Source organism: Nipponia nippon, unplaced genomic scaffold (genome assembly GCF_047370975.1).
Source record: "Nipponia nippon isolate SJK-2023a ecotype South Korea unplaced genomic scaffold, ASM4737097v1 scaffold_12, whole genome shotgun sequence".
Taxonomy (NCBI): Eukaryota; Metazoa; Chordata; class Aves; order Pelecaniformes; family Threskiornithidae; genus Nipponia; species Nipponia nippon.
The window spans coordinates 16374925-16446451 of NW_028262313.1; the positions used below are offsets into that span (position 1 = coordinate 16374925).

Sequence of the window (71527 nt, forward strand, 5' to 3'; positions counted from 1 at the left end):
TGGTAGCAATGGCTTGGTTGAAGGACACACCCACAAATCATTTGTATCATAATTCTGAACAACAAACCATAAGAGCAGGATTTAACCAGAGCGGTTGCAAAGGGAAGCACCCTCAGAGCCGTCCGATATATTCTGTAGCTTGTTTTCATCCTGTGACTTTCAGTGCGAGCCTCGCTGGGAATCATCGGGTGAAGGTATCGCTTCTCCATTGCCACTTTGGAAGCTCCAGTCCCCTGAATGCAGATCTGATATGGACTGCAGTCTTTGTTAGATACCGGCTGTACCCCTCAGGGCAGGTGCAGGCAGCCCCATTCCCTGCTGCCCATTTTGAGCTGGTTAAACCCAGGACAGCCTTGGTCAGGAAGAGCATGGTGCTGCCTCAGCTAGTAACCTTGTCTGAGGGGCAGGAGAGAGTGTGTCTGTCTGTGCCTCCTCCTGCAGACATACCACTGATATGTTCATCTGTTGCTCCGAACGCGCTGCGGAAGGTGGAGCGCTGGGCTCGCTTGGCTGTGTCATTAGAGACTGCCCTAGATTCATTTAGGAGTAAAGATTTCCCATTTGCGCAAAAGAGGAACATGTTTTGGGGGATGTATTATGCAGTGGAGGTAACCAGACATGACAGAAGGGTTTCCAGACTTTGCTGGAGTTCTCAAATCTTGTCACAGGGGGAACCATATGCTCATTTTTCATGAGGTCCCCATTCTTTCAGTGGTTGTAATCCACTTTGTGCTGCTCTTTCCATATGAAACCTTGGGTTCCTTTTAGCAGCTGTTTGGGTAAAATAATGAAGTCTAACAGTTAGAAACAAAAAAAGGATGCATGGTCCTAGCTATTTCTTTTGGGACTGCCCAGAAATGTTCTGAAGGTCACCATGTTTTGTATTGCTGAGTGTCATTTTGACTCACTTGAAGCATACCGAAGCTTTGACACAGTGTCACCAGGGACTGGAGCTTCTGTTGCCATGCCATGGCTGGTTTGCGAAGAGGGTCATTAATGTAGTACCTCTAAATACTGCTGGGGCCTCAGGGTGTGATCCAGTGTGGACTCAGAAGCCCAGGTGTCAGTCCTGGGAAGGGGATGCTCCAGGTTCTGGTCCTTAGTGGCAGGATTTTTTGTTTTACACACAGAGTTGAGGAGGGGCCTGACTCAAGGACGTCCATGACTACAACATCTAGATGCTACAACCAAACAAGCTCATCAGGAAGGTGATTCGGCACTGGTTCTGCACCCCAGGGCGGGAGGGCAACACAGTCAGGCTCCCACTGCTTGGACACAAATACTAATTCAAGCGGGCCCCGTGTCCCTGGAGGGCAGGGTGAGCAACTTCAGAATATGACAACTACTTAGGAATTGTCACTAAAAATCAGTCACCCAAGAAGAGCGCTGACTTCCTTAGACAAATGGGCCAAAAGCATCCTGGTTTAACTTCGGGAGAGCCAGGGCAGTTACACCACTGTTTTTTACATCACCATTCATTTTGGCCTTACTGCAACAACAGGTTACTTAGTATGTGTATGTAATTGGGGGTATTTTTTTCTAGCTGATGGAAAGATAGCTGTGTAATTAATGGACTGGGTAATTTGTTCTAACAATAGGCCACATTGTGACATTGATTGTTAAACAGAATTCGCCCTTATCAGAAAAAAACATTTGCATTTAAGTCTGTTAGCACAATAGAGCTCAGTATTTCTAAGAAAGCTGCGTTTGACCTTTGGTGAAGACTAGAGATGGTAGCACCTGTTACCAGTGAAGCAAATGAAGATGGTGTATCACTTCTATTTATATGACAGACGCCGAACATTGTAAATATGTGGCTTCTTGCATTAGCACATCCTCGAAGAACGCAGAGCTAGTCTAAAAAATACGGAAATACAAATGGTTAAAACCATACCCATCATTTGACATAAGTACTATTCTTCAGCATGTAAGTAATGTGAATGTATGTGAATGTTATATTGCACAAAGATTTGGAGCTTCATTTACCTTCATCCTCTTGTCATGATTTGCAGGAAGTCTTGTTCTCTGATGGTGTCCTGAAAAATATGAACTGGATATTATTCTTATCTCTGCTGCTGATATTTACTGTCAATAAATAGGCTCAGTTAAATGGGAGCAAATGTTTGTTTCATAATCCTCCTGCAACTGCAGACTTCATTATGTATGAAGAATACAGAGATTAATTCTGCCATTTGCCATCAGCACATTTCCAGTTTCCCAGTGTGTAGTACTCACATGCAACTGTATAATAATGTTAACCTGTACCTGGGCTGAAATATTTTTTTTACCTTCTTGGGGAAGATAATAAGGATTAATTATTGATGTGCTCACTCTAGACTTTCAGCCTGGCTGGGACTGCCATTTTTCCCATGCTGTAGTGTCTAAAGTATTTCTTCTCCTCAGTGGAGGTGAGATTGTTTTGTACTGCCGTGAACTGGTCCGTTTAATACTCTTTACTTTGCCTCCTTAGAAGGTTGTTTTTTTTTTTTAATATTTTCTGAGCACATGGCTAAAGTCTCTTTTCCAAAAATGGATTTCTTTTTATCACAAAATGCTATTATACCACATCTCAAGAGTTAAAGTTTTATCGTAGGCAGATTCTATTTTCAGATAGCATCGTGTGGAGACTATGTTTTCAAAAGCATTAACTCAAACCACACGGATGCATAACTGTTTTAAAATATGAGAATTCACACATGCTTTTTATTATAACGCACATAAAACTGAAGTATAATACAGTAGGCTTTGGCAGTAAAACAGAGTAGTCGATATATAAATTTTATGCCTAGTTCTTTAGATTAATGAACCGCTTTTCTTGATGAATTGAGCATGAATGAGTAAAAACACAATGATCTGATTAGATACTAAATTAATGGTTTTCTGGCAATTCAAAAATTGCATGTCTAGTTCAGAGTTCACTTTTTTTTTTTCCCTGGGACAACTTGATAACCTTCTTCTACTAGCCAAACCGCTAAAGAGGCATTGTCAGTCTCTTCAAGTTCACTATTGTTCTCAGAAAATCACTTCCTTAAGAAATATCCATATGTTGAGGGTCTCAGCTGTACTTTGTGGGAAACAAAATTACGGGTCAAAGTCATTTACTCTGTAACTCCATTGAGGTTGGATTCAGCTGGCACAAATATCTCCTAATGACGTTATAGCAGGGGTGAGTCTGGCTTCACCTTCTCTCTGCTGGCACAAGAAAGGGAGGGAGGTCTGTAGTCAGTAGGGGCAGTTGCGGGTGGGGGAGATTCCTCAGGACTGAGATTTCAAGTTGAAGCACTTCTTATGTTTGGAAGCTCAGATTTGCATTTAGGAATATAAATGAGGGCAATGATCTGCCAAACGAAGTGAACAGCCAGATGACCTTCTTCTGTAGACAGCCCCATATGTGTTTATGGCAGGGAGAGACCTTTATCATCTTAGAGGCATTGGGAAGAGAAATGCAGATGGGGGGTTGTCACAAGCTGGTCCAAACCTCCAGCAGCTAGCAGGGAAGGAGTTAATCAGCCCCTTGGCACCAGCTGGAGGAAGGCCTGTGCAGCAGGTAGTGATTTGTAGGAGAGTGGAGATGGGCCAGCTGGGAGAAATGAACCGATTGCTTTGGGGGGGTATATAAAAGACTGTGTTAGCAGAAAAGCCTACTAGAGAGGCAGCCTTGCTGCTTGGGGGCTTTGGTTGCAAGGAGTTATGTCTTGGGCTGTTGTTACAGACTTGGGTGAGGCAAACCATGCTTTGTACTGTTCTTTGGGGTGCTGGTGGTGCTTCTAAAAGGGGCTGAGATGCTGCTTTGCAATGAAAGGCTCCCCTCTTTAAGATGAGTATGAAGTGGTTGTGGTCCTTGGGCTTTGTGGCATCCCCTTTTGGTGCTGCAGTTCCCAACTGAGAAGGCACACTGGTCAGCTCAGGTGATGGAGCCATGCCAGAAGCTGTCTGAGATAAAATCTCTCATGGGAAAAGATGATGGGCCTGATTCTCTGCTCTCTCACAGCTGTCTGTAGTTGCTGGTCCAGTACAAAAGTGATGTGAAATACTGGGAAATGAAGGATTCCCAGAGGGGCAGAGGAATAGCAGCATCTTATGTCCGGAGGGAAGCTCTGATGGGAGGTGCAGCCCCTCCATACAAAGGTGAGTGCTGTGGGGAATGGGAATACCAGCATTTAAGGCTGCAAGGGGTGGATCTGGTGAAGTTGGTGAATCCTCCAAGGTGGGACGAGCAGCTGCTTTAGAGGTGGTTGGAAAATGCACAGAGTACTCTGTGAGTCTTTTGCCTGGGCTGTGGGAGAGTCCTGTTCTTGTGGCTGGCAGAAAGGACAGGGTAAACAGGACAGCCCAGGGTGTTTTAGTGTGCACAGCTGTGTCCTGCCTCACATCAGAGGGGTCTGAAACAGAGGGGGAGAGAGAGAAAACAAGTGGTGGAACTGGAGAAGGTGGCAGCACTGACACAGTGGTGAGTTGGTGTGTACAAGCTGCAGGCCTGTCTCGGGTGGACTGGAAGAAAGGAAAGGAGACATGGTGTGCCAAAAAAAAATAAATTAAAAAAAGCTCAGTCAGAGAGGTTAGCTCTTGAAATGGACCTGCCAGGGGTGGGGGTCTTGTCCCAGGGATCCTTTACATCCAGAATATGCCACGGCATTCACAGACCTCTGTCTGGTCCCTTTTCTTCATCACCAGTGTCTTCCCCCTCCCCCTCCTCCTCCTTTGTCAGGCAACTCGTTAACACTTATTAGCAAGCATCTTCAAAAGGCCAGGAGGGGGGGGGAAGGATGGGAGGGGAGCTGAGATGGCTAAAGGAAATGATTAGGAGATTCCTTTTCCTTTCTGCCTATTCAAGCTTTAATGACCAGCCCTTGCTCTGTCTGTGCCCTGCTTTGTTATCCAGCCCTACCCCAGGACTGCAGCACCCCTGCTACCCCCGGCACTGATCCGCTCTGACATCTGGGGCACTGCAAGTGCCCAGAGCATCTAACCTTTCTCATGCTGGGGGAGCTCGCTGGGCCTTCCTCTTCCTGCTGCACTTGGCAATGGTGCCAGTGCTGTGCCAGCACTGGTTTAGTCTCCTGCTGCTTCACTCCTCCAAGTATACCTTCTTAATCGGTGTCATCAGTGCTGGGATGCCTTGCTTGGTCTGCCCTTGTATGATCCTGCCTAGAGACTGATCTCTATTTATGTCTAAACATGGCTTGTAAATCCCTGGTATCCAGCTTCAACGACCAAGAATCTGCTAGGCAGCAAACAGGCTGTTTTAGTAGCCAGGATTGTGCTTGCTTGAGGAAGGAGGTTTGAATAAAGGCAACAGAACTTGGCCCATAGCTTTCTTCTTCTGCCTTGCAGTTCCAGTGGCTTCAGTCGCAGTGCACGTTCTGAGGCTTCCACTCGCGCGAGTTATCTAGAGCTGAGCCCTGACCCCATCCAAGTGGATGGCAAAGCGCTCCTTGGCACTGGGGGAGGCAGGCTGGATCACTGGAGGCTGCTTTGGGCAGTTCTGTTGTAGAACATGGGCTATATTTATGTTTTGTTCTGTCCGTCAGGGTTTTCAGACTGGTGTTTCTTTGCCCTTCCTAAGCTACGGTACCAGAATTACAGATCCTGGGCTGTTCTTTATGCATTAGTGAACTCCCCAAAGAAGAATTTTCCTATCAAAGACTCCTGTAATTTGGTCAGGACAACCCTCCCCTCCTACCTGTCAGACAAAGAATTGGGAAGTTTTCAGAAGCTGCTTAAGTTCTGCATCTATTGAGGACTCTGTAGGTGTAAAACACCAGCAAGTACGTGTCATCTTTTCACAAAGCTCTTGGCTTTTCCTGCGGGAACAGCAGCTTGGCAGCAGGAGAGCTGGATGCCAGCCCTCCCAGCAGTGCTGCCAGAGCAGGCAGGTGACCTTCAGTGCAAAGTTCCTGTGCCTCAGAGGGGGAAAAGGCTTCACAGATTTCCTGCACCTACTCAATGCTCTTTAACCTGGGGGTATATGTGTAACTGTATGCACAGGGCAAAGCCCTGAGCCCAGGAATGGGTGCTTAGAGACAGAGCCTTGAAATGAAAATAACTGTATTTGAATATCTGTGTGGGTCATGGGCTAGAGATAATAGGTCTAGGATGCTTCCTGAGGACAGATCTGGCTCTGAAATGCAGCACTGTGTCTGCTTGGGCCTTGCTACAGACCCCTTATCTCTGGTGGCTTCTTCAGTGTCTCCTCTACTCCTGAATTATTAGTGAGGACAGGTATTTACAAATGACCCTGTGGCCACCTACTAGTAACCTGGAAAGAGGTTTTGACAGGGCTTGGTTGTACAGAGAATAGATGTGATTCTTACTAATATAAAGTCATTTGCTCCAGAAGTTGATGCTCTGAGGGCTCTGGCTCACTCCCTCTGGATGTGAATTCTTTGGAGCAGTGACACTGTAGAAAGAAATAGAGGCTTGCTAAAATTGGGGGATGTTTTACTACTGAATCCAAGCTGTAGTTGTTTGGGGCAGCAGCATGTGCAATTGGCCCAGGTGGTTCAATGATTTTTGTGTTGGCATTAAAGGTGAGTACAAATTTGAAATGAAAGGGGGGGGAAAAAATGGAGTGATTTAGCTTGTTCTGTCTTTTAGCTTGTAGAACAAACTTCGGATAATGTAGAGGAAAATCAGAGCGAAGAGGCGCTGGTGGCTGGCTGGAGTATTCCTGCTCGTACGCAGACCGTGCAGCGCCTGCTCCGAGAGCTGGGCGCCTTTGTTCACACCACTTCGTACAAGGTTCCTTCTTTCAACAACTTGTTATTACAGTCTGCTGAGAGTGTGAGAGAATCTCCTCTGTGTCACTAGCTGAGCTTTTAATTTTAAAAAAAGGGGGAAAACATGAAATTTGAGATTAAGACTGGAAAATTGGAACTACACATGGAAAAAAACACAGAGAAGAATTGGTGATCTGGAAAAAATAGACAAATATTATTACTTTTTAGTGTTTTTCAGAGTTTGTTCTTTATCTATTACTTATTCCATGCTGCGTTTTGGAAAGTATTTGGCAAATGTATAAAAGCAATCTGTATGACACTTTAGTCAGATGCCATAACCTAGATTAACTTGACTGCCTTTACAGAAATAGCCGCTAAAGAAATACACTGATTTATGTGTCAGTTTAAAACTTGTTTGGGCAAACAGTTGTAGAATACAAAAAATATTTAGGACAGACTGTGCAAAAGTTTTATAGCTTCTTAGTATGAAAAGATGGGTAAATTTCAATTATGCATTTTATTAATGCAGCCTTTTTAGCTCTATAAAATGGTAACAATGTTAAAATCTCCTCCTGGGAAATAATGTCACATATCATGCCACTGAGAGATAGTACTTGAGGATGTTATGAAATGCTGGTGGAGTTAACCAGTTGTTAATCAGTTGTTCGTTTGCAGCTGAGTCCTGCTCCAGCTGAAACCGAAGATAATCGGATGATAATTTTGACTTGCAGGGGGTTTTGTTGTGAACGTGGTGTCTAACAAGATCTGTAAGAAATTATTTTATTACTGTGATAAAATCAGGTCAAGTCATAGGCAACTTTCATCTGCCAGCAGGTCACCAGAGGGTCAGTGCCGAGGTGCTTGTGTGGGGCTCGAACAAGCAGCACTGCTTGGTGCTGGGCACCAATGGCTCCCGGCCGGCTTCCTCACAGCCCCTGGTGCTGCTGGCATTAATGGACAGCTCTCTCCTGAGCTGAGGCCTCTGGGGAGCATCTGTAGCAGACTTTGAGGATCTGGTGCTGAGGCAGGAAGGCAGCGAGGGCGGCCATGCTTGAGGGCAGCTCCCTTTTGTCACCAGTGTCCTGCCTGGCCCCGCCTGGGGAGAGCCTGGCCCCCTGCAGAGGGACGGTAGCCTGGCTGCGCGGGCACCTGAGTTTTAGCATTTCTGTGACACCTGTAGGGCACCTGGGAAATGCCAGGAGCACCAGGGCCTGGTATAAAGATGCTGCGGGCCTGCTCCTGACAGGGTATTCCTTCAGAAGTGAGCGAGTCCCACGGGATTTGCTGTGAAACTTGTTGGGCACTGACTCCAGGTCGTATAACCAGCAACTGGCCTGTCCTGGTTCATCGCAGTCCTGTCTTCTGCTGTTCGTGGTGGAGGCATCTGATGTTGGTTCCCCGTGTCTCTTTTTTCTTGAAGCATGAACTCCACACAGCAACTGGCAGCTGTACTGACTAGCTTGTTGTCTTCCTCTAAGTGCTAGTTTTCCCCCAGTGGAAAAGAAAGTGTTTCGGTAATATAATCCCAAAGAATGAAGGGGTTTTCTTAATTAAAGTAATAATCTGAAAGTTGTCATTGGTAAGTGTGTAAACAAGCTGATTGCAGTGGGTGCATGAATAGCTCTAATGAGCATGTGTGGGTATTAAATTAACCATGGTTCACAAGCCATCCATGGCTATATGGTTATTTAGAAATAACCACTTTCCCCTTGTGCTCAACTTTGCCCACCACCCCAAAAATCCTGTCTTTTCAGTGTCACACAACAAAAAGGAACCTGCCTCGCTCAAAGAAGAGGGCTTTAAAGGAAATCACTGCTCTTAAGGTGGCTGGGAATGCAGCCTGTGCTGTTGGCATTTTTTCCCCCCCCAAGTGAAGCAGAGCATGGGCATTCAGCATTGGCCTCCCCTTGCTGGTGGGTTGTTCCAGGGCCCTTGGAGGAGGCACTCCACTGCTGGACGTGGTGGAGTGCCCTGTCGGTGAAATGGGAGAACAATGGCTCTCGCAAGGCTGTTGTGCTGTTAACGAGCTCCTTGGAGGAAGGGCCCTACAGAAGTGCAAATCATCTTCTCTTAATTATTGATATATTTATTCATTGCAATAAGCAGGATGGAGGTAGTAGGGCAATGGTAGGCTCAGCTGATTTGTACATGGGTGGATGTACAGTGGCTTCTTGTGACAGTCATGAGAAGGCTGCCACTGGACCTGCAGCTCTACTCTGTTGATGCTGGTGGAGCTCTGGAGGAGTCTCACCTTTCCAGGCCTGGGAACATCTCCATGACTTGACTGAAAGGGGTTTGTGTGTGTACCTTCTATCTATTGGAAGGGAAACAAAGTTTGAGTGCTAAATGTATTCTGGCTGGCTTTTCTGGGTGATCCTGTCTGCAACCCAAAATGGCAAAGGAGGACACAACTTCAGGGTGTAGTATGGCTTCCAGAGAGTTAAGTACAGTGTCTTCCCTGGTCAGAGTTCATGGTTTGCTATGTACTGGAGGCAATTGGACCTGATCTCCTGTTTTAGTAGAAACTCGTTCTCCTTTGCTGTCATTTCTGGATATCATATTATGAAGTGGAAATTCAGCCTCCTGCTAGCCACTGAGTTGCTGCAAATAGCCTTCTTCCTTTTGAGTGCCCAAATTTAGCAGAGAATTAAAGTGGAGGGGAGATGCGGAATCAGTGACACTACCAAAGACAACTGTTTTTCTTTGTGTAAACAAACTGTGGCTTGCATCATGAAACAAAAACAAAATAAGATAGATACTTGTGTCCACGCCCAACTTGTGACTTAATGTTTCTCTGTTGGGATAACAATAAGTAGCCTGAGGGGCTGGGTTTAGGAGATCACCTTTGAGGGAACTGCTACAGTTTGCTGTGTATCTGTCCTTCTGCATATTCATACATGTGTCCTGTTACTGTCATGGGATTTATGCTCTTCTGGGCCTTCATCATCATCAAACAGACAAATGAAGAACCAGGGTAACCTTGGCTCTGAAGATATTTGTGTTTAACAAAGTGTCTGCTTTTATCTGCAAAAATTCAGGGACGAGATTTCTGAGGGGCTAAATGTGTTTCCTTCCCTTCCGCAACTAGTGTGTCTGATGTGCATGTGTGCATGTCCTGTGTGCCCCCCCTTCACATGTCAGTTGGGATTGCATGTCCATCCCCTGGTGAGTGGGCCGTATGATGGCAGTAGTCATGCTGTAGGACAGCACGTCCTGCTCCCTGCCCAAGTATCTTGGAAACAGACCTGCAGCACCTTGCTCTGCTGGGCCTTCTCCTGTTCTGTAGGTCCTTGGAAGTACAAGAACTTGGTCTTCAGGCCCACGTAGGGTGGGCAGAGGGTCAGATGAGGTTTGTTTGCAAGGGTAGCAATGAGTGGAAGTGAAACTCTGTGCTTTGCCTCTCTGATTTGACAAAGCCAGCTCCATGCAAAGGGCTGGGTGTCTACTGCCTAGATGTAGAATACCTGAAGAATGGGAGAAATGAAAGGATATGTCCTGTCTCGTCTAGAGGGTTATGGGAGGAGAGGTGGGTAACAGTCATAGAATCATAGAATGCTTTGGGATGGAAGGGACCTTTAAAGGTCATCTAGTCTGTTCCCCCTGCCATTGGCAGGGACATCTACAACCAGATCAGGTTGCTCAGAGCCCCATCCAGCCTGGCCTTGAATGTTTCCAAGGATGGGGGCACCTACCACCTCTCTGGGCAACCCCTTCCAGTGTTTCACTATCCTCATTGTAAAAAATTTCTTCCTTTAACTAGTCTGAATCTACCCTCTTAGTTTAAAACCATTACCCCTTGTCCTATTGGTATTGGCCCTGCTAAAAAGTCTGTCCCCATCTTTATTATAAGCCTCCTTTGAGCACTAAAAGGCTGCAATAAGGTCTCCCCACAGCCTTCTCTTCTCCAGGCTGAACAACCCCAACTCTCTCAGCCTTTCCTCACAGCAGAGCTGTTCCAGCCCTCAGATCGTTTTTGTGGCCTCCTCTGGACCCGCTCCAGCAGGTCCATGTCCTTCCTGTGCTGAGGACCCCAGCGCTGGATGCAGGGCTCCAGGTGGGGTCTCCCCAGAGCGGAGCAGAGGGGCAGGATCCCCTCCCTCGCCCTGCTGGCCACGCTGCTTGTGATGCAGCCCAGGAGCTGGTTGGCTTTCTGGGCTGTGAGAGCACATTGCTGGCTCGTGTCCAGCTTTTTGTTGATCAGTCTTCATATCTAAGCTCTTGCATCTCTTGTTCCTGTTCAGTACTGTTAGGTGAAGTAGCTGGGATATGTAGAGAGGAGCTCTATCCCAAGTCAGAGCTGATACAGGCCACAAGTACCCCCTGCTCTTTCTGTGACATAGTTAATGGTTCCCAATCCCCTAGGCTGGCTTCTTGCTTAAAGCAGCCCTCTGGTGTTGCTGGAGATCTTGTTACAGTGTGGGTCCTGCTTTTCCTGAGAGGCGTGGTACTAAAGAACTCCCTCTTGAAAGAAAAAGAAGAAAAAAAAAAAAACCAACCAAACAAAAAACCCAAAACAGCAAACCAAACAACAAAAAAATCCCCCAGGTAGGATTGTTTTAGCAGAGCAGAGTGTGCTGTGCGTGCACAGTCCCTTCCTTATGCATTTGAGCTAAAATAGGAAGTCCCAGGTGGAATTTCTACACTGGTGTGTGACCTGTTGGGATCGCTTCCCTTTCCTGGCGAAGGACAGCAGTGTTGCCCTGCTCCCTGGGAAGCGCTCTCCTGGCATCAGCAGGCCTGTTCAGTTTGCACAAGTCTGAACTAGGTATAGGCAGTAAGATGCGTGCTAACCTTGTTGTCCGCTGCCTTGCAATGAGGGCAGGGTTTGGACTTCAGGAACTGTGGGGAGTTACAACCTTGAGGTCTATTTCTTCTGTCAAGCCGAGCGAGGCTTGCTGAAGATTCCTAGTTTCACGGTTTGGCAGGAATTGCTGTTTCACATTGCTAGTAAAGAGTCTGCATATATGCCATATAATTAACATCAGGAAATTCTGACTCCTGAGGCTATAGGGTTAACCAAATATATGTCCCCATTAAACTTGAATAATAAGAGGTTAACTCATTAGGAAAAAGAACACTCTTGATGTGTTTAATGGAGGGAGAGAGCATTAACTCTTACAGTCCCTTGCAAGCCCTTATGTTAGTTTAACTTTCCTTTTTGAGTGTTAATTTTTCTTCTATAGAATACTTTACACCCCTACCCCCCAAGCTGATCTCCTGTGTATTCTCTGAGTTGTCTTTTGATTCCCGGATTATTGACATGCTTGGTTCCTTTGGAGTCTTTAAAAATTGTATCCTGCTGTGTTGATGGTTGGTTGCATACTTAAAAATAATATGCAGTGCAGAACTTGTGCAGAACAAAGGCAAATCTTGAAAACCACTCATTTGAATGTCCAGTAGCACCAATTCACATGCCTGTGTCTTTCCTATTTAATCTTTACATTACCTGGAAAAAAAATACATTGTAGTAGCAGGGAAGACCTGGAGATACTAAGTCACAAGCAAGTGGCCTGCAAATGTAACACTTTTCATCAAAGTGATTTTTTTTTTTAATTGTAAAAGCACACAAAATAATTTTAAAGACCTTGTATTTGCAGTTCCAAAACCCAGTTAATTTCCAACAGATGTACCTAGCTTGTAAACCTCTGCTTGGACTTGTTCTGGACCAGGGGCTTGCTGGCTGTGCGCCTATCTGGCTGGTTGCAGGGTTCAGCACTCATGCTTATTACTGTAGAATGGGCTTCTCGGGTCAGGCAAAAGATGCCAAATTTCAGAGGAAAACAGATGAAGTATACATAAATTAATATAGCCAGGGCAAAAGCTTGGAAGCCTAATAGTTCTTTGATTGTGGCATGAGCAAACCTATTCCAGTGGCTGTGGCTCTGGAATGCCTTTGGTGTTCCCCAAATGCTGTTGTCCTTTGAAGACAGCATGTATTCTTGCCTGAAATTATAATTCTGGCAGAGCTGATTACTCCTTTCACCCTGGACAGTGATGGAAATAAGTCAGCTTCAGCTCCTTCAGCCATTTCCTCCAGCTCTTTTTCCTTGCTGAGCACCGACCATGCGCTCTAGGGTGCTGTTGCCGAGTGGGAGCATCTCTGGGACGCAGGAGATACGTCACGCTCATGTTTGGGAGATTTTCCTGGGGAATATTTTCTGTCTCCAGGCATCCTTAAGTGTTGTTCTTTTGCATGTGGTGAGTCTGGTTTCGTGAGAACTTCTGGCACTATGAAGACGACAATCCTATTGCTGGTCATGCTTCTGTTGGAGTGATTAATCCAAGTGTTGGCTCTGTATAATAGAATTAAACTATTGATTTGTATGGCTTGGTCCAATCAAGGAGAGAAGGGTGGTCCTTTGCACAGGTTTTCTAGAACTGAGAGACTGAATTTTTCTTTCTGACATTACTCTTCTAAACAACAGGAACAGATTTAACTAAATAATTGACTTCTGGTATATTGAGTGCAGAGATCATCTGATTCTGCTGTAAACAAATAAGAAATTTTTCTGCGTTGTTACTTGCATTCTGGATCTTTCGTAACAAACATCTGAATGTCTCTGGCCATGGATTCCTTAGACTTGGCAGTTAAAAAAATTCTAGAGAGGATCTGAAGTTAGAGGCCCATGGGGTGAGAAGGGGAACCCAAAGTTTTCTTGACCTTTGATGACCCACTTAAGAAATGATATTTGCTTATGGAACAGCTACATGTTTGAAGCAGCTCTAGCTGGGAACAGTTCTAGCCATGGAAAAGACAAAATGTAGCCTCAGACTATGTAATAATGCTTTTCAAGGCAGAAATAATAGTAATTTATAATGCATGCAGCTGTATAAGCTCTCAGCAGAATCAATTATGGAACATTTTATTTTGTGGATCACCTGAGAATAGCCTGTCATCCCAAAGCTTGCAGAGCAGAGATGCAAGAAGTCTGGGAAACGCTTCCAAGCAAGGAGGTCTCCAATAGCAAGTAGTAAACCACTGATGTCGGCCAAGGGCAGGAAATCAACGTTTTGGCTCCCGCGTCCTCCATGGCTCTGCCTCCTTCCTGCACGCGGGAGTCTGCATGTATGTGGAACCATATAAATAATCACAGGCCAACGTGTTTCATGTGGCGCAGAGGCTGCCTTAGAGTGACTGGCTTCTGGGGTGTGTAGGTGCTTAGCATAAACATTTGCATGTTCTCAGAAAAGCTGAAGAACCTGTTTTCATCAGTGTCCCATGGAATGATCCTGAGATCCAAGCTATTCCATATGCTGCAGCAGGGTAGAGGAAATAGCACCTTCTTTTTTTTTTTTTGAAGTAACATATTTTTGTTGAATTTACTGTCTGTTATATGGGCAAATTAATCTCTATGTTTTTGTCAGGTGTTTCATACAAGACTTCTGTTGCAGCAGCCCAAGCATTTTGATTTTTGTCTTTATTGGCCTGGTTTCCACTTTAACAAATTCACAGCTTGTGAGCTATTGCTGGAAGACTCAAATGTGCAAAACATTAAGGAAGTACTAAGCACAGCCGTCCTCTTAATTTGTGCCCTGTCTTCGCTACTAATAGTGTGTAACATGGAACTACAGTAATGCCTAGAGCTCCTGTCGAGCCCCGTTGTGGTGGGTGCCGTGTGGGTGGGAGGGGGAATTCCTGCTTTCTGGGGTCTTGAGTGGGAACTGGATGAGAAATTGCCACAACGGGGAAAGAGGGGAAGTGGCTTGGTCACACAGCAGATCGGTGGCAGAACAGGGAATAGAATTAGGTCTCTGCTAGGATATTTAGTCACATCTAAACTCATTTTTCACGGTGCCTCGAGGCAGACTAGGTAACTTCTTACTGTAGTCTTTTTGCCCCATTTTATTACAAGCCCATGGATGAATTAGCTGGTACCTGCTAATTAGTGAATGCAGGCAAGGACGAATCCTGCTTAGGCTCACTTTCAGCTTGCCTGGAGTAAACTTAATGCTGACCATGACTTTTCCTTGTTTCCACTGACCAGTTAGATGCTGTGCCAATCTTGATTAACTTGGTAGTTTTAAAAACTGAATTCAATTAACTTCATCATAGAGACAAGCCCTCTGGCCATGCGAGTTTGCTGGGAGAGGCACAGAAAATAGGCTTGGATCACTACCTGCATTTCTCTGGAGTCGTTGTAATCATACCCATTAATTCATAACCTGAAAGTACAAATATAAAGCTGATATGGCAAAAGAAATCACGCTACTGTGTTTCATAGAATGCCATGATGGAGAAGCCATGCTTTAAATGGAAATGCTGAGTTCTTGATATGAAAGAGAAAGCCTCTTCTACAGACCCAACACATTAGTAATGATAAACAGATCTTCCAATGGATATTGATTTAGGAAAAATAAGATGGATTAATACAGGCATTCATCTTCACTGTCAGTTTAATATCAAGATAATTTTATTTGATAATTCAATGTAATAAACTCCCCTTTTCCTTAATACATGTTTGGGAAAAGTAGGCAATGTTGTAATGCAGTAATTAGCCATATTTGCCTTTACTATGTGTGAATAAGATTAATATACTAGAGTGTTCAACCTAATTGATCTATTATGTGATAGGGACTCACAACCAGGCTGCAAATTACAGTTTAACCCCCCAAAGGGCTAGACTTGTTTAGAAAATGTGCGAGTCTTTAAGAGATAAAATTAATAGAACTGACGTTGACCTAAATATTCAGTGTTATTAATTGTATCAGTGGATTGTGCTGCTTTTATGTGCAACTAGGAAGGCAGTGTGCTTAGAAAGGAGTGGGTTTATGACAGCAGTGGGAAGGGTGGCTAACAGAAAACATGACAATTATTGCAAACCAGGTTTCCTGGTTAAAAAAGTGATTGTCACAGGCTCTTAAAATTGCTATTCCATGTGGTTGTGATTAAACAAATCATCCGTGCAGTGCGTTTGGAACATAATGGCTCTGTGGGAAAAAAAATGTAAATCAGGTTTTTGTATTAATGAAAACAGTTTAATATGGTTTTAATGACCCATTTTTCAGTCTTCACCAGAAAGTAATTACCAGTTAGATAGTTAGTGCTCTGGGCTTTGTTCTGGCTCTCAGAACTCCTTCAGCTGGTCACCCGGGGGAGTCCTGCCGTGCTTCGCGGGCCGCCGTGGGCTAGTGACCCAGCAGCAACGGGGCCCTTCTCCGCTGCAGCTCTCTGCCCTCTACTTTGTGGTGCATGAGGGACAAGTGGGTCTGTGCCTCCAAGTTCCCCGTTTATTGCTGGTAAGGCCAAGGGTAAACCCATAATGAGAGACAGCAGCTGCCCCCAAAAACAGAACTGGGGAGAGCTGGCTGTGCCTGACTAATAACCTCTGGGGGTAGGCCAGGGACTGGCAGCTGCAAGAGTGAACATCTGGGCACAGCGGCAGGATGGGGCACAGACCTGGACGTGGCAGCTTGGCTCCCGAGGGAGGGTGCGGCCCGAAGGTGTGCTGTTAACAGGGACGGCCAGCAGGTTCAAGTAACCACCACTTGTTCATCTCCAGCAGAAATGAGAGGAGTAGAGATGCCAGTCACTGGGGAAACTGGGACCGGGACTCAGGATTTCTGTGTTCCTGCCAACCCATAAACTCCACAGCCTCTCTGCTCTTGTGTATGGATGCAAAAGTCTGACTATAAATAACTGAGGTCTTTGCATGTTTTTAATGCTTGGAAAGGGCTAACAGCCAGTGGCTATTTATTCAGAATAGGGGATTACTGGATTAGTTTCTGCTGCAATGCTGCCTAGTGTTGGTGTTCACCCTCTTAAGAAGGGCGCTGCAGTGGGTTCAGAGTAGCCAGCAGAGCAGGTAAGGCACTGATGGACACCTTTGAATCAAGCAAATTAAGACCCTATTTAGATGCTCGTGGTTTGCACCTACTTACATGGGAGCAGATATTTCATAATAGAGGGCTCTTCAATCTTGTGAAGAATGGCATAATGCAGCCCAATTCCTCAAGAGAGGAATATGCAGCGTCAAAAAGGTGCATCTTTCGTGTTAGAAGGGCTTAACACTGGAACCCCTTGCTGACAAATACAGTGAATTTTCTGTCACTGGAAATTTTAATACCAAGGCAGGTTGTTTTTCTTTAGAAACCAGCTGCAGAGGCTCAGGATATGCTCAGTTGCTATTGAATTTGGAGCAGAAGGGGTTCAGAGAAGACCCGTGTGCTGCATTAGAGTGAAGGCTGGGCTATCATGATGGTCTGTGCATTCAGAGCTCATCTTTCTGAGCCTTCTGATGGAGAGAAGGCCAATGCTACCTCATGCTCATATGGACACAAAAATAATGAAGTTCAAGATCCAGGTGAAATCTAGAATTTGCAGAATTTCTGATTGGTGGATGTTGGGCTTGCCACACTGGGTTAGTGATTTGTGTATGCTTGCTGAAGCTTAAACACAGCTGAAATGTCTCTTGCTTGGAAGCAAAGGCAGGAATCTTCTAGGTACTGGCTCTGCTCCTCCCAGTGAGAAATGGTAGGTTTGTCTGTTTAGTGTCTAGTGCCCTACCTGAAGTGGGTCAGGCTGTTGAAAAGCTGAATGTGGGGTGCAAAGCATTGAGCAACAGTAGCTGCTTTGCCTGCAGGTCAGCGTGGCGAGACATCGCAGCGTGCAGTGTGGGAACACCTGCAGAAGCCATGCATGTTGTTACTGCAGGTGCCTGGGTAGGCAGCATCAGAGATGGCCTTTTAGCTTGTCAGATGTTAATATTGGGCTCTCTTAAATGCTTGGCGGAGAGATATATTTTGGCTTGATGTTCCTAGCACATCTGTCGACTGGGAAGCATCGCGATATGTGTGTGAGCCCAGTCAATATAGAGGGATGAGACAGCATTGAATGTTCCTGATACTACTGAGAAATAAAGTAGATTGAGGGCAGTGAGTGAGAACAGAAGGAGATTTTGAGGGAGGGGAGGATCCTTCAGACTTTATTTACTCACTGTAAAGAAACATATGAAATTAAACAGAAATCAATTTTCTAAAAACCCCTCCCAGGTCACCTGTAAGGGAAATAATGTGACACAGCTCAATGCCATGCACTGCAGATTTTGTCAAGAACATAAAGAAACCTAAGGCTTTATTTTTATTTTTGAAGTGGTTCACAAGGTATACCAGGGAGATGATTCAGTGCTTACAGTTGTGACATGTCAGAGTCTCGTAAGCTCAAAGATGACTGTCTTTATTGTGTTTTCCTTTTCATCTTCCAAACTTTGAGCCCCTGTGTTCCTATCATTTTCCCTTTCCGATGTGAAATAAGGAGCATATTCTAAACAATGGTGCTCTTTTGATACGTGCCATAATAAAGAAACACTGACTTGGAGAACAGCAGATCATAGCTGTCCCCAAAGAAGTACAGAGAGGTGCTAATCCTTTTGGCATGGCACTGCAGCAGTTGCTCCTGCTGGCTGATGGAAAGCCAACAATTATTTTTCTCTTCTAACATAACAGGGACAAAGGAGCTTCCCTTAGCAGCCCATCTCTGCCCTAATTTATATTGCAGCTTTTTAGGGAAGGGAGCAAAAGTCATTTTAGGAGCTATTGAAGGACATCTTCCTCTTTTATAGCTCCTGTATGTTTTTGGCAATTGAAGTAGAATACATTTGTGGGGCACATCAATGGCAGCAGCCTGCAAAGGGTTCGGGAAAAGCCTAATCACCTCCTCAGTGGTGGCACAGCTGCTCTGAGATCCTGCCAAACAGGGAAGGTAGGAGGCACCTCGGGGACCGAGGGAGGGCTGCTCTGTGGATGGGGCCGCAGGGCTGGCGGGGCTGTCGTAGAATCATAGAATCATTAAGGTTGGAGAAGACCATTAAGATCATTGAGTCCAACTGTTAACCTGTCACTGCCAAGTCCACCACTAAACCATGTCCTCGAGCACCATGTCTACCCTTCTTTTAAATACCTCCAGGATGGAGACTCAACCCCTTCCCTGGGCAGCCTGTTCCAGTGCCTGACTATACTTTCAGTGAAGAAGTTTTTCCTAATATCCGACCTAAACTTCCCCTGGCGCAGCTTCAGACCATTTCCCCTTGTCCTATCACTTCTTACTTGAGAGAAGAGACCGACCCCCACCTTGCTACAACCTCCTTTCCCCTGCAGAAAGGGGAGGTGATCAGGGCCAGGTTAGGAAGCTAGGGCCCAGAGCTTGAGGGGATGTGTGTTGGATTATGCTTTATGGCAGGCTCTTCCTGAGACAACTTTGTTCTCTGCTGCTACGGTGACCTTGGGGGATGGTGCCATGGGGAGCTGGTTATGATGTTGCTGAGGAAAGGCTCTGGGGACTGTCACCCTCGCTCCTGCAGATGGGTAGTTGTGACTCGTAAAGGGCTCCAGTGCCCCGGTTCATCCCTGGGAGCCGCTGCATGGGCCATCTTTGGAAGTGCTTTGTATATCAGAGGTTTTTTATGCTGCAAACAGGATGACTTTTGCTGTCCTGTTGTGTGTTGAGCGTGATGGCAGCTCCCTGCTGAATGCTGTGCTGTGATGGGGGCCTTAAGATGTGTAATACATGTGAAGCAGAAGCTATTGAAAGGAGTTTTGTGGGGATCTTTCACGTGGTTAGTAAGAGTCCATGGCCAGAGCCAAGCTGACTGACCCTGACTGGCATCAGCACTGCCAGGTGCACAAGGGACAGAAAATTCACCAAGGGTAGAAAATTCACTTACTTTTTTCTCCTGTGTATGGATCAGGATGAAGCAAGGACATGCCAACAAATCATCCTTGATGTAAAATAGGGGGAATGAGGGGCTAGAGCCTAGAGGTGGCACAGTGTTGTCCTGAACACTTACAGGGTGAAGAAATCCTGCCAGTGCCCAACTGCAGCATATTGCTTAACACTGGATTGACCTGGGAGGCCTATTCTGATCAGGACAAGATAGCTAAGACTTGGCTCCTGTGTATTACAACTTGTGCTGCTTGTATATTTTAACTATGAAATCATCTTGTCTTCTTTTGTTCTCCCTAAGGGATCTCTGGGCTTCTAGAAAGATTTTGTGACTCTCTCTGTGACTGTCTCATATTAGGGAGGCAAGTGTTCAGGTCAAGGGCTGTCTTTTCCTATGCGAGTGTAGCAATATTTAGTGTGCATAATGGCTCCAGTTTCTGACTGAAACCTTTCTAGGCTCTGCACCGTGAGTAAAAAGTAATGAGATTGGCCAGAAATAAAAAAAGCCCCAGGAATTTTGATTTTTCTACCAGACTGAGCTGCATGGAGTCCCCCATCCCTTGAAGGCTGGCGTGGGTGGGAGTATTTCTATAGCCAGTGGGGTGGCTGAGCATGAGGCACATGGTGAGCCTTTGCAGAATGAGGGTTTAACTCCTCCATGACCTGCCAGCTAACGCTGTGTTTGGCATATGAACAAACCGACTGCAGCTGTAACCAGTGCAATGTTTCAGTCACGTTAAACCAAACGTGATGCCGCTTTCTCAGGCTTAGTTGCTCCTGCTGACGGTGCTGTGCCCATGACCCCTGATAGGCCAATCATTCACACTGCTGGGACTACCAGATTTTGTCAAAGGAACCTAAAATGAATGTGCCAAAGCCTGTGGATGGTTGGTGGACATTGGTATTTGTAAGCTCCTAGTCTGAAAACTTCCCTTGACTTTTTCATTCCTGTCTCTTTCCAATTGCAGTGATGCTTTCTTCTCAGGAGGCCGCATTCATCTTTTTTTTGCACCGTTAAATGCTGCTTTGTCGCTCTCTGACATCTATCCTTCTGTTAGGCTGTTTCTGTCTTGTCTCAGTGTTTGATGGCCAGATGGTTGGGATAAGCTCTGTATCTGGAAGACACTTGGGGACACCAAAAAGCAGGGTTCTTAATTTTGGGCTGGACGATACTTGATTTATCTTGTTCCTGTCACTGCAATTTTGGTTTATGTCTTTAATGTCTGCTTTCTTTAAAAAAACAAATGCTGGGGGAGGGTCAGGCTCCGAGTTAGATCCTAGTGCTGTGACTTCACGGGACTGTTGCAGATCCCTGAGCCTAGGGCTGGGTCCCTTGCCTCCTGGAGCCTGTTGCTGTGCCCGGGACTCCGTGCCATGCTTTGGTAGCTTGGCAGTCCTGCCTGTGCCAGGTCTGCGCTCCCTTGACTGTGGTGCGGGAAGGGGCGCGTTGCTGTGGGCAGTGATACGGAGAGCTTGGGGGGAAGGGGGAAGCTCACAGGGGGTGTCTGTTCTTAATCAATTTGAAGGTTTTTACAGATTGGCTTTGTGGAACTGGGAGATGGTCTGGGGAGGTGGGGATCTCCTGCAAGCAAAGCCCTGTGTCTTCCCATGGAGGCCTGCTTGGCTGCTGTCTTAGAGGAGCTCAGGGAGTTTCAGAGCAGCTGCGTGGGAGGAGAAGAGGGATTTGTGGTTGAGCTTCTGGGAATTAAAAAGGGTTGAAATCTTGCCAGCCAAAAATGAGATACCTTTAAAACTAGGGTGAAATTCAGGCGTTGCTGAAGTCAGTGGCAGTTTTGCTCTAGACTTCAGTAGCATCAAGATTTCATCCCAGCTGTGTGGGGAAAGAGCTGGAGTCATGTCCACTGCAGTGTTTGCTACTGAAGCATGAGCACCTTTAGAGAAACCAAGTGTCACAGCTGCGGTGCCAGAGCACTCAAAGTTATATGTGTATGTTCAGACAACAGAGGGAAAACCTGGGGGGGGTCTGTAGGGTTAAACTCCCTATATTCCTTTTTATAGTTGGGCAAGAGTGTGCTCCAGCATGGACCATTCCCTGGCTTTAAATGTGGCTTTTCCTCTGGAGGGAAGAATATATTTCATCTCCCCAGGATCGTGTGACCTGCCTGATCTGTTGGTGCAGTGAATGGTATTGTAAATACTTCTCACCCATACAGGGAAATCCAATAACAATTAAAAGGAACCAACTAAAAAGGCATTAATGAATTCTATTAGAATAACAAGCACTCACAGAAATCTCTGTATGGTGTTGATATGTGAGTACACACCAAAAAAAGGTAGATTGGTTTAATTGCAGATTTTTTTTTTTTTGCTGTAATGTATGATTTTTAATTGGGTACTTTGGTCAGGAGATGGTGCTGTAAATATGTCCAGTTGTCTTTTACACTTCTCTAAGCATCCCTAGTGCTATGAAGTGTTGAACTCTGAAAGCAGAGATTGCCCTGAAGATCTGATCTGCTGAGATGTGCCCTGTGTAGTTCTGCGAAGAGGAATGAATTACATGGTTGAGGAGCTGTCAAGCAGTTTTTGTACCTCAGATGTGGTCTCCTGGCGATTTGCTATCACCTGATCTTCCCCAGCAATGAGGGTTTGTCCTGTCCTTTGCCCTTACCCCCCAAAGGGTATTTTGAGCTAAACCCCGGGTAACTGGTATCAAGCCTCAAGCACCGAGTTGTTGTACCATCTGAAACAGAGCTATAGCAAAGCTCCTTTTAGTAATGTGAATTCCTGCTGACCTTAGGAGTAGTATCTTATGTCTTGCGTGCTTGAGGTGGCTGGGGTAAGTACCCAGCAGGGAAAGCTGTCTGTAGATATGTCTTCACAAAGCTTTTTTGTCTCAAATCTGAGACCCAAATACAGAATCTAATAGGATCTGCAGTGTCCACTAATGATTCCTGGAGGATTGCTAGAGAGATAACAAACCATTAATGGGCTGCTCTTAATTGTCTCTAATTTGTATCGTCTTCACTTAATAGATGTCTTTCTGTATGTGCTTAACAGCAAAAAAAATTATGCAATTTAAATGTCTGGAGAGAAAAATAAGCTCCAAAAGAAACTGCAGCTAAATGGCAATGTATGTGTGACAGTAGATAAAATACATATGATAATAGACCACTGCCAGGCTGTGTAGTATTTCTGCCTTGTAATGCCAAGAAATAGATAATGGCTTCGAGGTAAAGCATTCTGTTTCTGTTTTTTCAGGTTGCTAAAGCTGAGCATGGCCAGGCTCTGACTCTTGCTGTCTCACCATGCAATGCTAACTGCATTGGCTAAATTGGCATAGTGTTATATCTGGCAGCCTAAAGACTGGGAAACTTCTCCTGGCTTAGCTGTCTGACCAGCTTACATGTGAGAGTGCTGCTTGGGTGGTGTGGTATATGGACTGAGCATGGGCTGTGGAGCATGATCGCTCTGAAGGCGAAAACCTGCTTCTTGTTGGCTTGGGACAAGCAGCTGATCATGGGCTGCCCTCTGACAGCAGTGCCGGAGCTCAGATTTTGGTGGCAGGTTTAAAAGCATTGCTCTCTGGGCTTGTGCCTTCTGCAGAAGGGATCATTTTGCTTAACGGTTCTGGTGGCGCCTTTTTGCAAATAAAGAGTTAATGACTAGAGTGAAAAATACTTTAAATTCTTTTTGATAACTTCAAAAATGTTTTCGGTAGCAGCTGAGTTGTCAGAAAATATTTACATAAGTGCATCTGTGAACCTCGCTACAATATCTTAAGATCTGCAGCAGCTTTGTCACTTCCTTACAAATAGCTGCGAGCGATCTATTATGTAAAAAGGTTCAGTTTAATTTACAGGAAGCCTTACATTTTTCTCCAAGTACTATGTTTAGTTTATCTTTTTTTTTTTTAAAAGCTACTGTGGCTTTTTTTAATGCCTTCTCTACAGAAGTCTGATTTGTAGGGAAATGTAATACCTTTTTATTAGGCTGGCTGACTTGGGGAGGGAGGAGAGAAGCAAGCGCTCCTTGTGTAGGTGAGCTGTTCTCAAAGCCTCCCTCGGCACTCCTGGCCCAACACCGAGGCGATGCTGGCAGTTGGTTAACTCCAAGTTAAAACTTGTCGTGTCGATGAGCTCTGAGGTGATACCAGCATCAGCAGTGCCCAGAGGAGCGCATATTTGACTCCGCTGTGTAGTTTGGTGGAAGCCTTTGGGGGCCGGTGGTGACTGCTGCTGCTCAGCGCCTGGCTGCTCTGCTGGAAAAAGCAACAACCTGGCAAATTCCTGCAATTCAGTGCAGTGTTTGGAGGTTTATTTTCTCCAAAAAGCTTTAGGTCTTTGTGCAGTGACTTTTGAAAAAAGTAATACGCAGTATCTTTGTTCAAAGGCCTGATGTTCGTGCCAGCTTAATGCTGTTTTCTAGAACTGCTGTTACTGCTTGAAGTCTCTGTGTGTTTTGATTCTGAAACAAATGGGTGACGTTAATGTAAATTGGCTATTTACATTAGCTAAGCTGACTTTTAATCTCTCCCCTGCTCTTTTAACTTGAAAGATAAAGCTGTCCCTTGGTTGAACTGGTCCAAAACAACAAAATTGTCTTAAACTTGCACCTTACATTGTTCCGAATGCAAGTTTTATATAGACCCAAACTGTTCGGTATCTTTAATTGTGTTATGTAAATTTGACCTACTGAAGTTGCGAAGCTTCCCTGAACAACTAGAGGCTTGTTGGCATATGTCCTTAATCAGCCGAAAACAATCAGGGACACTTCCTGAGGTTGCTTTGTTCTTCTCCACTGTAATGTGTTTTGTGTGTGGTCACGTTCTCTAAGTGTGTGAAGACTTACTCACACTGTGGGAATTTCTTCTCTATCTGCATTGCTGATGTAACCAGCTATTCAGACATATTTCTCCCTTAAGTGTAAAGCTAGAGACAATGATGATAATGGGACCAATTATTTTTTCCTAGTGTAGTGTCCCAGATCTGGCTTTTCCTTGGAGAATACAATGTCTTTTTTTTTTTTTTTCTCCCAAATGCTAGATGATAAATTACCAAGGAGAAGACTGAGAGATGATTGATCTTTCAAACTTGGCAACATGTAATTCTTTCAATATTACTGTCCAGATAATAACTGAAATAACACAGCAACGAAGGCAGACTTTGAGCTGGTGCAGCATCCCCTGGAGAAAGGGAACGTGTTGGCAGAAATGTCTGTTAATTTTCATGTGTACTTTCATTCAGTAGAGGATTAAGATCACTATGTGGGGGTGCTGATAGTGGATAGAAGTTTGCATAGGAAGAGTGAGGTTTCCAGAAGTACTCTAGAGTTACTTGAAATTTCTCAGAAAAATGTTTGCTAGTCTTTGAAGCCATTTAACAAGAAAATGTTCTGTTCTTTGAGGAGGAGAAAACAAATCTATTTTAGAGTTTGGGGTATTTTTTTATTTAAAAAAAGGAAAGGCCTGTCCAAAGAAAAACTCTGCAAACTTAATTTTCTTGAGGTAGTGTTTGAAAATATTTGTTTTAGGATTTCTTGCTGAAAAGCCAGAAAGCTGTCAGAACTGACCAAGTTGAAATGTCAGACATTAACAGGGAAATTTTCCTGTACAGCTTCAGTAATCCAACATAGTTTTACTCTTCCCAATTTGCCAAATACAGCGTCTAGCCCCTTCATGTAGTCCGATGTATTTTTTTTCTTGCTAAAAATGAGGAAATAGATGCACTGTTTCAAGACAGAGAAAACCATAGGAGTAAACAGAGCTCACTGATTTAAAACTCAGTGATCACAGCTGGCCTAGGAGAATGGCTTAATGCCACCAGTGAAAAGAGCAGTCCACTTACATGCGCTTTCAAAATGTTCAGTGTAATCTCAGTTTCTGGTGTCGGTTTATTTGGCTCTTGCTCCCCAAGGTCCCAAGAGCTGCAGTGGGAGGCACTTCCCAGTCTCTGCTCCAGAGGGATGAATAAAAATCAGTTCTCTAAAGAGTTGAATCCACAGTTTTCTCAAACATGGTTGGCTTTTTGCTCTGATCACTATGGTGACCTCCAGGTTAATGCAGTAGCAGTCTGGTCTGCTGGGAGAACCCTGCTCCCTCCTCTTAGACTTCTGACCTTTTATGACTAGTTCTCTTAAAACATGGCCAAAAACAAATCTCTGATCACAGATTGAGAACAAATCAGATTTGATTGCTGTCTCATGTATGTAAAGCCCATTGGACAGGAGTAGAATTCAGTCTGCAAGTATTTGCTTTAAAATCATTGGAAGAACTTGCTGCAATTCACGCAACTCTTGGATTGTGAGAAAGGCCGTTTTCCAGCCGAGTAGAGCCATCCAGTTTGGCGAGACTGTGTCGCGCTCCCCCCATCCCAAAGTGTCTGAACTTCATTATGAGTTTTCATTTTCTTCGTCCTGCAGAAACTTCATGGTTCCCCGGGGTGCAGCTTCCTGTCTAGCCTTGTGGCTGGGCCAGCGCCTTCTTCCACCTCAGCTTTTCTATTAGGCCCAGGGTTAACTCTTCCAAAGGCTGCAGTTTCACAGTGTACATCTCTTCAGCTGCTCTACATTAGCGAGTTTGCTCTTGCATTATTTTTAGGTTTAGAAATTCTAATATCATTCTGTGCACCTCCAAAGAACTTGTATGCCTCCTCGCTCTGTTTTAAGTCTTACTTTTCTCTCTGGTTTCCCAAGAGGAGAAAACATTTTCAAGACTCTTGAAATATTGATTTGGGTTCAGATATTAAATGGACAAATGTTTAGGTAGCTTAAGTGTGTGATTTCACAACTTCATACTGTGAAGTGAAGGAGGAATTTGAAGCTACTGGCTGGGATAGCCATTAGGGGTTTTTTTTGGGTACCCAACTTATACTGCATTGAGTTTTCAAGTTGCTCAAAACTTTGAGCAACTCTGTTCTTAATGTCACATTCCTGGGCAACATAATAGCTGCTTCTATTCTATTCCCAATGGTTGTAATTTTTTAAGTTGTGACCACCTGTGAAGCATAATACTGCTGCTGTGGGCACTTGCATGTGATGTTTTTTTTAAAGTGCCTGTTTAAAGATAGATGTCAGTGCGCTCTGAATTTGAATATGTAAGTAATTTGCTTTTAGTAGGCCAGTCCTTTGACTCATCTTTCTCTTTAGCAAAGCCTCCTTTTTTGGGCACTCTCACTTCTTGGTGCAGTAAGTGCTGTGTAGTCCCGGTCCAGTTTGTGTGTGCACTAACAGCATTTGTGCTTGTACTCAGCGGCCATATTGCTTTTGAGCTCTCCTGCCTTAAGTAACTTTTCAAATAGTAACGCAGAAGCAGAAGCCTTGTGTTCCCTCATTGGGGCTGTCCTGAGACACCTGGCCCCATTGTAGTTCGTTATTCTTTACAGTTTAGCCTTTTGTTTGGACTCTTGGAGGGGGATTCTTTCCCCGTTTGGCAGTAAGTACAGGGTAATACACAGTTAAACTTGGACTTATGGAACGTAAATTATCAACACAAACTTTCTAGTACATGCCCTACACAGCTCAGACCAGGCCTGCTCTGCTCTCATCTTCCTCCTGAAGCTGCTGTTGACTGCCCCTTGTGTTGTCTTTCCATCTTCTTTCTCCTGAGCCTCCATATGTCCTGCAGCAACTTCCCTTCCTTCACCTATCAAACACATTCAGATTGCTGGTTTGCATTATTTCTTAGTCTGTGGTATTTTTAAGCCTTCTCCCCTCTTCTGTGTTCCATCAGCTAGAAGCTCTTGCAGTGTCTTATAACCACGTCCCATGTTTAGAAACAGCATAAATCTCTTCAAATTAATCCTTTGCACTGGCCTACAAAATTAAATACAAAGGTAGGGCTAAAGTATTCCACTTATGAATGGACTCAGTATGTCAATAGGAATTGGGTGTAGAGTGAATACAAACTATTTCTTTGTGGCTATGTGGCATCTTTTGAACATATACCTAAATATGAATCTTACAGGAATCTAAAATGAATGGGGGAATGAACAATAGATCAAGTATTGTTCTTTCTCATTAAATAAGTAGAAATAGTAATGGGTACCAATTTGAAGTTTAGATGTTGCTGCTTAACTAGAAGTGATTGTGAGCAATGATGTGTGGATTAAATCATGGGATGGAGACTTGAATCTGGGTTCAATTCCCAGATCTGCCATTTCATTGAGTAACTTGTTCAAGTCACTGAATCTTCTGGTGTCCCACTTCCCCTTTATAAAAAGGGGACAACAATACTGCTTTTATCTTAGGTTATGAGGCCTCTGGGGCAGGAACTGCCTGTTATTTTGAGCGTGTGTAGTATTTAGCACAATGGGGTCCTCCTCTTAGAGATAATAACAACAACATGTGCAACGTTCACATAACACGATTTATCTTTCATCTTCCAATGCACTGGAGTTCCCAGATTGCCATAGCATTTTCTTTTTTAGATACTAGAGAACTTTTTTTTTTTGTCTTGTAAGAATGCAGACATGCTTTTCGTCTTTCTGTCCTCTCCATCTGAGAGGAGGGAGGTATGTGGGATAAACATGGTGGTCTAGTGCACGTTTTTCTGAAAGGTCTCCTTGAGTAGGTTGTCAAGAGGACTTACCAGTTTCAAAAAATCCATCTCAGTAAGGGAAAGTACTTGTGATATACATGGAGAAATGCTTCTGAATTTCATGCCTTATGATGTACCACATGCTGAAGAGCAAGCCAGAGAGAATATCTTGAGCATTGCTGTACTCCAAGGTAAACTACTGAGGTTAGATACAATTTTTTCTTCCAGTGTTAGGGACAGCCTCAGAAAATAAAAAGTATTTACAATAGGGGGGAAGAAATGATTGTCAAAAATCAGTCAAACCCATGAGACTAGTACGTACAGAGTAATATGGCTGTGGAGAGGTGTAATGGGGGGAAATGCCTGTTTATTATAAATGGCATTGGGTGGACTGTCAGGAAGAAAAATATTTTTTTTTTTTTTTAAAAATACTATATGGCAAAAAGCTGTTCTGGGCTATCTGTTATGTTCACAAGAAGTGGGAAGCTTCTTGTGGCATAGCTGACTTACTTAAAAAAAAAATATTTGGGTTTGTATCTCAAAGTAGGAAGCCAAACTAAGCTAGAGGGTTCACATCATTAAAGACTAGGAAATTCAGCTGGTCTGTAGATGTACAACTTATTTCCACATGCAAAGCATGGATCAACACGGCTAAAGGGTGTAGATGGGCAAAGCTCCCTTCCAGCAGATCAGTTCCTTGCACTATTACAGACTTGTGCTTTGAAACTAAACGCAGCGGACTATGGAAGCATCAGTGATTTTTGTTCTGCATCTCTGCAGGACAATGTAAAATTGTTAGCTTCTCCTTGAAGCTGAAAAGTTTTTCTGAGTATAAGCAAGTGGAGCTTTTGTAAACTCCATGTTTTGAATGGTTTTAGCAACCTATTCCAAGTAGTATTAACACAAGACACGTGGGTTCTTTTGAATCAGAGAGGTCATAGGATGACTTCAAATAAGGAATTGTGTAAAAGAAAGTTCATAGAAGATAAAACAGGAAATGTTTAATTGCTGTGCTAGACCAGGCCTAAGTTGCCACTAGCCAAATACCTTGTTTCTAGCACTGTCCTTTGGAAAATGCTTCTGAAGCAGATGTGAGAGCTCCCCAAAAGATGTGGGGATACTGATTTGAGCATCTTCTGTGTTTCAAGTAATGACAGGACAGTGTGAACTTAAAAACACGAGACTTTAGTTTTTCAGAATACTTGGTGTTATATGGGTAGAACCGCTTAGTGTATGCATGTTGATCTGTCCTGGAAAACCAGAAGTCACTATTCTGTAGAATGAAAGAATATTGTTAAATGTACTCCATAAAGGAATTTCTCGGATATATTGCACAAATGAGCAAATTTACTTTCTCTGACTTCTCTGTTCTCAGAAATTTCTTTGACTAAACTTAACTACCTGTTCTTAAGCTATCCTCTAGATTTGTACCCTGACTGTTCACAAACAAAGCTGCTGGACTCCTAACTTCCCCAGCAGTGTGTACAAATGGAGACACCGTGTGTGCATCCTCTTTGAAAACGTAGCTGGCAGCTGTATGACTTCAGCCGCGATGAACAATGTGCCACTGTTGAGGCACAACTGCCCCAAGAGATGTGCCATTATGCAATATTACTGGAAGTGGCTGCTGCAAACACAGGCTGTGATAACACACCATGGCAAAGCAGCGTGGTGTTTTCATGCCGAAAGACAGATTCCGTCACAGTCCCAGACCGCAGTCGGCAAGCGTTAGACAGTGTGTTGCTATCGGGTAGAGTTGTTCTAGCCAAGATGCAAGATTTAGCAGATGTTTAGCAAAAGGTTCCATTCTTCTTGCCACAGACACATGTGGAGCTGTCAAGAGTCTAGTAAAGATTTTACAAGTTTTATAAGTCATAGTTTATTGAGCTTGGGAAAGAATTTAATATGGCATTGTGATCTTGGAAGCTGTTTTTTTCTGAAATAATATCTTTTAATTTGTGGTTGTTTTTTTTTTAAAGGTAAGCTCTGCTGTTGTGGTAACGAGTGAAAGAGAAGCTAAGTAGGTTTTTCAAACATTGCTTCCCTTCCTCTTTGGAGCGTCCTCCTGTAATATCTTCTTAGGTTACACAATTGTGTGTTTTGTCTGAGTGATAAACTACCAGCAAGCTGAATCAGCACTTTGAAGCAGCTTAGATCTGGCTTAACTTTGCTCTGGAGAAAGTTCTTTACCAAGTCTCATAATGACTATTGAATGGTACAAATAAAGGGAACACAACTTATCAACCATTGCTGGCCATGGAAAGTGATATATTTAGATTAGCAGTTTATGTAAGTGAAGGACTTCTTAGGACATGAAACAGTACTGCACATCACAGGAGGCATTTGTAGGGAGGGGACCAGTTTGGGCAGGGAGATGCAGCCATGGAAGTCAGTGCTGTTTCTATCTACTGAGCACAGAGCCTACTAATAAAAGTGAAAAATTAAGTGTGATAATTTTATAATAGCTTGTGAGGTTCAGGCTGTAACTTATGCTACTATTTAAAGCATTGTTGCTCTGAAGTGTCTCACTTCCCACTGAAATTCTGTTGATTTGGTTAAGCCCTATGAAGTTTACTGCTGGACTTGCTGGGGAGAGAGTGCTCGCCGTTGGCCTCTCTGATGTGAGCTGGAGCCACAGGGATTTGGGTGTGAAATAAAAGCAAGGGACTGGAGCGGCATTGTAAGGGATATGAAAAAAGGCCTAGTGTAGACACGCACAAGGATAACAAGCACATCTGCTTTTCAAATGCCCTTCACAAAGACTGGCTGCCTTCTCAGCACTCCTCTAAGCGATTGAGAAGTAGTGCAGTCACTGTTTTTGGAGGTTGAGAGACCAAAGAAAAAGGTTTCCTTCCCAACAAGAAAACTGGGTATAGAGCTGAAAGCCCCTGATGGCCACTCCTCCGCTCCGACAGCGACACCACCCTCTTCCTTCTCTTGGAGCTCCTGCTGAGTTACAAGCAGGAATGAGGCTTGTACAGCACATGGAAATGCGTTTTCCTCACTGGCACAGCTGAGAACAGCAGTTTGTTCAGTACTCTACAGTTGTGACAGGGCTGAAGAGATGGAAAAGGAGGGGTTAAGATACCTGCTAGTACCGTCTCAGTGTGATATGGCTGCCACACTTCTGTGGAAAAGCATTAGCACTTCTGCTCTCCTTTGCGTATGTCAGTTCTGAGGCACTAACACCGCAGAGAAACGATGATGTTGATTGACGTAACCCTAACAGACACTGCTGGCAAAACCAGCTAGCTGCAGTGCTGTATTTGTTAGTAGGCACAAAATTTGGAAAGGTCCAAAGTAAAAACTACAATCTGAAAATCTGGATCTGATCCGCTAATTTGAATTTGAGAAACAGGATTCCCCATAAGTGATTCTCACTCCCAACGTGGAGGGAACGTGGGTTTGCCACGTGTAACCCAGAGCAAGACCAGCTCCAGGGTGAGTTGGAGATAGAGGTGCGTTGCTCAGGAGCATGGTGAGTAGCACCACAGCAATGTTCCACAAGGAGCTGGGGGAGCAGTAAGTGATGAGAAATGCTGAGAGTTGGGCATGGCCGTTCAGTGGCTGAATCCTCCTTGATTTAGGATCTGCCTTTGTTACGTTTCTGTTGTTTCCCTAGACAAGGTACGATGCATGCAGAGATTCTCAAGAGATCTACTGTCCATCCTGTATATGTAAGTAGCTCTCATTAATGTTAATGGGAGTTGCATGTGCTCAAAAAGTGAAGGCTCCCTTGTGATGCCTTGAGAAGGAAGACTAATATCTAAATGATGTGTAATTATTTGTGCAAATGGCATAATGTGATGTCTTTGTTAGGTCGTTGTTGCTCAGAGAATTGTCCCGATAAATCTTTCTTTAGAAAAATGACCACACACAAAAAGTAACAGACTGTATTAATTTCTGCTTTGTTTTACTTAAACTCTGGGTGCTCCTTTCTTGTTTTCTAAACAAAAATTAGTGTTCCTGTAGTTCCCCTCCCCCAGCAAAGTATCTCTGAAAATTACTGTTTGTTAGAGAAGAGTGAAGTGTCTATGTCCTGAACTGCTGGCTTTCAGGGGGTGATTAAGGAAACTGGGAGCTGTGGTGTGTACCTGAGCATAGACTTTAAAGGACAGGATTAATACTTTTTCTGACCTGAGCACTGTGAACAACCACTGAAGTCAGCAGGAGCTGGGGAGGTTTACTGTCATGATTATACTTCTACCTAATGCCTGATGGAAGGAGCACCTTGTTTGTAACCAACCATGTTACTGGGAAGAGGAGCCAGAGGAAGAGGGAAGGGTCTCTTCTCTGACTTTGTGTTGCTCAGTACGCTGGTGCTCTGCACATAGCCTATGGCACCATGGGCTATGTGAGAGTATGAACAGTAAGTAATTGCAGTTAACATCTCTATAAATTGGAAAAACAACCTTTGGAAGTTGTATCTTGTGAAAGTACCAATAAAGACACGGAGAACTTTCTATGGAAGAGGCAATTTGTTTTTTGAGTACATAAAATCTTAATGTCTGAAGTAAAGGCATGAACTGAAGTTACTGTGCACATTTGCTTTGCTGGGCTTTGGACCAAAGAGCACTCTTAATTTTGCAAAGTGCATCCTCTTGAAGATGCTCTTGAAGTGGGGCATCTCACTGAAGTTTGGGTATTGATGGTAGCAAGGTTGGTTCCGGTTAAAACTTTATTCTAACTTCTAAGAACCATGAGAGAGGGGAGTCTGACCCTTGAAGAAATAACATGATAACCCACTGGTGATCAGAATTAGCTCCTGGTATAAAACTCTGAGGAAAATGGTGCTGTTCTATGTAGTTGAACATGCAGAGAAAGCCCTCAGCTCTTTGAACTGGGGAAGCTCAGTGGCTTGGCAGCTCTCGGAGCATTTGCTTACCCTACTGGGGCAGTATCAAAGACAGTCCACAACATTAACCAAGTGTTAGGGTTGCATCAAGTCAGCTACTGAAGTTTCCCTGTGCAACTGTCAGTGAGTGCCCTTGTGTGGATGAGTGAGGCTCATGTGCCAGGTTTCTTTCTGATGTGCAGGATTGGTATACGTGGACTGTGTAAGCACAGCGTGCCACACAAACCCTGGGCAGGGGACAGAGTTACTAACTTTTTCTTTTTAAATGCTTCTGGCCTGTAAGCACTTTGCAAATATAAGTCTTCATGACAACACTGAGCTGAGAGGGTGACGCAGACACCATGGAGAAACTAAGGGCTGGAGATGGTGGTAACTCATGGGGATGTCCAATTTAGAAAATGTGTATGACTGTAGAGTCATACCAGTTTATACTCTTCGCATGTTAAGAGCAGAGCCCTCGCTGGTCTCATTTGCCTCTCAGAGTACTCTGCACTTCTGCAGATCACTTCATATGTCTCAGATAGGGTACACATTTTGGTAGCCTCCAAATTTTTTTCTCTTCATCTTCTCCCAGATGTTCTGTGGTCAGAAGCCTATTCTGCTGGCACTGTACAAATCTGTACAGTCATTCTGTTAACATTTTTAGGTTGTTGGTGTTAGACCTTCCAAAGCCCAGAAAAGCACACTCTCACTCTTCACTTCATTGGCACAGGCTGCCCAGGGAAGGGGTTGAGTCTCCATCCCTGGAGGTATTTAAAAGACGGGTAGATGTGGTGCTTAAGAACATGGTTTAGTGGTGGACTTGGCAGTGCTGGGTTAATGGTTGCACTCGATCTTAAGGGTCTTTTCCAACCTTAACGATTCTATGATTTCCCCCTCTCTGTTGCTTCAGCTTCCTCAAAATATGGCAAAGCCCTGCTTGGAGGCAAGGGAACTGCCCTGGCTAAAACTGTTGCAGCAGAGGGAGTTGCTCCAAGATTACTTTTTTTTTTAAATTCAATTAACAAAGCCTTATGTTAAAGGCCAACTGCATTGTGGGCAAAGTGGCTCTTTTATCTGGAGAAAGGGTTTGCTGGGCAGTGTAAGACTAGACTGGAAACAGCGATATATCTAAACAGTCCTGCATGAATTGTTATATGGCCAAAAATATATTGGTTGGGTGTTGGGAAGAGAGGTGATCTGCATTGCCTTCTGGTTGTTGTTATGCACCAGACTAGTGCGAACTTCTGATGTCTTAAACTCTCAGCCTTGACTCTGTTTCTTCCTCTGTACTTGAATGGAGTTGGATTAGTGAAGAAGTGATTTAGAGTCTCTGCATGGCCAACAGCAACCCTGGAAAGCCCTTCACCATGCAGCCAGGTTAAACAGCAATGTTAAAGTAAAGCAAGCAAAAGATTCCTAATGAGAAACCAAGCTTTTTTAAAAGGTAAAATTGCTCCCTTTTGGCTGTGGCACTTCTGACTCAGCATGAAGCTGATCCTTGCTGATCTTTAACCGAGTGTGTGCTCTGACTGTGCTCAGGGTGCTGTTAGGCATGTGCCAGTTAATTGACGCACAAGACAAATGTGACCAGAAGGTATAATACGCTTTGCAAGGAAGAAACTTCTTGGTTGCAGTGCAGCTGTTTGAGGATAGGCCAGGAGGCATGCGGAGAGTGGAATGGCTACTGACCCCTCATCCTTGAGGATATAAGCAAAAATCTCGTTAAGGATTGTAGGGTGGAAACTTGTTTGGCAGTGGGGTTCCTGGCACCTGCACATTCAATCCTGATTCGTTTCAGAGATGGGATGCTCAGTAAACCTAATATAGGGGATGGCAAATCCTATCCCCTTTGCCAAAACAGGCAAGGCAAATGAAGCTGTCACGCTTTGCCTTTTCTTCCTTCTCCTCCACCAAGCAGATAGGTCTTTAGGAGAGTGGTCTTTCCTCGGTGGTTTCAGCTGGCTTGTGTTGTTAGGCTTACAGCTGATGCCCGTTGGCCAATCATGCATTGCTGATCACCATTCAAGGTAAGAGACAAAAGAAGGAGCTTAACAGTCAAGAGGATACTGATGAGAGGGGAAATTGCTTATTTGAAAGGCTTTTTAAGCGCTCTTCTCTTTCTTGACAACAACAGAGTTTATCGCTCTCCTTTTATCCCTCTATATAGAGTCAGACACTGTCCATTATGAAGAGCTCTTAAGAAACCCTACTCTCCTCTTTGTTAATCCCTCTCTTCTGGCTTGTGTGCGCCAACGAGGAGGGCTGGGGCATCTGCATGGCCGGGTGCTGGATTCGGCAGAGGAAGGAGCGGTGGCCAGCACAGACCTGGTCCCTGGAAATGATATCGACGGTGTGGGTTTTAAATTTTAATAAAATGGAGATGAGAGTGAAGGAAGGCGAAGAAATACCAAAGAAAGTACACCACTGTGTTTTGAAATATGTTGGCTGCCTATAATGTTGGCTTTCTCTTATTGCATAAACCAGCCTGGACTCTTCAGTTTTACAGCTGCATGGTTAGCTGGAAAATCACAGAATTTCTTGGAAAGTAGCTCAATTGTTCTCTCCCTCCACTTCTGGCTGCCTATTGGTGAAGTTTACTGCTGGCAGTTAACATTGCTTGCATGCCATTTGTCTGATACCAATGGCAAAGTTTAGACCTAAGGTAACACAGCTGCTTTCATGCTTCTGCTGCCTGCCAGGGGTTGCTCACAGGCTTTCACTACTTCCTATATACACAGTTTCTATTTGTATTTGTTACTCCTAAAGGCCACAACCCCAGGGTCAGGCCTTATCTGTGGTTCTTTTACCCCAAAGAGCTTGCAGTTGCATAGATAGGTGGGCAGCGTGTAGGACAGGGATAAAGTTGCTTTTCTTTTGCAGGTGGGAGTTTGAGGCACAGGGAAACTAACCTTTAAGGAGCTGAGAAGGAACACTGGGGCCAGTCCTTTAGAAGCAGGGCTTTGTGGAAGACTTGCAGCTGAACACAATCCATAGTGTAATTTTCTGGCTACTTTCTGCAGGTCACTGGTTCCATGTTTCAGATGCTGTCGTTTCCACCTGACTGCTTTGTGACCAGCCTATCTTGATGCACAGCTGTGCTAATTTGTAGTCTCTTGTAGACACCCATGGGTCACCTATACAATTTTTGGCTATCAGGGAATCAGATCCCAAAAGGTTTAATTTAGGTTAACAGCCAGTTCTTGGATTTGAATACTTCTGTGTTTGCTGCCCACAGTGCCAGTAACTTATTCTGAAAAGCCATGACTCGGTGGAGTCATAGTATTTCATTTTGAAATCTTTGAAATGTTTCACTACACTAAGCTCTAAGTCAACCTCAAATGCTTTGTTTCTGGGCAGCTCAGCTATTAAATGCTGCTTCTTGTGGTGCATGACTCCACAGGGACATGAGCTGGGAGACAACGGTCCTTGCTCTTCAGGGGAGTATGGTGGGGCCCTGGGCCAGCCTACGTCTCCCACGAGGCACCACAGATCAGTTGGTGGGTGTGTGATTACACAGAGTCTGGCCATGGGCAAGAACAGGGCCTGGATTTGCCTACAGTTCTTGAATTACAGTAGTGAGGCTGGTAGGAGAAATGCACTTCCATGTATTGAAGGTGCCCGAGCAAAGTATCTTGTATTTTCCAAACATCAGCTTTCTTAGTGATCTCCTACAGAAATTGCATTTTTCATTGGAAAATATTCTCTGTACTTCTGCATAGTCCCTACAGGGTTATGGGGGTTTGTCCCTGGTGGAAGTAAAGATCCTTCCCGTTTTGAAAGGAGAATATCAAATGTCCTAATTGAAATCCTGGTATTGATGTGTTAAGTACAAAAATGTCTTAGGTCAATAAATGTGGGTTCAGAAGTGTAACGCTCGCAAACTGCTCCTTGCTGTGCACAGAAAGGATGCGAAATGGCATTTTTATCAGTCGGTGAAAGCTTAGTTTAATTGGCTCTAGTCAAGTTTCCATATTGTTCTGTGTAATCTGAATTAAACATTGGTTTGACTACAGATGTGGCTTTATCTTCCTTGAAGACATAGGGTGCTCAGTCAGACAGTAGCATCAGCTTTGAAGTTAAGTTATTCATAGCTCAAGGATTGATTCTGACATTAACACTCTTTCCCTACACTCCTCCTTGAAAATGCATCCCACCACCCCATTCTTTCAGTTCCTGATTTAGTATTAATTTTAAATATCTGCAATTTCATAGTGAAAAAAAAAAGCTCCTCTTCCACTCTACAAATAAACGGTTGAAAAAGCAAAATTAGAGGGATTAACAGGGAATGTGTCTTTGTACAGAATAACTTCTTACTCATGTTTATAAGCTACCATCATATGCTTTAATGTAGAGTTGTTTTGCCATTTCTGTCTGTGTACAGGTTTTGTCACTTAGCTAGAGAGCTGGGGCAGAAATGCATGCAGCAGGTATACTGAAGGCTTAACCATACTGAAACAAATATTTTGCTTGGACCTGGCAAACCCATTCTCATTAGAGTCACTCACTTAAGTAGCCTTTGCTTTTAGCTGGCAGGTACAATTGAGTTAAGTGAAATTTCCTTCTCTTTTTTTTTTTTCTTCTCTCTATTTTTTTAAAGGGACATGTGGGGGAGGAAGCATGACTTTATTCTGAACTTTCTTCTTGTTTCTTTAAGGAACTTTTTGTGTGAGAAAGACTTGATGTCAGTGCACAAAAAAATGACTGAAGATTTGCATTCTTTTGCCACAGGAATAAATGAACAAAGTTTGCAACTGAAAAGGCATTTTTACACCTTTTGTTGTTTAGGAACATAGAAATCCCATTATGCTTCATGCATAGCCCTAAGGAATGTGCAAACAAGTATTAGATCAATGGCATGTCTCTGCAGCTTCTTTTATCATGAGTATTTAAAACTGAATATTCAAACATTCATTCATATTTCAAACATCTGTCTCAAATAGTGCATTTGTGTTGGAGTATGTTTTATTGCCAATAGATAGGTTAAATGTAAAGCTTTTAAATGTTTTATAACTTGCAGATGCTTAGCTATGGTCTGTAACAGCGTTTGCGGGTTTTTTTTATGCAACAGAGTGGAAAATCAGCAATAAGCTTTAAAAGGTAGCCAGGCCAAAAAAAAGTACACACCTGAAAGAAGGTATGTAAAAAGGTTGGTGTGTAATTCACAGAACCCAGCTCAGCTTTAATCAATAACAGTGGAGTCTGCATCGTTCATGGACACTGTTAACCCATCTTGCTTCCCCTGGTAATCTACACAAGGATCATGCTCCCACATGTAATCGCCCCACACGATTTGACAATAGCCTTATCAATGCTCAGGTTGGGGGTTGTCCCAGATGGATAACCAAGGTCTGATACCATATGGGCTCATCCTTACCCTCACATCCTTTGTTGTTTTGGGGGGAGGATTTAGAGGGAGGCTTGGTGGCCCAGCAGCGTGGTGGTGTGCAGTTTGTGCTCTTGGGCACGTGCCCCCCACCATGGCTGTGCCTGCCCTCAGCACCAGTGCCTGTGGACCTTGTATGTCCCAGCTGTCTTTCCCATTTCAGTATATTGCTTTCTTTTGACTCTGTGCTTAAAAAGTCCTTTGGAAAGGACACAGAAACCAGATGTGTTTCATCTAGTCTTGTGCAGAACATATTCATAAATGTCATGTTAGGGGAAGGTAGGATAAAGCAGTTGCTTCCCTGTCCAAATGAATCAAATTCAACCTTTTTTTTTTTCTTGTGTGTGCAAAGACCATCTCTGAGTTTTGAGCTCTACTACCTGCTTTAGCTAGACTGATAAAATCAGTCACGAGAGCCCCTGGTGCAAATATGCTGCACTGCTGTGAGATGAAGCTCGCTTTCATGGTGTTTCCCCAGTGCTTGAGCAGATGGGGTCATGGTGTGAGCAGTGCATCTGTGCTAAGGGTTCACTCGGAGGCAAACGTCCCCCTGTTGAAGAGATGTTCAGCATTATAATTAAAAATACATTACTTTTTGTGGTGAAAATATTTTCCAATGTCAGGAAAGCTTTTATTTATTATTAAAGTGTTTCTGGTTTTGGTGAGATACTTGCGCTCTCTCTGGTGTATAGACTATAGACTGTAGCAGGGAAATACAGGAAGACTCGAGTCCTTTAAAGACTTTTTCATATGTTCATGCTGTGAATTCTGACTTTCAGATACAAACTTTTGTAGACCTATGACTTTAAAAACAAATTAATATTTGAACAAACCAATAAAAAGCAAAGATAATGCATCCCTTTAAAAAAAGGAACCTCTTCTTTTTGTTGAGCACAGTATATCTGGAATTATTATACTGAATACTTTATAGTTCATTTAGCAAAATTAACAATGTCTTAAGGCCTCTCTGGCAGTAATCTCCTGGGAACTAGACTTCTTATTTTTTCTTTTTTTTTTTTTCTTTTGTCAGGACACTAATAACTGTTTTTGCACCTCCTGATGTTGTCCGCATCTTGTTTGCAGTTAAACTTTAGGAGCTGACTTCCATTTCTGTGGTTGCAAGTACTTCAGCATCTGAGCATCTGGCCTTCTTTACTGAAGTATGCTGGCAAAAACCGTCTTGCTTGTGGATTGCCTACATGTGTATTTTCACTTTTAAACTAAAAGACAGTGTGGAATGGTCCAGCAGAGATCTTAAATTTAACCTGTTCCTAATCTGTTTAAGATCAGCCTGAATAAGATTTACTTTAAACAAAACCATTGTTTGTTTAGCCTTCTGCTTTTGTTGGCTGAACTGTTTTAAGGTTGCGTATTGTGTTAAGCCAGTAAAACTGTGTGTTCACAAGCCATGCATGTGAAATGTGGTCCTCATTGCCCTGTCCCCTTCTCTGACCAATTGTTCCATCCAGCAGCAGATGCAGCATAGGCTGGTGTGTAGAAGTGTTCATCTGTGGAGCTCGTGGCCACCAGAGCTGGGTGGAAGTGAACCCTACTAAGATCTTGGTATTGAATGAAACACCTAGATGAATTAAAAAATTAAAGAAAAGAAAAAAAAAAGTCCATTGTTATTTGTATGGAAGTGAAGAAATGAAGAAATCTGTGTTGGAGCTGTCTAATACTGACATGACCTCTGTGTGAGGTGCTGGAGTAGTTTTTAGGTGATCAGGCTTTTTTTTCCCAGGGGTCCACTATGCAATATACTTGATTCCTGCAAAGTTGCAATGCTTTGATGCAAGACTTCAGTGTCCTGACAAATTTTTATATGCATTTCCTGTAATTGTAATAGAACAAACAGAAAAACATGCCTTCATGTGTGAACTGGTCAAGGAGGACTGAAACCTTCTAGGAGTACAATATATTTTGTGGATGGAGGAACCTCTGGTTCCATTTCAGTCCCTGCAGTAAAGTGGTCTCACTGCACTCCCTGTCTCTTTGAGCATGGCATCTTCTTCCTGGGTTTCTTCCAGTTCTTCCCTGTGACAGTCCCATCCCATGCTTTCTCCTAAGCTCTTTACATCAGTACCAAGCCCTGCACTTGCTGCTTCTGTCCCTGTCCTCAATCACCTTCAGGGACTTCACCATGTCATGGTGGCTCTTCCAGCCACCAACTCTCTGCTTCTCTCGAGAGTGCCATGCCGGAGTCCTCCTTGGGCAATGCTCCTATGTCCTAGCCCCAGCATCAGTTCCTCATCTGCAGTTATCAGCTTCCAACTTCTCCCACTCAGTGTTTTTGCCTGGTTTGTTCTCTCCCAGATGCGGTTCTCACTGCCCGTATTTCTGCAGCCTGTTCATGTTGTGCTGGTACCAGAAGCAGCGGGATCTTGGGAGTGGCGACATCCTGAGCCTCTGCTCTTCTGCCTGCTGCTTTGGGGAACAGGGGAAGAGAAAAGCCAGCTCAGCCCCTGTTGAGCCAGGCTGGTGACTGCTCTGTGCATATGGTGTTTTGAGAGAACTATGCGCTGAATCTCTCTTCCCCAAAGATTTACAACCTGGCCAAATGTGATTCCCCCCCCCCCCCCCCCTTCTTTTTCTTTCTTTTAAATTAGCAAAAGGCACAGCAAAATCCCTCTGCTGAAGTATAAGGCACTACTTTGTTGGGAAGCTATCTGTGCCTTGAGGTGGTCAGCAAGAATTTATGATGTTTATGGAACGATGTATATTCCTTGAGCCATTTTCTTAAAAGTACCATAATATCTCTTGCAGAAACTATCAAAAGAGAATGCAAAACTTTAGTCCAAGAAAGGTACCTGGCGTGAAACTTTCAGTCCAAGTTTTGCAAAACTGTAAGTAACTGAAAACAGAGCTTGTAAAACATGTCATTGCTAGCTTTGTCCTTAATAATAGTTAATGCAAACAAACTGCTGCAATGTTTTTGGAAAGACACTCAACCTTCTGCTTCAGATTTTAAGGGATTAGGAAGACACCCATGGTGGGAGGCAGATTATCTCACATCTGTCTAATTCAAGGCTTCTTGTGTCTTTCTCTAAAACATCTGCTACAGGCTGTTGTCAGAACAAGAACACAAACTAATTTATATGTGCATGTGTTTTTTATGGCTCGTTAGCCTGGGCTGGTACTTTTTTGGTGAGTTTTTGGTAAATTGGTAATTTTTTTAGGTGAATCAAAACCAATGGCTTGTTGCAGCCCAGAACACTTGAAGTATGTTCCTAACTTTAAAAAGATCTGTCCGACTAACTGATTTTATTTTTTCCTTTGGCAGTTATTTGGCATCTGAAACAAGTAATATCTTTTTTTTAAGGTGACCTAAATGAAGAAAAATTTGTCGCAGCAAGGAGTTGCAAGCCATTTCATTTTGAAAGAAATAAAAGTTGTTTTTTTCTTTTACTGAGACAAAAGTGTTTCATTTAGCTCTTGAACATATTTTAATTGTGAAAATTATAATAGAAGGAAACTTTAAGCAATGTAATATATTGATGTGTGACTAAGATCCTGAACTTTGTTGTTGGAAAAGCTAATAGTTGGATAAAGCTGATTGTGCTAGCACTTTGATTTTTCTGAAAACCTAATTTTGAATGTTGCATGGCCTTAAGCAGCAACCATTAGAGGTGCACCTCTGCTGGATGACAATAAACCCTTTGTTACAGAACCGTAGAATCGTTTAGGTTGGAAAAGACCTTTAAGATCATTGAGTCCAACCCTTAACCTAGCACTGCCAAGTCCATCACTAAACCATGTCCCTATCCTTCAAACAAGGTCTGTAGCATGAGACTGGTGTCCAGTTAAACAGGTTGCTTTACAAATCTCTCCTATTTTTAATAAAGCTGACACGACAGCATTGGAGACTAAGAATTATTTAGTGAATTTGTTGAATAATTGATCAAATAAAAAAGTCACTCTATTCGTGGCCAATTTGCGAACAGAATGGGAAACAATGTGTTCGAATAAACTGTTCATCACGAATTATTTATTCAGTTCTAGTAACTTTTTGCATGGGCCTGCTTTTCTTCATCTATGTCAATTGTAAGGAGACACATTATTAAAACGGCATGTAATTCTGTATTTACCATAACCGAAGAGGCAAGCTGAAGTTTTCTGTCATCCTATGTAGTCTCCATTGAAATGGCTAATGTGAATATACCAAAACTACTTTATGTGCCAAGAAGAGCAACATTTTTTGAATCCTCTGTGGGTAAACTATCCAGAAAGCTATGTCAGGCAAAACTCTTGCTGTTTTAGAACACACACGTCCCTGCTCCTGGTTAAATGGCTGGAATTGATCCTCTGCTGAGGACATAAGGTAGACTTCATGGAGCTTGAGGTCTCATTTGTGTTTCAAGTCTTGGTTTCATTGCATTGGTAATGGAGGAATTATTAGTCCTTCCATGAGGATTTTCATTTCCATAAGTTAATTTTCTAAACTGGGTACAATGGTGAATTTTCAGCCTTGCACTTACACAATCTGCAAGCAGACTGTGTTTGCTGAAGTGGAACCCACCATCTTCCAAATAAAGGGCCTAATCAGGTAAGGCATGAGGCGCAGCTTCAAGAGACAGAGGTGGCTCAGTGCTCTGCAGGGCAGGGTCTAGTGCTAAAACACCTGGAATTAAAAGTACCCTTAATAGATAGGACTCACGGGAGCCAGTGATGGAGCTGCCCGTTGAGGTTCGGAGTCTGCTGCTCCTGAGCCCGGTGGAAGCAAGTGGCAGCTCTGCAGAAGTAGAGGAAAAGAAGCCAGTGTCTCAGGTGAAGGCAGATTTTTCCCCTGGAGAGTTTTGTTGCAGGTAATAGTGGCAGCACAATAAAGGCAGTACTGGGTGGTTTTGAAAACCTAGCCCTTGATGCAGACCGCATCTTAGTGCTGGGCCCTGCTGGCCCAGAGGCTTTGAACACTGGTGCTGTTTTTCTCAAGCAGTGAAGAAACCGCCAAAGCCTCAAACTTTTGAATATCTTTAAATATCTTTACTGATAGGCATCCCTGCTATGACCAAATGTACAAATCAAATGTAACAAATAGTAAAGTTAATTAGTCAGCTACTTTTCCCACTCTTCCTTTGTGCAGAGAAGTGATAAAGACAAATATGAAAGTATGGTTGAAGGTCCATGAATTTAATAGTGAGAGGTAGTTTTTAAAAATAAAGATCTGCTTGCAGTGGTTTTCTTTCTTCAAGCTTTAGTCTCCTATCTGAAAGGCCGACCTCTATTTGGATGAGGGAATCAAACTATTCAGTTAATGTAAACGGATGAGCTGAATTTGAAAGCCATGGAGGGAAGGGATGGAACATCTAACGGCTACATTGTCATTAGTTTTATTTTAGTTAAAATAATTGTACATATTTAGTTTAAAACGGAGGGGAAAAAGTACTTTGAAATATAATTGCATTTAACAGTCTTGTAGCTTTGTACTTTGTGCTATAAATTGCATTCCCAGCTGTTTTTCATCTCCTGTAATTTAAATAAGTAAACCTTTTGTTCTTAAACTCACTTAGTTCCTTCTAATTCTGTTGATGGACATCCATTTCTCCTGCTTTATTTTATGTTAATATTTAACAATGGCATGCAGTTACCCCCCTGCCGGCCGCAGCTCCACCTCCTTTGTTTCTGGAAGGCCTCTTTTTGCCTTGGTCTTTAGTTTTATAGAAGAATCCCAACTTCCTGTCCCCGCATCTAGCAGGAGCGAGGTTTCTGCATAAACTGACACAAAATCCCTCGGAAAGGGCGCTAGCCCCCAAGCCGGGAAGGTGGTGCTGGGCTGTCAGCTTCTTTTGTTCCTCGTTCAGCTGGAAGTATGAAGTGGGTGATGCTTTGTGGGCCAGAGTAAAGCTGTGCCAAGGGAATGCAAATCCGCTAGGTGTGCCCAGGTAATTTAAAATGCTCACGCTGGCAGCTTTTCTGCATGAGTAAAGCTGTTTAATTAATGCATTTTCTCCACTTTCTTTTCTTGACAAGTTGATTCGAATTGAAACGGTCTGTAATAAGCTTGTCATGGGTCTTGGGGACAAAAAACCCCTCTACTGGAGGTGGATAATAAAGAGTCTGTGCATTTTGTATTTCTCTCTGACCAGAAGGGTTGGTGGCAGGTATGGCAGGCTGACTGGCAGCGTTGGTCAGACTGTAGCCCAGACCATGGCTTGGCATCACACTGGTGCCTAGGAAGTCAGGTGCAAGACTTCAGGTAGGAGAATTGGCATCTGGCAGCTTTTCTGCTTCCCCTACTTTTACACGAGGAACTTGAGAGTAGTGTGAATGTAGTGGGCACTGTGTGTAGGCTCAGGCGGTACTCCTCCTGTCTCCCCCCTCCTCCACCCCTCCAGAGAAAGCTTATTTTTAATGTGCTCAGCCTTGCGGTCTGACAGAAGTGCAACGTGGAGGAGACCTGAGTCCAGGATCAACAAAGGCAGCACTGGGCATTTCAGCCACTGCCTTTGAAATAGGCCTTGACAATAATGGAGTTGGGAAGCCCCACTGTTCAGCCTTCTTTATAGTGTTAATATACTGTCCAGAAAGAAGAGAAGCAAGAAATTGCTCAGATTTCATCTCTCAGATTTCATCTTGCATCTAGAGTGCCGCAACAAATCAAACTGAAATGGGCCCCTTCGTGGCTGCTGCACTGCCATGCTGAGCTGCCCAGGGCCCCTTCTCCCCCCGCTTTGCTGGAGGTTATAATGCTGAGTGAAGCAGGCTGGTGGGGGCAAACACATGTGCTTCTGAATTGCACAAGTGTCCCGTTAAGGATGGACTCTGCTCTGAAATGAATTAGTTTATAGTGGTTCAAGTTGGAGGCTGAGGTAGGTAGCAGGTGCCTGCGGAGACAGAGCGAGGCCAGAAGAGATGTCTGCCCTGCCTGGTCACTCACCCTGACTGTCCCCAGGACCCATCTTGCTTCCCTTGAATGTGCAGGGGCAGTTCTTGCTAAAGGATCAACATGAAAATGAGCGGTGGGCTTGGGGGAGGCAGAATTTGTGGCTGGCCATCTCTTCTAGCCCAGGCTTTGGGGGAAGAGGGCCCTGCCAGTGACAGCAATATTTGGTCAGTGCTGCTAGCAAGAAAATATTCCTTGTTGTTTAACATGTGCAAACTCTTCAACACCATTAACAAGTAATGCTATTTTTTTATGCTTTATAATATTGGCAGACTTTGGAGTTGTATGGCTCATCCTGAGGGATGCATTGGGAAGAGTGCTGAAAGTCCAGGAGGGCAAACACAGGTATCATGTATTGACTTACGCTTTAATAACTGATAAGAGTTGCAAAAAATATTTAACATAAGGGGAAAAAACAGCAGTAAAATGCACAAAGGAGCGTATCGATTTAAAGTGGAACAATAATAATCAAAAGAAGTTGCAGCTTTTCACGTTCATTCATCTCAGGTCTGTGTAGTAGAAATATTCTGGCACCTGCATTAATTTAAAGGTTGCTTGCGTTAGTAATCTCTACTCTCTCAATACACTGAAGCAGCTGGAATGCATTCTCATGTTGCAATAGAGAGTGCGTGGTCTTCAGCAATTACTTATCTTTCATAATTTGCAAATCAAATTTTTGTCCTTAATCCTTTTGCATCCAGGGATGTTTCGTGCTCAGAAGGCTGGGAAGTATGTGCTAGCAGATTGTCTTGCCAGTTGGAATTCCCCAGGGCACTGGGGGAATGCTGGGGGAACGCTGGGGGAACAGGGGCTTCTGGCTCCAGGTCTGCCACTAGTTTTGCTGATTGTCTGGGTATTTGGAGCTGCGGTGTTACAGCATCCTTTCCCAAGAAGTGCAGCACGGCGGAGAGAGAACACGTGCTAGTGTGTTCACATCTGGCATTAACATAGAAAATTTGAGGCATATAAAGTTTCTTCCTGTACAGCTAAATTAAAAACCTGTGGTATAAGGTAAACTGACAAGTGCAAAACTTCTTGGGTGGGAAATTTTAAATGGTTGCAAATGTGTCCTGAAAGCTGCTTCTGGAAGAATGCTACTGAGCATGGCTGTCTCCAGGCTCACTGCCTAGCAGTGTCAGAGAGCGCTGTCCTGTTGTTGTGATTATAATTTTTTGGAGGAAATGTCCTGTTCTGGTCGCTAAGACAATACTGCTGCAGAGAGTGTGGGGCAGAGTCCAGGCTGCAGAGCGGAGTTATGCCATGTAAAATAAGCGCATCTCTGCTCTGGGTGGAGGAGAGGACTGGACAGCCGCAGCTCGCTGCTGCTCTGCCTGGTAAAATGGTGTGTGCTGATAGCTATTGACTTGCAGACACATTATCTCTGTGTTGGGCAACATGTTTCTAATTTGAATTTGTAGCTCATGGGATGTCTCAGCTGGGGTGTAATGCACTAGACTCTCCTCTCTGGAGACCTTGTTTCTGACTTAATTTGATGTACTTATTCATATTTCTACTGGAACAGGATCTGGTCTAAATAACATAGGCTCTTTCTCCGTGACTCTGAGGCAGGTCCATAGTAATGCTGCTCGTCATCTGAGCTGCTGTGCTGTCTGTCCTTAGATCAGCTGGGACTATGAGCTCTTATGTTTTTGGTCATACAGACTGTGGAGGAGTGTGGGGAAAAAAAGTAGTGAGGAGCTTTGCTTCCAAGGTGCTGCCTGCTAACAACATCCCTTCGAAGCGATAGGAGCTGCAGTGCACAGCAGGTCTCCCATGAGGTGTAAACACCTTGCTTGCTCCAGATCCTGTGGGGGACACCAACCCTCATTGCTCATGTAGAAAAGCAAGGGTGTATGCAGGATGTTGTGAACTACAGATGAACTTGAAGTCAAGTAGAACTGCTGGAGCAGAACAAGACCATTTTGGTCTCTCCAGCACTGATACTTCTCTGCTCGGGTAGGGGGAAGTTTGACCAGTCTGTGTGCAGGCTTGGGTTCCTGTTTAGACTGAAATTCGGTTGCAACCTATCTTGTGTTCAAAGAGAAATGCGACTTCTGTCATAATGACCATACTTGTTCCCTCTTGATGCTGGCCTCTATTGGCCCTTGTCTGTGCTGCGTTACTATGCAAGTGTTACATCTCTATTAATAATCTTTGTTGATTGCATTAGCAACCCTGCCATTTATAGTACTTAGGTTGCAAATATGAAGGTACTTAGAAAGATATGTTATGGCTGTAGAGACCCAAGTGATCAATAGCTTTTAGATTACTGTGTCACTAAACAGCAGGCTGAGACATGGAAAGGCACTGTTACTTTAGGGATGAGAGATTTTTAGAAAATAAATCAATAGCGAATACAGGCTGATTGGTTTCCAGTTCAAATAATTCCAAGAAACATGGAGCCCAGCGGAAACCATGCCATTCATACTTGGAAATAAACAACACATGCTTGCCTTCATTTATGTATTTGTGTCAGGGCTCTTGAAAATGGAGAGGGAGCTATTGCGTGGGGTATTAGACTGGAAATGGGGAACCTGGGTTCTGCTTTGAGTGCTCCCAGACACCCTTTCTCCATATCTTCCCCAGGTTCCCTCTGGTGCTAACAGCCTTTGCTCTGGCTCTGCGCACACAAAACCTTCAGTGCATGGGGACTGGCTGGTGGGATTCCCAGTTGAAGCCCTTTTGGGCCTAACAAAAATGTAAGCAATAACAAACATTCAGGAAGGTGATTTTGCTTTCAAAACGCCTTCCTTTTTAATGCTCAAGTGGCCGTGGGCTAAATGCTTATTAGTAGCTGTCAGGCGCAACAGCGTGCTGGATGGCTTCTAGACAGGTATGACATGAAGCTGACAGAGAAGCGTATGCTGCCGCCTCTCCAGGAGGCTGCTGTGACATCTTGCACATGCAGGTGTGTTTACACGGTGTGAGCTGGCTATGCTGGTGTGCAAGAGTCCCTGGAGCAAGCTGCTGCCTGTGGTACTGCTGCTCCTCCCTGCTGCCCGGCCCCGTCCTGGCACGCGTCCCCGGAGGCCTGGGGTGAGACTGTCGGCGAGTGGCGACGGGAGGAGCACGCCTGTCCCTTGAGAGCGGGGACTATGCAAAGGGAGTTTGCTGGAGGTCTTCCAGCACTTCAGGGATTTTGCAGTCTTCACTCACAGGGGACATTCCTGTGTGAGCTTGAGGCACCTTCACTTACTTTTTGTTCTAGTCGGGACCTGCCTCCTACTCTGCGCTGAATCCTCCCAAAAGGTCTTTTGTGAGCGTGCTTCAAGGACAATTTGGTGACAATGCACTGTTACCCGCTACCTGTGGGACATTGTGGACAGTGAATGAAGGTCCCTGGCATTTTGCTAGAGTGCTGGTTTTATACCTACTGGTCTACCAGAGCACTGCTTTTATCTTGGGATGGGCTGCCAAGCTGGGAAGTCCTGGAAAGGTGCCACTGGAGATGTACAAGTTGTGCAGGATGTTTCCTAGAACTGTAGCACAGCTCAGCAGCTGAGGGCTGACTCTGTGCAGTAGTGGCTGAGGAAGACCAGTGACATGCTACCTTAAGGGGACCAGTTGGAAAAACTTATTTGAAGGAAGAAGTGAGAGATACTTGAATGTTGTCTTCTCATGTGGTTTTGTTCCTCCTTGTCCAAACCGGAGAAGAAAGCTGGCTGAAAGGTGGTTTCATGATGGTGACAGGGTGAGGAATAGTACTTTGGTCTAAGGTTTGGGAGACCTGAAATTAAGTCCCTTTCCTGGCCTGGATCTCTGTGTGACACACAACTACGTCACCTGGCCTGGCTGTGCTGTGTGCAAAGTGGAGAAAATGGTATTACCCTGCCTCAAAAGAATGAAGGATAATTATTTTGAGGCACTGAGATAAGGGAAGCTGTATAAGCATCTAAAACAAACAGATCTGCTCCCACTGAATTCAGTGGCAGAACTTTTAATGGGAGCAAGATCCGGGCCCCATCTGATAAAGAACTTCATCTGGATTGCATATGGGGGCAGGCATTAAAGGACCCATCTAAGGATCTCCCCTCTGGAGTACATCTATAAAAGACCCTCTGTAGTTGCGTTCAAAGCTCGCAGTAATGCCAGTCTCCTCAGGACAATTCACTTAGATCATTCAGAAACTCTTTCTTGTCTAAGCCCTGATGCTTTCCCCCAGTGGAAGAATGTGGTTGAAACTCCCATGCAGGGAAGACTGGAGATTTGTTTTTTATTTGAACCAAAAACATTAACAAATTGGACACACGTGCTTTGAGAGTAGAGCCCGCTCTTATTTAAGCCAATGCAAAACTCTCCTTGATCCCAGCAGGATCAAGCTCTTGAATATTGCTTGTACCTTTTTAGAGTATCTGCCTCTAAATGAAACAGACAGTGACAAACTCATTCTGGATTTATCCTCCTTGACTGATTTGCAGCCAGAGAGGTTTGCAGACCCTCCCTCTTGGGACAGGGAGCTTCGTAGTCTAATTGCTGAATGAAAGACCAAGGGCAGGTATCACTGTGCCTTCTCCTGTGGCACACTCTTTAGCATGTGAAAGTCAACGCTGAGTGTTAGCATTTTTTGGTATTTAAAGATCTTTAATGCTCTTGTGAGACCATTGCTCCAGCCAGTGTAGTGCTGCTGCTCACATAGGTGTGATTTTCTTCCTCGTCACACTAAAGTACTGACAGGTGAGTATTATATGTGTAGGAAGCTATTCAGCAGAAACACATGCCTTGAATACGTTAAAATTCCTTGTAAGTCACTTGATCAATGTGCAGTATTTGTGTCCCCTCTGTAACTTTGCCCTAAATTCATATTCATCAACAGAGGTTGCTCGGTACTTAATGGGACACTTGGGCATTGAGCGAAGGGAAGGGACAATAAGCAAACAGGGTGAAGAATGAGGACAAATGTAGATGAACTTCCTCAAACAGGCACAAAATGCTCATTCCTGAATAAAAAATGTGAAAAGGTCAAGTGCCCCCAGAGGTTTCTATTGTGACAGGCACTTAACCCCTTCACTCCTGGTTATCTGCTTCAGCTGCTGGGCCACTCGGTGCATAAGCGCCATTAGCATCAGTGGAATGTGGGGCCGGGGAGCGAGGCAGGATAGGGCTGGGCGAGACCCACCTCCCTTCCAGGCAACGGGCACTGGGTTAGCAGGAAATAATCCTTGTGGACACTGACCCTGTCAGTAGCTGTGTCTAGAGATAATTATTTCCTAACGTGTAACCTTTTCATGGTCAATTGCTCCAGTATATTAGAAGGAAATCACATTTCTGTCTACCTTCAGACACACACAAATTCTTGTCCTTCCTGCTTTAAGGGCATAACTTAGCAAGTGCGCAGACAACCTAGTGCTCTCTGACAAATATTGCTTCTGTTTTGCTTAAACAAATAGAGGTTTGCTGCTCGTCCTTGCCGTTGAGCAGAAGGGATGTGGGATATATGCCCACACTCATGTTTTTTGGCAAACAGGCATTTCCCTTTAAGAATCTAATACTAATCAGGCAACTGTCAGTGTTTAGCAATCTTCTGCTCCACCAGATTTGTTGCTTGTTGACTGATTTTGGTTTACCTTTTCCTAGCTTGTGACGCTTCAGTGTATGCCCCTTGACACATCACCAAGGCATCTGAAGAGGCAAGATCAGCAGAGTATGTCAGTACAGCCACTCAGAAGGCATCAGGTTTGATATCGTCAGGAACGTCAAAATGAGCAGCCAGGGGTGAAGACAGTTCTCTTGCATGACTCCATGAGCCCAGCCTGCTCCTGCCTGAAGTGCACCCCACAAAGGCAGCTTCGGTGGTTGGGACTGGCGTGAAGAGCATGAGGGAGGATGCTGTTCCTCCTCCTTCACCCCAAATACTTCTCCTTGCTTCTCTGTGCTGCAGCCTGTTCAGCAGAGGCTTGGGCATGCCACCCAGAATCCTTGTGTTTGAGAGTCCCTCTTGGGAATGACATAAGCAAACTTACTCATCTGATCCCTTGGAGACAGGAGGGCAAAACAATGACACAAACCCAGTGAGTGCTGCTGAGCATGATTCATAGCCAATATTTTTACAACCTGCTTCTTGTTTTGTAACAGTATCTAATTGGTTTAAAAAAAAAAAAAAAAGCAAAACTAGGTCAATTTGCCATTGGGCCTTGTAAGACTCTTTAGCTAAATCTCCAGACTTTAGCTGGAAGTTAATTTGAGCCAGACTTAGGAAAAATATATATTAATATACGCGCAGTCTCACGTGAGAGACTTGTAGGCAATGATTTGGGATTCAGAGCCATACTCGTATTCCTAAGACTAAATTCAAAGCCATCGTTTAAAAGCAAGCTTGCACACGCGTATGTCCTGATCTTTAATTAGGCAAAACTCCCACTGACATCAATAGGAGTTTGACTTGAATAAGAACTGCAGGATCAGGTCCATAATTTGGTACCTGGGATTTGATTAAGCAGCTAAATTACTAGAACAGTTTCCCCATGAGTATAATTGCCTAATTAATTTTTAAAATAGCTAAGTTCAGCACTGAATACGGTGTACCTCTTGCCATGTGAAATGTATGCTGTTTAATCCAAGTTGATGGAGCTATTTGCAAGAGCCTGTAGAGTTTATCTTACAGTTAAGTAGTACTGTTTATTTAAAGTTCAAAAATAGCCACCGTTGTGTTAAAATATCATGTTGCAGAAAATATGCTCTTGTAATAGTCTTCACTTGTAGTCTAGTTTGGCTGTTAGCATTTCAAATGTATTTTAAAGAGTAGTGCTCTAGTGCGTCCTAATTCTTGAGTTTTGGCTACTGTGATTCATTTTGCAGGTGGGAAAAGACTCTGGAGGCTGGGGAAGAACTTACTCTCTAGCAGGACTGTTAAATTCAATGCTTTGAAAAGTTTTTTGTCTTATCAATTATCTTTTTTTTTTTTTTTTCTGGTGCCCCAACTTAATGCCTGTGGTAGATTATATATATATATATAAACTGTATATTGTTTGCTTTTTGCTGAAATTTCAGTCTAACACTGTGGGCTGTAGTTGATATATTTGCTGCAGAAGGTCTTGCTTTCACAACTGAAAGATTTGTTTTGTTTTGCTTTTGTTTATTTTTAAACAGAGATCTTGTTATGTAAAAGGAATAAAGAGATCATACATGGGTTTCCTAAGTGGAAAAAAACTGCAATGCCAAAAAATAGAAGCTGTTCTCCTTAAATGTATACATGCATGCCTGTGTGTGTTTATATGTGTGTGTCTGTGTATATAGACATAAATAATTAGACTTGTAGTTGGCATAATGCACAATGCCTGCTCGTACTGTTGACAGTTACTTAATAATGCACGTTCTCCCATTCTCTCCAGCTGAATTCTTAAGGCATTACCATGGGAATTTTCCCTTGCTGGGAATTGTAACAGAGCTCTAGGACTAGCTGTTTTTGTGATGTGCTTCTTGACTGGCTGGAGTGGCCCTTATTCAGGAACTCCATCCAAGCATCTCCTGCAGAGAATGAAACCATCAGCTGTCCTCAAAGAAGTGCTCCACACCGCAGCAACGTGGAACGGTGAGTCTTGCGTCTTTGGCGAGTCTTTCAGGGTGATGGGATCTTGGATTTTAACATGTTGAAAGCATGGCTAGGAGTTTAAATTCCAGCATATCACCTTATGAAGCAGGATACAGTCCAACATACTCTTCGGAGAGGTAGGCTTGAAGCTTTTGGCAACAATTCTGCTCCTTTTTAAGGCTCTAAGAACACTCGATAGGTAAGCAAGACATGACTCTGAAAGTGCAGCCACAGTCTGAAATTGGCTGAGGTCTGCAGTCTTCTATCTTTCAAAAAGATAGGGTTTTTTTTTTTCTGTTCTGTCAGTGTCAGAGCCTTGCCCACAAAATAAGCAGTCCTGTACCCTTGGAAATTAGCAATTGGGTCCACCCAGAATGATGAGGTCGTTTTAAAAAAGGGGAAGATTATCTTTTATGTTTAAATTGGAGTCCTTTTGAAGGCTGTCCTGCTCTCTTGGTTTGCCAACTTTTATTTTGCATTCAGCTCATGTTTTGAAGATTTTCTGTGAGGATAACAGGAAAGAATTGAAGGAATAGAAACTTTCAGCTTTTGTTTAAAAAGAAAATGGATAACTGTCTGTCTTGCAGCCTCTTGATTTTTCTGCAGCTGAAATTCTCGGAAACGTTGTGATTTAGTATCATTAGTGATGACTATTGTCTAGAAGTGATGACTACTGGTTTGGGATCCTCTGGGTTTTAAATAAAATTTGGAGATGTCTTGGGTGTCCCTTCTCCTATCCTCCCCCCCATTAACTAGTACTGAATCTCAGTAAAATTGAGGAGACGCCTCAGTTATGAAAACGCTAAAAGGTAAGAAGGGAGTGCAAAGTCTATTGATGATCATTCAGGCTGCAATTTGTCTCCCAAAGCTTTGGGAAGCGTCGCACCCCTTCTCTCTGTGGCACTCTGACCTCCTCTAGCGGTGGCTGGGCCACAGAGAGCCTCTGACGGCTGCCTGGCAGGGGGGAGCCTCTGGCCTGGGGTGGGGTGACTCTGGGATCTGGAGTGGGATCTCTGCTGTCAGGGATCCGCTGGTGTTGGAGGTTTCCAATTCCCTCAGATTCAGCTGAGTTTTCACCTTCTGCCTTGATTTTTTTCCTTTGGATAGTGCCAGGGGCTCCTTGTCAGTGTGTGTCACTCAGAGGAGCCAGAGAGACGTGACAATGGAAGTCTGACAGCTCCTATTAGCCATGCTTATTTTTAGTCTGGGTTTCTAAAATATGAAACCAGCAAAGAACAAATACCAAGAGGGGTTTTTTTCTTTCTTCCCCCTTTCTCTTTTTAAAATGCAAACATGGGGAAAAGAGCCAAGTTTCAATTTGTCCCCAAATTTACAGTCATCTTTCTGTAACTGTGGATGCTTGAAAAATCAAGAGTAACGCCGCAAAGAGGAGATCTTGGTGTATCTCCTTCTCCTCATTGTCTTGGCTCACTTGACCCTGTTGGGGATGTGCCCTTTCATTGTATGCTGCTGTTGGGCCTGCGAGGGCAAACAAAGGGAATGAGCTCTGTATAAGCCCACGGCTCGATCAGGGACCAGCTGAATTAGCTGGACCAGCCCTTGACTCAGCGTGGCTGCGTGAGGATGCAGCTCTAACGTGCCAGGGTACCCTGTTTGCCTTTGGCCAGGAGCACTTCTTGCCTTCAGTCCATGTGTTGCGCGGAGGGTGCAGTCGGTGGTGGGGATGCTTTGAGTGACTGAGGAATGGGCACAGCCTTGCTGGTTTGAGGGGAGAGAAAAACTGTACTAAAACTTTGAAGAGCTACTGAATCGCATCCCACTACAACAGGAGGGCAAGTGATGGTTTCTCCTGTGGTCCCTTTCACCAGGCAGAAAGCAAAAAGGTGCAGTCCAGTGGTCCTCACCACAGGCTCTGGCGTGCTGTGGTGTTATCCCTGTTTTACATCCAAGGAAGTGGAGATGGATTTAATCAAAATCATGCAGAGCAGAAATGGCAGGACTGGATCTGGGGGGAGCTCTGCCCCCAGTGCATTGGACTCTGACTTTCAAGATTAATAATTAAGGACCAGCTCTGAGAGGGTGGTACATAGTGTATTTCTCTCTTAAACCCCTAATGCCCTTCCAATTGCTGCCCTGGAGTGGTTTGTTTGTCAAAGATCTTTCTAGCTGGCAGTCCTTTCTCCTGCCTCTCTGTAAAAACTCAGTGCTTTCCCTAGCCAGTGAAGGCATCGTTGTTTTAACAGCATAAATGTCTCCTGAGGCTTAAGCAACTGTGTAATTTTTTTTTTTTTGGCTGAATTTCTTTGGCTAAGCCTAGGTGAAATGTTTGATTTATTATGTTTTAAAAAGTAAGGGTAGCTGCTGGATTTTGCTACTGTGTTTTCTTTTACCTCGGATGATTTTTACACTGCAGAAATGCTGGAAATAACAAGAATGCAACAGATTTCAGCTGTATATATGACTATAGGGAAAACAGTTTAGTATGCTGCATGAAAATGAGGGCCTTATTCTGCTTTTGCTTCTTTAGCATTGCAACTCAGGAAGAGATTTAACACAAGACCAGACGTGAGGTAAAGACCCTGAAAGACCCATGGAGTCTTTCAACATCTGCCCTAAAAAGGATCCGTCATGATTTGGTGAGCATGGTGGAGGTACTTGGATAAAGTCCTGTGCCAGCTGAACTCACCCCAGCCAGCTCAGCAGACCCAGGTGGGGGAGGTTCGTTGGGCTGGGGTTATAATTTCTGTGATGCACTGCTTCCCCCTGGCCCCAAGTTCCAGCTTTTGGGGGGCTTTTAAGAGCTTTAGTGGTCTTACAAAAGTTAAAAACCAACCAAACAAAAATCAACCAAAACAAAACCCAACCAACACCTCCCCCCCACCCCACCCCCCAAAAAAAAAAAAACGAAACAAAAAAACCAACCAAACCCCAAACCAACATCAAAACAGACTGAAGGTTTGGAGCCAGCATACGGATAGATGTATTTTTCAGAAAATTCATGGTGGGCTTTGGGTGTGTGAGATTTGGTTATACTGTCAAATTGACTTCATGTCTTAAAACTACACTCTTCCTAAGCTTGCATGGTAGTGGTGGTTTTGGTAGCATTGGATAGAGCTGAGAGCTGATACCTTTGAGTCCCTGCAGCCAGCATTAAGCAGACCAGAATTGTCTGGGTTATCTGGTTCCTAAACTACCCCATCACCCTGTATGGATGTGTGAGGATTTTGGCTTTGCTGCATCAGTCTCTTTGAGGAGAGCAAAAGGGAAGATTAATTCTCCTAGAAAAAGCTTCCTCTGCTTTGCATCCGTATCAATTTCAGTGAATTCAGATCTCTTTCCTTTTCTTGGGAAAGTGGAGGGAGTGTTTAAACTGAAGACTTACGGAGCATGGCAGTGCTGGGCAGTTTTCTAAGCCCCAGGCAAAAACTAAATATCGGCATATTTCAGGCTGTCTGGAATATTTGAGGAACTTCATTTTTATCTTAGAGCAGTTTAAGGCCCTGAAGAGAAATACAAATCTCATCCTTCTCCCTATGAAATAAACAGGAGCAAATATGTATTGTTGCCGCATTCTAGTACTTTTTTTTGCCATCCTTTACCCCACTATTAAATACTTCTCAGTTTGATTAATCCTTGGAGTGCAGAGAAATTTGTGTTTAATTCTATTGTGATCACCCTGTCTGATCACCCCTCCAAAACAGGCAATAGGATTTTCTTGAATGAGTTTGTTTGAACGAGGGTGCTTTTCTAAACAATTTGCTTTGTCTTCATTGAAAAACTAGTGATGGATCTGCATTGCTGTCACCTGTGGTGAATGACTGACTTCCAGCCTAGTCAGACTGTGTTTAACTTCAGTTTCTGTTAGGCCTTTGCTAGACTGGGAAACTCTTATCACAGTTTGGTTCCCACATAGGTGTGTATGAACCTGTGCTTTGATAAGCTAATTAGACAGAGGTCTCTCACTAAAATGCATCTCCCATCCTTTAATCAGCTGTGTGACTCTGCTCTCAGCTGCTCCGAATTTAAAGAGGTATTTTCTGTTCCTGCTCCTCTGCCTGTTTCCTCTCCCTTGCTGTGCTCTGTGGTTTGCCTTTAAATATCTTTGGGGGTGGGACTGTCTGCGTGTTTGTACATTATTGAGGACCTGGGAGGGCCTCTGGGTACTGCCTTAATAAATATGTTAAATAATAAAGCCCAGAAGAGATGCTGCTTTAAGAGTATCTGGGTGTACCAGTGGAGAAACCGATAGCAGATCCTGTTAGTCTCTCCCCTTGCTTAGCCAGCTGGGGGCATGGGAGATACTTTAAAGACCCACTGTGGCAAAATCATCATCATATTTCCTTTATAAATATATCGATGGTTAGAATCTGTGGCCCTTCAATGTTATGTTTTTTTCCTTGAAAAATGCTGCTGCCGCCTTCTTGAAAGCTGTGAGAGATCCCCAAAGCTTGCCAGGCAGAAAAGCTCAGGGAGCTCTCAAAGGATGTTGCTGCTTTTCCCTCTAACCTCTTACAGTCTCTACCTTTCCTCTGTTCTTTTTTTCTTTCTTTGCCAGTAAGGCGCTGTGTGCAGTCTTCTGTGAACCTTTGTGGGCCAGATTTCTCCCAGGTGCCTTTTTTCCTCCTCAGTAGCTGCGGAAGAGGCAGTGGATCTGAGGGGGAGATGTGTTTTATGATTTATGACACTTTATAAAATGCATTTCGCAGCAGGATTGACAGAGATGGAGACTGAAGTCCACCCAAGACCGGGGATGGACCTGCCCCTGGTGACTGTCCCTGTGCCTCGGAGCTACCTGTGGAGTAAGTGCAGACCTCTGCTCGCTCGGTCCTTGCTTCCCTGCTCAAACTGTCTGCAGCAAGAGGGGGGGTTAGTGCCAAGCGAGCCCAGGACCTCTCTGCTGAGAGCCGTTTTGAGTGCAGCGGTTCGTTTTACATCACTGGTATCTCTCCAGAAGCCATGGGAGGGCTTATGCATGTGACTGGGCTCCATTATCCAGCTGTTGATCTAAAGCCAGGCTTATTTTGACAACCTACCTCCTCCTCCCTGGGCTGCCTCCTGATGGCAGGGGTGTCAGCACAGTTTCCCCGCGTGAGGGAGCTGGGCTTTATTCTGCGTTCCCCTGGCACTCGCGTGCTCGGTTAGATACTTCAAACAGGGCTCTTTCCCACGGTTCTCCGGCACTGGTCTCTGCCTCTGCCCCTTTCTTGCCTGTAGCCTCAGGGCTGCAGCTCTCCAGCCATCTATTTATATGGCCCTCATTTGTCTTAGTCTCTTTGGCACTTATATGGCTCCCATTGGCCCAGGACCTGAATGCCTCCCAATCTTAAATATATTTATCTTCACACATGCAGACACACGCATACCTGTGAGGTCAGGAAGTACCATTGCTCCTATTGTACAGATGGAGAACATTAAATGGTAATTGGCTAAACTGGGAGCAGGTGGTGGTGGTGATGGAAGAAGGCTGCTTACACATGGTACGGAAAATGGCATCACAAGAAATGGTTCATCAGCCACGGTGCAGCGATGGGAAGGCAGGTCTCCCCACTCATATGTGAATGTTGTAGCCAGTGGATTATGGGGTCCCAGTCATGCCCTATCCCTGTTGTGGCCTCTTCAGTCTTGAATCTTGTTTTTAAATATTTTTGTCCCAGTGATACAATTTCAGAGGTAAAAGCTTCTGTGGAATTGCCCAGCCAGGGTGGAGATGGAGGTTGGAGTCCTCTTAGTCTGACAGTGAAAGCAAAAGGTCTTTTAATGGCAGGATCCTTCCCCTCTTGCTCACTGGGTTTGCTGTTCTTGGAAGGGGTTTGACCCCCTCTTTGCAGTGGCTCCAAGGTGAGGATGGGCCCAGCAGTCTAAAACACAACCATCGGCTCAGGGTTTGCTTTGTTTTGCTAGAGCACTCTGAGCAGACTGTCTGCTGGGGTGGGGATTTTTGGCAGCTCATACACAGTGACGCTATTCCTTGGCAGTAGCTTTCTGTTAGCATTTCCCAAAGATGGCAGTGCTGCCAAGCATACCTCCAAATGCTTCGCAAACAACGAGCAGTGTCTTCGGTATAGAGACAACGCTTGTTGCATTTCAGGAGCTAAATCAAAACCCATTGGGGGTCAGCGGTAATCCTGTTCTTTTGAAGTCAACGCTGTCTTCTCCTGCGCTTAAAGTTGAGCGAGTGCAAAGCGTCTGGCTGAGCAGGAGCAGGAGCCGAAGCCCCATGCCTGGAGCCGCTGTGTGTGAATTGAGGGGAGAAGTCAGGTGGCTGGTGCCTGGGCCCATGCCTGGCCAATCGACCACCGTGCTTAATTAGCGTGGCAGCTGTTCTCCGTTAGCAATGCTTTCCTTAGGCGCCTGCACTAATGTTCTTGATAGCAGCTAAGGAGAAAAAGGAGGAGGAAATTGCATCTATATTTAATTAATACTGCATTCATATTTTATTGCGGAGAGCCCTTAGGTGCAGGAAGATTCTCAGTGAGAACAATTGCTTTTGAGTGCTGGAGCCATTATATGGTGCTGAGGAGGTGAACTTTGGTTTTAAAAAAAAAAAAACCAAATTCCTTCCAGGGTAACTTGGGAAAGCCCAGAAACCCTCTGCCACTCACCTCCCAACCTCAGGCTGAAAAGCAAGTGGCAAATTTGCTGATAATTTATATTTGATTAGCTTTAATATCTTCTAATACTGTGAGTGAGAGAGGCTTGGTGGGCTGCAGACAAACATGGGGCTGATTATTTTTTCCTTTTGATAAGCTGCCAGGCTTGGAGAGGTTTCCTTTTTGATTCTCTGAGCTTACTCCCCTCTTCCAGCTGCGTGCTGTGTTCCTTCTCTTCTGGCTCTGAATCCCAGCAAGGAGATGCAACGTGTCGTTAAAATGGCCGTCACGTTCCCATCCTGCATGGTTGGATTGCTGTGGCTGATGGCGGGTCCGAGGCAGAGAGTGAGGCTGGCAGGGTTGGCCTTGGCAGCCGGTAGAGGCGAGAGCATGATGGCCGTTTGCTGGCGTGGCCTTGGCTGCTTTCGAGGCCACCTCAAGGCATCGCTTGCTGGGCGTCTGGGTGCCATGCTGCACTGAGGAAAACGGAGCAAGCTGGCGGTGTTTTGAGGTTGGCCTGAGCGTGGCCGAGCAGGAGGTGCAGCAGCGAAGGAGCACGTGCCCTTCTCGCTGGAGGCCCCGATCCTGCACGTGGATGGGTGGCCGCTGCCGTCTCCTGCTGCAGCAGTAAGGCAAAGGCAGGGCGTGCTCACTGACCTGCTGTCAGCACTCACCCCTCCGTCCTCATTAGGAGCAGACTTGGGCCAGGAAGGAGGCATTTTATAGTCCAGTCAGAGAAACATAAAAACTAGCCTTTGAAAGACTGTGTGTTGTAATAGCCTGAGCCTCTTAAAAAATTATGTACACACCCTTCACGCACCATTAAGCATCATTGTTTCATTTAGTTAGCATGCGCTATAGTTCTGCTTGTACTTTGCAAAACACGTTACATCTATTCCTCCAAAATGTTGTTATACTCTGTGGTTTGCATTATAATAAAAATATGCAAACAATTATTGTCCAAACAAAACTAAATATGATTTAATTTTTAAATCCTCCTCCTTCTCCTTTCAGTGATTCCACAGTTTTTCCTTGGTAGTGTCCAAAATTCAGAGAGAGGAAAGCTGAAGTCAGAAGTGTTTACAGAAAGGAGCATTTCTGCCTTTCTACAACTACAAAAGAAACATTTGTTGCCTCAGATAACTCCTAAGCAAACTGCTGTCAAAACAATTAGTGTTATTTTTCTATTATCCTCCTATTTGAGAGTAAATAGCCATTTCATGAATATGTTAATTATCTGGTAGGTGCAGAAGATAAGTGGATGGTATATCTCCACAAATGATGATAAAGCTTCTATTGTATACAAAAATTTCCAACAATGATTTTTTCCGAGTACTTGGGGTCAGCCGATTGCAGTTAAACTGCTCACAACCGGACCCGTTCTGCTTTGATAACTTAAAAATTTAACAACAGTAGCACCATTGTGCAAATGAAGATTCCCCCTACCTTTTTTTTTTTTTTTTTAAGAAAAAGCAGGCGAGTGAGCAGTCAGAACTGAATCCCTACAATAGCTGAACATTTAAATCCTGTTGTATTTCTATATTAAGTTTTAAAGGCTAACAGAGAGGTTCTGGAAAAAAAAATACTCACTTAGGCAAGTACTGCAGGGTGGTATCTCTGTGTGCTATTAAATACATGGTATTTTTAGATGTAAGGTAATACTGGGTTATTCCATTTAAATCCGGCTGTCTGCAGGGCAGAAATTATTTGTGAATTTATCTGTCAGTAGGAGCTGCAGGTTACTAGATAGATATGTTTGTTTATTTTTTAAATGATTCAAATATTTATTTTAGTGAGAGTGTGCTTATTTAGGCTCTGGAGAAGCAGAAAAGTGCTGGTTTTCCTTTTGGAGATGTGTACATTTAGGAAAAAAATTCAATATTCTGCAAAGTTGAATGCACCATTGTGCCGGATAATTAAAATGTAAATTTAAGTATCTATGCCTGCTTTGTGATTTTTTTAATACTTTTAAGTTAGTTGTCTTTTAAAACATGTGGTCAGCTGTTGTATTCACATATGGTCAAATGATCAAAGTCTGAACTCCTCTCTAATTGTCCCCTGCTGCTTGTCTGCTCTGTCCATGATCAAGGCCTCAGCAGGTGATAAGAAAGGCATGAGAACAGGCTGGAAGGAGAATGAACTACTGAGGGGCCCAAGCTGAAAGAAATAAAGACTTCCAGTACATCACCCTGACAGTAAAGAACCAAGAAAAAGTGAAGTCTGGTTAGTTCTTATTTTTTCTTTCTTTCTCGCCTCTTTTTTTCCCCCTTGCTCACCAATCTGCATATATTTTTTTTAAAGGCAAAATGCAAATGGGGTAGTCTCTGTGTATTCTCAGCTCATATAAAAGACAGAACCAAACAGCCTGCTGCAGACATGTTTATTTACTTGCTAGGAGGAGGAAGCTGCTAAGTCACACAGTTTATAGTATTTCACATGTTTGTGGAAATCATTGCAATTCTTTTCACTTGTGCTTGTCATTGTTTGCCTGGAGTTCACTTTGCCAGATGGTTCTTTATTGTCACTGGTGTCCACACCTCGCTCTTGCGTCACTTCACGACCAAATGGTGTGAAGAGCTTTAATACTTAGAGGATTTAGTAAAAGTAAATCCACACTTTGTGGAAGGTTCATTCTCAGCTATTCAGGCAGGTCTAGCGCTGATTCAGAGAGGGAGTAGCTGACCCAAGGAGTGAAGAAAGGGTGAAATAAATGGATTGTCTTTGCTGTTCCTGTTTGTCCCCTGCTCTCTTGCAGTCAAAATGCCAATGGAAAATTAAGGATCAATATTAGATTTAGATTGAGGAGTTAACAGTTAAAGAAAGAAGGTGCATTGCCAGATTCCACGCACCCCCCTCCCCACCCCCAGTCAGCGTAGAAAACACTTGGCTGCATTTCTTAAGCTAAATTTCTTAGGCTTGCACTAATGTATTTGTATGCATCATGTTTCTAGAATCACGTGAGGATTAATTTTTTACATGAATTTGCATGCAAATAGAGTACTCCCTTTTGGCTTCTGTGGAGTCGTTTCTTGATGTTTGCAAACACTGTCACTCAGATGCGAGAAGTGCGATTGCCCCATTTTACAGATGAGGAGGCAGGGGCTGGCTGAGAAAGAAGTGAGTAGTGTGCAGACTGTCGTTCAAATATGTAGGGTTGTCGGGCAATTTATATTTCATTATTAAAAATAGATTTGAGTGCCTATTTCTCTAATTTTGCAGGTAGGCGAAGACTATTTGTCCAAATGACTACAGCAATAAGAGTGGGCAGAGAGAGTGTGTGTCTCTGTGTGGATAAGGGAGTATTTTAGCAGGAGGCAGGTGAGAGGATTTAGAGGTTATTATGGAACAATCCTTGTGGTGATCAGACTATTACATGGCTGCTGTAAAATAGGCAAACAGGTTAATGGGGTATATCCACAGAGGAAAGAGCACGCAACACAACTGCGCTGCAGTCCCTACAAGGAGGCAGAGCTGTATTTGGTGTCGTAAGTTTTTTCTGGGGACAGTATGGCCAGCTCCAAAGGGTTCTCCTCATGGGCCATATGGGTTTTGGGACATCTGTTGGAGCGGGTTCATGGTAGAAGGGGAGACATCTTTGATGCGCAAGGAGGGTGGTGGAGAAAGAGGAATACGATCATGTCTCTGCACAGGGCAAAGGGTGAGCGACTTGAAACAAAGGGTTTGGAGTATTTTGACCGTGAAGATTTGTGGAAGGGAGGGCCCCCGTCCTGCCGGGAGCTCTGCTGGAGAGTGTCTGCCTCAGCAGTGACCCACAGAAGTGAAGTGCCCCATGGAAATTTCAGCGCTTTCCTTCCCTCCCTGCCGTGTTCCCTTCTGGGGTGTGAGCTGGTTCCACTTGGTCATGCTCAAGCGACTTCCTGAGCTGGGGTCGGTGGAAGTGCACCGCTGAGGAGGCCAAGTGCTCACCACAAGCCATGTTTCACGTCAGACTCGGCGGAGCTGTTTGCTTCTGAGTGCAGCAAACAGAGAGGCTGCCAAGTGAGGGCAGTGGAGCAGGGTGTATGAATGAGCTTAAGAGACAGCTAGAGGTTTTACGAGGGGTTGGGTGAGGAGGTGGAAGGATGTGGTGACAGAAGAGAGAGGAGGGGATGAACAGAGCAGGCAGGCTTGTTAGGCAGAGTAGTCTTTTTCTACTGCTAATTCTTCATAGGAAAGGTGTGGCATAGCAAATGCAGGGAGGTATATTCCTTATGCTTCATTTGCACATTCGGGCTCTGTTTTTTATAAAACGGGTGATGCCGGGCTGTCAGCCTATCCAAGTTCCTCTCGCTCGTCTAACCCATGCCCAGTGTAAATGGAACCTGAAGGGATAATGCTGCATTTCTTGCAATTTGCTTTACAGCCTGCAGTGACTGGAGAGTAGGCTGTGGAAGGAGCCCAGACCCAGCTGCTGTACTTCTCCCACTCCACCTTGATGATTGCTGAGTAATTGCAGCTTCTTATCTGTGGTGCAAATGATGAAAGATTTTCTTTTTAAGGGGAATTGTAGTTGCTCTGCTCCTTTCAAGCATTCCTACCACATACATGCAGCTCCTTGTTAAACACCCCTGCCCAGTGAAGGCTGCATAGTACTGTTTGGTCTGTGAGCTGTTTGTAGGGGTCTGAGATGAGGTGGGTTTTGTCAGCTGGAATGGTTAGTTCCTGCTTGGCGAGTTTGGGTTTTTCTCTCAAGGTGGCTTCAACTCCAGCTGCTTCTGTCTCCTGCCCTTTGAGCACAATATGAGTAAAGGTGGGGTGGGCACACAGTTGCCTTGCCCTTGTACCAGTGTCAAAGACTGTCTGTACAGCAGGTGTAACTTCACACAAGTTAAGCATGGTCTGTACAGTAGGTGTAACTTAACACAAGTTAAGCACGGTCTGACTTAACAGACCTGAGTGTCAGGAATTTGCCGTTGCCTGCTTATGGTATCTCGCACATCCCATGGGCTACTAGATCCATCCCTCTGTGGGGTGCTGCTGGCTGAGGGATGATATATAACCCTTCTGTCAGGATTTGCCATGCCCTGATGACCTTCCTGTAAATATTTATTGTCCAGAACATCTAGAAGTAGGAAAGATCTACCATGATGGCAGACACGCAATGGCAACAGAGGCAGCCAAATTTAGCCAGCTTACAAATTTTATCTTCTGCCGTTCGGTCCTTTGTTTCCTTGGGAATACTATTGACAGTGTCCAAAGAGAGCCGTTGAGTCACCTTTGCGTCTGGAACTTTCTAAGCTGGTGCGACCTGTCTACCTTCAACACAGCTGAGAAGTTTATTTTTCGTAGAGAAAACACAGCCTTGGTCGTAGACACTAATGGGAAGGCAGAAGTGAATTCTGCTTCTCTAATGGTAATTGTTGTAGAACACATTGATTTGTTACATGCCCAACAATAGCATATTGCATTAGCCTTGCAGACTTGTATGGTTCAGTGAGGAGTTACGGGTCACAGTAACTGAATAAGCTCACATATTCTTATTTTTATATTGGTTCAGGTTCCTTTACTGGTAGAAGCTAGTCTTTCTGCCCGCCTGTGGAAAGTTCCTGAGCAAAGAGCTCTCCACACCTGCTGCTGATGGTAGTTGGTGTCATGCTGTTTTCTTGGAAAATGTGTTTGGATGCTATTTTCTAGAATAAACAAGTTAAAGTGGTCAGCAAATAAAATAGATTCCTCCCACTTCTCTCCTTCCTCCATGTGCTCATAATAAGTGACTGGGGGAAAAAAAAAAGAGAAGTGGTTGGGTCTCACTCCTGCAAATGGTCAAGAAAATTACAGAGCCAACAAAATCAATTTCCAGCTCTAATAGTCCACAAGCCCGAGGAGTTCTGCACAGTACTCCCTGGGGTCAAAGTAGGCTTTTAATCTCTGAAGTTCTATACAGAGGAGGTGTGTTGAAAACAAGGAATTTTTGGAGGAGTCACATGCTTCAGGAGGTTTGGGATCAACAGGAGGTGCGTGGTTTGTTTTCTCTCGTAGCGGTTTTGGCCGGCAGCTGTGAGCAGTGGGTTTGGTGGGAAGAGGCGAGGTGCCAGGCTCTCTTTCACACCTCCTGCTGCGTTGTACCTCCTGTGATGTGGCGGGCTGTGACGCAGCCGTCCCGCTGCCGCCTCCCAGCCCTGTGGGTCCCAGTCCCAGCACCCAGTTGGAAGGCAGTCGCTCCTGAGGCTGATTTTATGCTGCTTTACGGGTAACCGAAGGGGGCAGGTCCCAGCCTCGTGTCCTTGGCATCCTTGTGTAGGAAGCGGAGTTTGGTTATTACTTTGCCGACCTCCCGAGGACTGTCGTGAGAGCTCTTTAGAGTAACAGATTGTTGAGGGAGCACCCTTGGGCTAAGCAGGGAAGGCCCTGTGTGCTGTGGGACTTATTTCTTGTAGGACCTGATCCTGTAAGGTGCTCCTTCTGGCTGGACTTGGGTGGGAGGCAGTGTGAGCCCACCCTGTCCGTGCATGGGGCCTCCACTGACCAAAAAGACAGAGGTGAACAGAGTGGTCACTGCTTTGGGTTGGATTGGGAAGCAGGAGGCTTCAGCAGGGGCTGCCTGGCAGGATTTTGGCTGGTGGAGGGAGGAAGGTACTTTCTCTGCGCTGTAGGTCAAGTGGTAGGGTAATGAAGAGAATAGCCCTAATGTGCATGAATGCTGCCTGTCAAAATGACTCTTTCTCTGCAAATCTACTTAAAAATAATTGCCCATGTGCCACCCTGAAACATATCTAGCAATTAAATGATAAGGTTAATATGTTACACGCATGGAGGCCAGGAAATTTGGAGGCAGTGTTGCCACAGCAACCGCAGCTCTGCCCTCCTGGGCACAGGCATTCCTGTGGGGTCGGTCAGGGCACAGTTGCGGGGGTGGGAAATGCCGCCAGCGTGGTAGCAAAGAGGTGGGAAAAGTCATAAAAAATGTAAAAATAAACTCAACTCTTTCATCTCGTTTTGTGGTGTCAGTGGAAGAGCAGTAAAAGGTGAAGCTCCTCGCCATTATGCGCGTTAGAGGGAGCGCTGCAGCGCTGGCTGCCGGGACGTGCCAGAGACCCCCGGCATTCGGGAGGGCAGGGTTAACTTTGCTGGTTTTGGCCTCGACAGATTTGAGCTGCTCTCAGCTCTCTGCGGACGCTGTATTAAGTGGGGAAAGGGTGTCTTCAAAATCACACCGATATCCTTCTTTGGCTCCTACAGCTAAAATCCTGGTCCATAAAGGAGATGTCTGCTCCAAAGAACTGTGCTTCTGAAAATGCTGCTCAGGTCTGGCCCACTGAGGAGAACATACATTCAAATATATTCAAAATAATATTGTATCATTAAGAGCAAGACTTTGACTCCAAAAGGGTTCTCCGGCTCTTCCACAAATTTTGAAGCCGTCTAATTTTGTTCTGAGAATTACGGAATTCTTGCTTTTGTGCAGGTGCGTGTTTGCGAGTGCTTGCGTTGGTGCCGGGTGGCTGCTCGTCCCGTCCTTCGGGGGCTGGCAGCTGAAGCTGTGCCCTCCCCGCTGGGCGCGTTGAGCCTGTGACAGGGTGCCGTCACCCTTGGTGAGGAGGAGTCCCTCTTCCTCACGTCTGCAGCCTCACGGCCTCCGACGCTACCGCTTCCAGGTTTTGTTAGTGCAGATGACTTTAAGCTAACAGAAACCCCAGTTGTGAATGATGTGGCTTCTCTTGCCGACAAAATACAAAAAGGAATTTGGTGAGGAAATCTGAAATGATGGCTTGGCTTTCTTTGCTTTAATGAACTGAGCACTTAAACCTCAGTAGTTTTGCAGATATTATGATTCTTGTTTCAGTATCCAGGCCTCGCTTCTCAATAATCTCTGAATCTATTGTTTCACTTCTGTGAAATGGTTTGGTTTTCTGTTGCTATCTTCTCCGAATAGATCTGTGCTTAGGTATTACCGCAAAAAAACAGGTAATTTTTTAAAATGAAAAAATGTCAGCTGGTTGCTGGCAGATACCTCTCATCTGGAAAAGACTCTTGGCTCATATGCTGGTTGTCCCTGCTGAGATAAAGCGAGCAACTGGAGCAAATGAAGCACTTGTGAAGTGCGCTACAGCTTCTTCCCGTAGTATGCAAACGAACTGCAAATCATCTGTGTTCCTGCAGGAAGTCCTTCATGAAAAGCAATGGGACGGAGAAGGAAACGGCGGGCCTGGGCGCTGGCGAAATTTTCAGTGGAGGGCAACGTGCGTTTGCTGTATGGTAGGGGTATGATAATAGAAGTCTGCTTTCTGTGGGATGCTGTGGCTCTCGGAGGCAGGAGATGAAAGACATAGAAGGATAAAGTGGTACATCTCAGGGCATTTTATTTTATGTTAAAACATCATTATTTTTTTTTTGTAGCAAATGCATACCAAATGTGAGAGAGAAAGCCTATTGTGTTACCAGACTTTAAAATTAAAACATGCACAGAGATCATGTAATTGTTTTTTATTGTGCTGAGACATCATCCTAATATCACTTTGGTTTGTTTGCGTAAATTACATGTATTTGGCAATTGTGTGGTAGGAATTTGACACGAGAAAGTCAGCAAAGGTACCTGGTGAAAATACCATGAAAGGCAATGTTTATGGAGAAGATATTTTCTGTATACCATTGTTCAATGTTGAAACATGTTTCTTCAATTTACATTCCTTTTTCTTTCAAGGGTGCATAATAACTTAGTATAGCGTTGGGAACTTGGGACAGATATAACTTAAGCAGATTTATCTAACTACACACAGTACTTTGTTGTTCGACACACAAGCAGCTGCCATAGCAACTGCAAGATCACAAACTGTTATGATACCTCCGAGACATGGGTTGTCTTTTAAAAGAAGCACAAGCGTGTGAATTTGCCTGTCAACTTTATTTGACAGTAGTCATGACTTTTGGGGAGAAATGGTATCTCCAAATACATGCTTCTCGCCCTGTGGGATCTTCGTGGTTTATTTCGATGATGATATTTTTTTCACTTTGCCGTAATTTTTTTCATTATCATATAATCATTTTGCTGAGCTGAAGGAATAGAATGTATTTTAAACTGCTCGTTATTATTCTTATAGTGTCTAATGACCCTTATAAACTTTGAGATCTTCTTCCTGCCTCCAACTAAAAGAGAGAGAAGTGAGTCCTGTCCCAAATAGCTTAGGACTGAAAAAGATGGAAATGGAACCGCTGGCACAGAGAAGCAAAATTATTTGTCCCAGCCACACAGCGGGTTGGTGGCAGAGCTGGCAGAGAGCCTGCTGTGAGCAGGGACGGCTGCCCTGTCATATACATGGCTGGGGCTGCTAACTGGCCATTAGGGAGACGGTGTTGTCGGGCTTGTTTCAGATGTCCGCTGCTTGAATGCAGCTAAATATGTTAGTTTGTTAGATAAGATAGAAACAAGACAAAAAAACAGGGAGAGGGTCGGTGCCAGATTTTTCCCCTCCTGTTGTTTTGTCACCAAATAATATATCCCAAACGGAGGTGAGCGTACCTTCCTAACAGCTATGAGCAAGATACTGTCTCTGCTTTACAGGTGGATGAACTGCTCCACTGAGGAGTTAACAGACTCCTATGAGACCTAAGATGAATCAGTTGAGAGGTGGGACTAGGTCTCACGAGTGGTTGGGAAAACACCGATGTAAGTCCCTGCAAGCAAAATTTTCCATGGTAGGTGACAAAATAAAACATGGAGTATTTTGTGGCCATGTCCTGGTCCTGCAGACAAACTGGTATCAAAAAACAGCTGTATCAGTGGTAGTTCACTTGTGTGTAGCAGTTGGCCCATTAGACACCTAAATAGTTTAATTTTGTGACTCCAGATTTATTCTCTTCTGTTTGTTTTGAAAACGTCATGGTGATGTGTCCCAAGTCACGTTATATATCAGTTGGGGAACTACCACGCGTCTGTGAAAATAAGAGCAAATCAAGCGAGTTTCCCAGTTTGTACTAATAACACATGCAGAGAGTCTACAGACGTTCATAGATCAGTCTTAATGGGTGCATTTTCTTAGAATTTGTTACTTGCTTTGTGAGGTCAATGAGTCTTAGTCATGGTCCAGGATGTCAGGGAATGCGTTGAAACAGAACAAAACGGGTCCTATCCTCAGACCACTTCCAAAGTAAGCCTAAGACAAGAGGTAACAGAATTAGTCAGATAGGGGTGTGTAAGGAGTTGATGAGAACATTGGTCTATGGGCTTCTCTCAGGAAAACAGCTATTTAAGTGATGACAAGCTGTTTGTTTGCATGACGGTTGGGAGGCTTTGAAGGCTGGTTTGAAGGCAAACAATGAAGTCACTTTGTAGATGGTTGTTGGGAGCTCTTCCTAACAGGACGGGCAGCAGGAGGAAAAGCCCAAAAGGGATTTTGTTTGAAAACATAAGAGAGAGGCTATGGACATGTTGGGGAGCAGGAGCCGATGTTGCAGATCCATCATGCTGTGTAAAACAAACCTTTATCAACTGTTCCTCTTATTCATCAAACTTGCTGTAAGGAGGAATCTATGGGTCTCTCCCAAAGGTGACTGCATTTTGAAATAGTCAGAAATGTGGTATTGCTGACTTCAGGTGGGTTTTCCCAGTCTTGCTCCCTGGTGAATCCCTGTCTTCTTGCATGAGTGGCCAGCTCCTTTCCTTCTCCAGGAAAAAGGCTGTGATGCATGTTATGGGGAACTGCCATACCCTGCTGGGGATGTATCAACCAGAGACCTGTATCAGGGCCTACACCATTAACAAGCAGCACTGGACAGAAGTGGGAATGAGTTGTGGAAGGAAGCATGCAGAAAAGCAGCCAGTTTCTGGTTATTGGAGCCCGGGTGGTATCTGTGACTTGAGAGTTCTGAGGCCTACATGCTGTGCATCTTTACAAGGAGTTTGTACATGTTTGCCAGCCTTAAGTGCTCAAAATTCATGGGTTATACCTCAGAAAGTTCATGAGATGGGTTTTTTTGCTTGTTTTGGGTTTTTTTTGTTTGCTTGCTTTGGGTTTTTTTTGTTTGCTTGCTTTTTTTTTTAAATTGTTGGATGTGTTGTCATGTTTATGAGATTTTAGGTCCCTCTCTGTTGCCTATTTCAAGGTTTTCTTTGCAACTGAGAATTAGAAACTTATTTTTATGGTGCATGTTCTTTTTTTATACAGAACCTAGATTTGGGTAAGTGACGTGCCTGCAGGTTCTGAGGCTTCCTGAAAAGCACCAGCTGTTAAAAGACTTGGGATGAAACGCGAGAGCGTGCAGTGCTGCTGGTATGATGAGGCCTTTTTATACGGCATCCTTTTTGGATTGCTTGGATATAAAATGTGGCTGAATTATTCTTTTTTTTTTTTTTTTTTCTTCCCCTCCCCCTTATGTTTGGGCTAGGTGGGAGGCTGATTTCTGGTAGGTTTTAATATGGGGTTTGGTAACATGATTTTCTCTGAGCTTTTTCATGTAATCTGCCAATATTATTGCTAGGTGTTTATTCCCCTTGTGGCTGCAGTGGATACAGTGCAGAAGTCTTCAGGATACACTTAATATTTATGGTGGGAAATGGGCTGTTTGCAAACTAGTAACAAACTATAACAATTACTTTGCTTTCCACTTGAAACCTTGATCTGAAGCTCTGACTGCCACAAAATTCCCGCGTAAAGCCACATAGATCTTCAGCTGCGTTTGTTGGATCTATTTAGATCCCTGCTTGGTTTCTAAAAGTGGGAATAAAGTCTGTGAACATCTCTAGCCACTTCCTCCCACACGTTGCCTGGTGTGAGCTACTGTCTGCTTGGGTATCTATATACAGCATAACTGTAGGTGTGACTTTCTGTGGTTTGACCAACTTCCATAAGTTAAAGTTGCTAAAGGTGACCGCAATGATAATTCAATATGAAATGCTGTGAGGAAATGCTGAGCTAGCAGTCAATTTTCTAGAAAGATCTGCAAGGAAAATGGCAAGCATTTGAAAATTCAGGGGGGAAAAACATACATTTTTGAGGACTAGAAGCCATGAGAGGCAAACCAGTTCGTAAACTCTTACTAATATTGGTCAGTGTTGTAGAAATATAAGTTCGATCACGATCAAAAAGTTTGTGGTAATGTGAAAACTCTTGATGGACAAATTTTGAAGTGATTTGGAATCAAATTGGGGACCTTTGTTCTAACTTTGTTGGTTTTGCTTCAGTTCTACAAAAATCGTACCTTTATTTTTCTATGTTGGTTAATATTTTAACACAATCAAAAAACCCCAGTTTGATTAGGTTGTTTTGGTGGTTTTGAAATGCACGCTTGATTTTTGAGGCTTTCAGAAGGACTTATGGACAAGGAAGTGTAATTAACTTGGCTTGTACAAACAGGAGCAACGTGGTAGAAGTATTTGGATAGCGGAAGGCAGTGGCTGGGGCAGGGGCTTGGATCAGGTCTAAAACAACTCAGATGGACTCAAATGTACTTAATTCGTTTCCTCTGTGCAGCACTAGCAACTGAATCAGTAGGCATTAACTGCAGCAAGACTTTGTCAAAATGTCTTCAGACGATAAAGAG

The 71527-nt window shown here is 44.2% G+C and overlaps 1 long non-coding RNA gene across 2 annotated transcripts; it reads left to right on the forward strand.

The window, feature by feature from the left end:
• Positions 1-3653: 3653 nt before the first annotated feature.
• Positions 3654-50948, forward strand: LOC148056727 (uncharacterized). Of its 2 annotated transcripts, XR_015702748.1 has the most exons (5): positions 3654-3718; positions 3992-4128; positions 40855-40934; positions 45244-45316; positions 50546-50948. It is a non-coding gene; the product is annotated as an uncharacterized LOC148056727 (long non-coding RNA). The 2 variants fall into 2 exon arrangements; XR_015702747.1 differs by lacking the exons at positions 45244-45316; positions 50546-50948 and adding an exon at positions 41411-41496.
• The last annotated feature ends 20579 nt before the right edge of the window (positions 50949-71527 follow it).